Source organism: Vombatus ursinus, unplaced genomic scaffold, assembly GCF_900497805.2.
Source record: "Vombatus ursinus unplaced genomic scaffold, bare-nosed wombat genome assembly UNPS02014794.1, whole genome shotgun sequence".
In the NCBI taxonomy this organism is placed as follows: domain Eukaryota; kingdom Metazoa; phylum Chordata; class Mammalia; order Diprotodontia; family Vombatidae; genus Vombatus; species Vombatus ursinus.
The window spans coordinates 5,942,021-6,014,109 of record NW_020954572.1 but is presented as its reverse complement, the minus strand read 5'-3'; positions in this window follow the sequence as shown (position 1 = coordinate 6,014,109).

Sequence of the window (72,089 nt, the reverse complement as noted above, 5' to 3'; positions counted from 1 at the left end):
GGTTAGTCTATGATTGGTCCAGCATTCTGCACCACACAAGGCTTTTGTCACTCTCACATCTTATCTGTCTCTTCTCCTACAATGATATAATCTATTAAATGTCAATGTTTATTGCAATAGAGCATCCATGAAGTTTTGTTGCATTTAGGTAAAACAGATGTCATTGGTGATGAGGTCATGAGACATATAAGTCTTTAATAGTGAGTGACCATTGCTGTTGCTGTTGGACTCCTGCCATGTCTGACAGTCTGTGCCTAATTTGCCATTAAAATCACTCGGGATTAAAAGCTTATCGTCTTTTGGCAGACTGATGATGAGGGTCTCCAGGTCTTCATAATTTTTTTTCTTTGGTCTCATGAGTGTTTATCATGTTGGGAACATATGCACTGATGATGGTGGTATGATGCTTTCCTGCAACTGGCAATCACAGTGTTCCGAGCCTGTCATTCATTTCTTTTGAGAGGCATACAAACTTGTTGATTTGATTAGACTTGATTGAAAAACCTGCACAGCTTCACATTGCTCCACATCACAGTGGCTATTCCATAAAGATGTGTATCCTGCTCCGACTTTGCCAACCTGGTCTTCATTTGCCAGCCTTGTTTTACTCAAGGCTGCTGTTTGTATACAATACCTGTTGAGTTCTCTCACAGCAAGAGCTGTTCATCTCTCACGTCTACGGGATTTCTTGTTGTCCTTAAACACACATACATTCCTTGTATCAATGGTGAGTGGAATCATTTTTGCAAAAATTTTTGTACATGTTTTTGTGTTTTGACCATAGGGTGGAATTACCAATTGCCAAAGTAAGCAGGTCAGGATTAGGTGAAACAGACAATTTTTAGGGCATCATTTATAGCCCATTCCTCATGCCAGGAGGTGAGCAGTGCTGTCTGTAAGAAGGCTTCTCAAATATCCAGGTTGTTGCCAATAGCCATGGCTGCTTCAGTCCAGTGAGAGGACCTTATAGCCTTGGGCCACCTGTGTACAGGATTGTAACTATAGCACCCAGTATATCTGCACCTGCTGCTTCATCACTAGCCCATAACCTGAGGACTTTGAGGTAGGTAAATAATAAGCAAAATAGTAACATAATAAAATAAATACTAAAACAGTAAACTAGTTGAATAGTAAAATGATAAAATTGTAAAGTTATTGAATAGTAAGATATTAAAATAATGAAATCATAAAATAGTAAAAATAATATGGGTGATGCTTTTTGAGTTGCTTGTAAATTAAAATTAAGTGAGACAAAGTTGTGCCAAGTCATCAGCCTCACTCTCTCTCTTCCAGGATCATCAGAGCTCAGTGGCAAGACAGAAATCATGATGAATGGCAGTGGCTCTGGATGGTAGATCAGTGGTAGATGCCTTGGCATCTTCAGTGTCTGACCAAACTCTAAGCAGTCCACAGTGTCTGCTTCTGCTGCCTTCATGGATCTTTTGAACAAAATGTTCACACATTCCTCCATGAAGTCTTCACATACTTGGGGCAGACAGCTTCCTAATCCATAGATGGATTTGAGACCTTTCAGTTCCCCTCAACCTGGTTCAGCCTCTCTGCTGAGACAGTTTGCTGGATTGTAGCCTCTGCATGTGCCACAGTTTCTTGGAGCCATAGGTAAGAACTGGATAGCATAACAAATGAACACCAAAAGTCAATGAGCAGCTCTGAAAAGGGTTCATCAGCCCCACACCAATTGTAATAGTCCTCTCATGAACCCCTCATATATCTCATTATATATTGTATGCATATAGTTATCTACGTATGGTCTCCTCCTTCAGAATGTCCTTGAGTTATATTGGTGTTTCAATAGGATGAAAGATTAATTGACTTTATACATATGATTTTGAATTATTTTTTCATATCTAGATTAATTAATAGCTCCATCAGTATTGTATTAGTGTGCTGGTTTTCCTATCTTACCTCCATCACCCAACATTTAAAATTTCTATCTTTTATCATCCTGTCAACTTTAAGGGGAAGAATTTGAAACCTCAGGGTTATTGTAATTTACATCTCTATTATTAATGATAATTTAGAGCACCCTTTCATTTAGTTGCTAATAATTTAATTGTTTTGAAGGTATAATTTTTTAATGTCTTTTGACCCCTTATGAAGTTGCTGGGTAGAAATGTGCCTCTGTTTTATACCATACCCTTACTTTTCTCTTGCCTTCCTCCTCATCTTCTGAACAACTTCCCCTTATATTACCCACCTTCCTTCAACTACACACATAACACTAATTCACTTTTGAAATAATGAGTCTTAGTATATTCATTTATTTTGTCCTGAGAAAACCCTTGACAAATGTGGGAATTGCTTCTTCATTTTGTGAGTGTGTGTGTGTGTGTGTGGGTGTGAATATGTATATGTGTGTATAGTGTGCATGCTTCTCTCATTTGAAAAATTTGCAAGTCAAATAACCTGTTCACTTCTGGTTTCTTTTGGAAGAATAATTCAAGTGATTCCCTTTTGTTGAACATCTGCTTCTTTGTTTGTTTCTTTTAATTGATAACCAGACTTACTTTTAAAAAAATGAGAAAAAAAAAACCAACCATGAGTATAAAAAACTTCAGTGTTGACAGGGAAGCTCAAGATACAAGCTCAGAAGATAATGACTTGAAAATATCTATAAGCAAAATATCAAATAAAAAACACAGATTGGGCACAGATTCAACAAAAATCCCTAGAAGAATTAAATAAAGATTAAAAAAACACAAAATAAGAGTGGTTGAAGAAAAAATGGGAAAAGAAAAGAGATTTCTGCAAGAATTTTTTGAAAAGTATTAACAGCTTGTTAGGAGTAAAAAAATATGTTTAAATACTCCTCAAAAATCAGAATTGGCAAAATAATAAAACAGATTTAAAATGCTGAAGAAAATAACTCATTAAGAGTCAGATTTGGTTAAATGGAAAAAAAGATACAAAAACTTACTAAAGAAAATAACAATTACTATCAGACAAGTACAATCTAATGATTCCATGAGATATCAAGAAACAATAAAACTGAGTCAAAAGACCAAGAAAAAATAGTAGGAAATGTGAAATATTTCATAGAAAAAAAACTGACCTGGAAAATAATAGAGGAGAAATAAATTAAGAATTATTAGACTACCTGAAAGCCATGATCTAAAAGAAAAGCCTAGACATAATATTTCAAGAAATTATAAAGGAAAACTAGCTGGATATCTTAGAAGCAGAACTTAGAACTTAGAGGGTAAAGCAGAAACTAGAAGAATATATCATTCACCTCCTAAAATAAATCCCCAAATGAAAACTGCCAAGAATATTATAGCCAAAATCCAGAACTTGTATGTCAAGGAGAAAATACTTTAAGGAGCTATAAAGCAATGATTCAAATATCATACAGCCATAATCAGGATCATTCAACATTTAGCAGCTACCACTACAAAGGAGCAGAAGGATTCTGGAATTTAAAGGATCTATGATTATAACCAAAAATACTCTACCAAGCAAAACTAAATATAATCCTACCAGGGGGGAAATGAATATTTAATGAAATAAAGGGTTTCCATATAGTCCTGATGAAAAGACCAGACCTGAGTAGAAAATCTGACATTCAAGAATACAACTTGAGAGAGACATAAAGGATCTTATGAATGAGGAATTATAAAGAGTTTAAAAAATAAACTGTTTACATTCTTAGTAGGAAGATGATACATGTAACATCTAAGAACTTTGTCATCATTAGAGCAGTTAGAAGGAGTCCACTTACACAGAGGGCATTTGTGTGAGTCTATTATTTTGGAATGATATGAAGAGAAGAATGGAAATGTGAAAAAAGGGAACATTCTGCAAAAAAGGGAAGATGGGGGGAAGAATGGGGGAAATTATTTCACAAAAAAGAAGAACAGAAAGAGGAGTTTATACAACAGAGAGGGAAATGGTGGAGGCAGAGTGACTAATGCTTCAACCTCACGCTTATCTAAACTTGGTCAAGGAGGGAAGGGGACAAAAGGGTAAAGATTTACCTTTCACAAACCATGTCCCTGAGTTCGCTGCCCCTTTGCTCCCACAATCTCATTGACTTCTCCAGTCAATCAATGATTCTTCTTGTTTCTGCACTGTACACACACACACACACATACGTATGTATATGTGCATGTATACATATGTGTGTATCTATGAATATGTATATATGTACATGCAGTTGTATACAAAAATTCATCTTACTCGACAGGGAAATGGGGGGAAGGAACTAAGAGATATTAGAAAGCAATAAACAGAAAGATAGATTAAGTTAGTGGTCAGAAGCAAAACATTTTTTTTTAGGAAAAGGCAGTGTGAAAAAGAGGAGAAATAGAAAATTGGAAGGAAGGAAAAAATACTTAACAATCATAGCAGTGAATATGAATGGGATGAACTCACCTATGAAATAGAAGCAGAAAGCTAAATGTTTTAGAAATCAGATTCCAATAAAATGTTGTTTATAAGGGGCACACTTGAAACAGAATGATACACAGAGTTAAAATAAGGGGTTGAGGCAGAATCTATTATGTTTCAGCTGAAATTAAAAAAAAAGACAAGTAACCCCTATGGTCTCAGATAAAGGACAAAACAAAAATTGACTTAATTAAAAGAAACAATCAATGAAACTACATTTTGCTGAAATGTGCCATAGACAATGAATTAATGTAAATATTGAACATATATTCATCAAATAGCTTATCAACCAAATTCTTGAAAGAAAGAAAAGTTAAGTAAGTTACAAGAGGAAATAGACATTTAAACTCTACTACTGGGGAACCTCAATTTTTCCCTCCTAAGTCTAAATAAATCCATAAGATAAACAAGAAAGAAGTTAAGGAGATGAATACAGTACTAGAAAAGTTAGATATGATAGACCTTTGGAGATGGTTGAATGAGAATAGAAAGAAGTATATCTATTTCTTAGCTGTTCATGGCACCTTCACAACAATTGACCATGTATGAGGGCATAAAAACCTCAAACAAATGCAGAAAAGCAGAAATATTAAATGGACAATTTTTGGACTATAATGCAATATAAATTACATTGTTTAAGACCTTGAAAGCATTTATTAAAAATTAATTGAAAACTAAATAATATATTCCTAAAGCATGAATGGTTGAAAGAACAAATTATAGAAGATAATATACAATTTCACTAAAGATGATGAAAATATCAGATATCACACCAAAATTTGTGGAATGTAACCAAAGCAGTACTTAGGGGAAAATTATATCTTTAAATGTTTACATCAGCAAAAGAGAGAAAGAACAGATCAATGACTTGGGCATACAACTAAAGAAAACTAGAAAAAGAACAAATTAAAAAATTCCAATTAAACACCAGCAGAGAAATCCTGAAAATCAAAGGAGAGATTAATCAAATTAAAAGAAAAATTAACTAAAAAAGCAGGAAATATCTTTAAAACATATAAAATAGATAAATCATTGCCTAATTTAATTTTTAAATGAAAAAAAATAAAACCAAATTACCAGTATCAAAAATGATGTTGAAATTAAAGCAATAACTAGAAAGTATTTTGACCAACTATATGACAATAAAACTGACAAATTAATTAAATAAATATTTAAAAAATATAAATTGCCCAGATTAACAGAAGAGGAATAATTAAATAACCCTTTCTTAGAAAAAGAAATTGAACAAGTCATAAATGAGATCCCTGGGGCACGGAGGGGTGGGGATGGGGACTTACAACTAGATAGATTTATAAATGAATTCTACCAAACATCTAAGGAACAAATAATTCCAACATTATATAAACTTTTTGAAAAATAGATTAAAAAGCAAAATTACCAAATTCTTTCTATGACTCAAATTTTTTTTATACCTAAACCAGAAAGAATAAAAAAAAACTATAAGTCAAACTTCCTAACGGACGTTAATGCAAAAATTTTGAATGAAATACAAGCAAGGAGATTATAGCAATTTACCACAAACAGCATACACTATGACTGGGTTGGATTTATACCAAAAATGCAACAGGACTGGTTCAATATTAGAAAAATTATAAACACAATTGACTAAATCAACAACTATATAAATAAAAAAAAATATATTGATAGATACAGAAAATTTTTTTGACAAAGTATAATAATCATTCCTATTAAAAATACTAGATAAGAAAAATAAAATAAAAGAATAACCATAGGCCATGAGGAAAACAAATATCACTTTTTTGCAAGTGTTATGAATTTATACTTACAGAATCTTAAAGAGTCAACTAAAAAACTAGTCAAAACAATTAACAACTTTAGAAAAGTTGTAGGCTGTAAAATAAATCCATAGAAATCATTAGTATTTCTATGTATTACTTAGAAAACCTAGAGGAAGAGATAGAGAAATTTTTTTTAAAATGAAGTGAAGACAACATAAAATACTTGCGAGTCTATCTGGCAAAACACACACACACACAGGAACTACATGAACACAATTACAAAACATTATTTACACAGACAGACCTAAATAATTGGAGAAATATTAATTATTTATTGGTGGGCCAGGTCAATATAATAAAAATGACAATACTACCTAAATAATTTACTTATTCAGTGCCATACCAATGAAACTACCAAAGAATTTTTTTAATAGAGCTAGAAAAAATAATAATAAAATTCATCTCAAAGAATGGTCAAGAATATCAAGGGAATCAATGAAAAAAAATAGGAAGGAATGGGAACTAGCAGAACCAGATCTCAAATGATATTACACGGCAGTAATTATTTAAAAAAAGTTGGTACTAGATAAGAAATAGAGTAGCTGATCAATGTAACAGGTTAGTTACAATATATAGAAGCAAATGAGAACAGTAACATAGTGTTTGAGAAACCCAACGATCACAGTTATTAGGGAAAGAACTCAGTATTTGACAAAAACTTCTGGGAAAACTGGAAAGCAATCTGACAGAAACTAGGCACAGACCAACATCTCACACCATATTCCAGGATACATTCAAAATGACTACATGATATAGACATAAAGAGTGATATTATAAGCACATTAGTAGAGCATGGAGAAAATTACATTTCATATATTTGGCTAGGGGGAGACTCCATGAACAAATAAGAGATAGAGAGGTTCACGGGATATAAAATGGATAATTATTTATTACATTAAATTAAAAATGATTTTGCACAAATAAAACCAACACATCCAAAATTGTGTGTGTGTGTGTGTGTGTGTGTGTGTGTGTGTGTGTGTATTTAAAAGCAGGAAACTGGGAGGGAGAAATCACATCAAGTTTTTCTGATAAAGATCTCATTTCTCAAAAATATAGAAACCAAACCAAATTTATGAAAAAAAAATAGAACCAATCCATAATTGAAAAATGGTCAAGCAATATGATTAGGCAATTTTCAATAGAATAAAAGAAAAGCAAAAATAAACAGTTTATATGAAAAAATATTTAAATCACTAATAATTGGAGAAACACAAAATAAAACAACTCTAAGGCACCACTTCACACACATCATATTGGCTATGATGAGAGAAAAGAAAATGACAAATTCTGGAAGGAAGGTGAGCAAACAAGTACACTAATATGCTATTTGTGGCTCTATGAGCTAGTCCAACCATTCTGGAGAACAACTTGGAACTATGTCCAAAGGATTATAAAACTGTGCATCCTCTTTGACTCAGCAATACCACTACTAGGTCTGTACACCAAAGACATCAAAGACAAAGAGAAAGGATCCATATGTATAAAAATATTTATAGCATCTCTCTTATTTGTGGCCATGCATTAGACACTGAAGTGATGTCCAACAATTAGAGAATGACAACAAATTATGGTATTGTAATGGAACAATATTGTGCTATAAATAATTATGAAGATGATGATTTTATAAAAAAAAAATTGAGACTTATATGAACCACAAATACCTATATGCAATACACACACACACATACACACACATTATCTATCTATCTATCTATCTATCTATCTATCTATCTATCTATCTATCTATCTATATATGTATGTATGTATATATGCAAAGTGAAGTGAGCAGAGACAAGACAGCAATGTACATAACAATATTGTAAAAATAATCAACTGTGGAAAACTTAGTAACCCTGATCAATACAGTGATCCACCACAACTCCAAAGGGCTCATGATAAAAAATGCTATCCATCTACAGATAAAAAATTGATGGACTCAGGTAGAAGATTAAAGCATATTTTCCTTTATTTTTATTATTTGAAATTCCTCTATTCTACTGAAGTTTCATTTGTTTCCCCTATAGGTTATGCTCAATATTTTAGTATAAATTATTCTTGGTCATAAATCTTTTTTTTTCATTATATGTTAAGATTTTTCTGTCTTATTTAGTGGTTGCAAAATGGGCTTGGATGATTCTGATTTCAGTACCTTGGGACATGTACTCTTTCTTTCTGGATGATTTTGTTTTGCTTGGAAGCACTGAATTTTCATTATGATATTCCTGGGAATTTGAGGTTCTTTTCAGAAGGGAATTGGTAAGTTCTTTCTATTTTCATTATATTCTCTCATCAGCATTATTTTATGATTTCTTAAAATATGGCATACATATTGTCTGTTTGGCCATGTTCTTCAGGGAGTCTGATGATTCTGAAATTCTCTGTCCTCCATCTGTTTAATGTTTTAGTCATTTTTGATAGAGTTTCACATATTTTAATATTTCAGTCTTTTAATATTGCTCTATTATTTCTTGTTGACTCATTGATTTACTATGTTCTTATTTCCACCCTCTGTTATTCAAGAAATTCACTACTTGGACAAAGTTTTCAATTTTCTTTGTTTAAGCTATTTTTATTGTCTTTAATTTTGGTTTTCTTCAAGGTATTTAATTTCATTGGGGGGGCACTTCTTCTAGTTACTCTTATATGCCTTATGGCTAACCCAATTATTTTTTTTTCTAAGGTTTTGCATCTAGTTTTATACCTAAAATTCCTTTGTTGTGTTTGGTGTTTTCTTCTTTTGGGGGATATTTTGAACCTCCATTATTTGGTTTGGACTTTGTGTCAGTAAGAGGCTTTATTCCCTCCAGCAGTCTTGAATGTGTTGTGTAAACCCTGTTTGGTCCTGCCCTCTTTGTAGTCTGCATGCTGCTGCTACTGTTATTCTAGATGCTGTGGTTGGTACTAGATCTCACAGTTTGCCTTAATCTTTCTGTCTTAGTCTCCTGATGGCCCTTTGCCTGTTTCTGTTTCCTTTTCCTTTAATACTTCCAAACTATGAGTTAGTTTCAATCCCTTGCTATAGCCCTGAGAGGTCCTAGTAAGTTATTAGGTTTTGCATTGGTCTCATGCTTCTTCCACTCAGTCTGTATGTATTCAAGTGTTGAATTGGCCCTGTCTTGAATTCTGGTACACAGTACTTTGAGGAATACATAGGAATGTCTTGTCACACCGCAAAGTGACCTATAGGAACAGAACCTATCTTCTGCCTCACACTTCCTTTCTGATAGGCAAGAGCTAGCTAAGATCTGGCTTCAGGTATCTATTTAATAGAGGTGATGCTGTTTTGCAAATTCACTGGAGCATTTTTGTTCAGAGCCCTGGCTAGCTTCAGACCTATTAATTGGAACTCATTTTGGCTTCCTTGTTGTTTTCCCTTTCCTAGTCTCCTCTGGCTTCTAACCTGTTTACTGGAATTTAGAATGGCTTTCCTGGAAGGAAGATAGAATGTCCTTCTATCAGTAATCATAGACTCATTTATTGGGCAGGCCACTCAGCCTCTACAGACTTTCAACTGGTTTTCAAGGTCTGTTCTAGCATCCATGGTGTGAATGCTCTCCTTGTATTCAGTGGCTTTTAGTAATATTTTTGTACTTTTCTGAACTGGGTAGAGGAGATTATTTTTTGTTTCTCTTTGACTTTGTTTATTATTGTTCAATCTGAGATTCCTTTCGGCTCTTTCCTAGAATATGTGAGGTTAACTTATTTCTTCTACAACTTTTAATTTCATCATCTTATCTGGAAGTTACTAATAACCTCTTAACTGCTAATAACTTTTATTCAGTCCTCATTCTTCTTTACCATATTATAGGCTTTGCCACTGGTGGCCTCCTCTTCTTGGATATTCTTTCCTGGTTCAGCTTTCATAATACTTTTCTCTCCTGAATCTCCTTCTACTTAGCTGATCATTCTCCTTCATTTCCTTTGTTGAGTCATTGCCAATATCCTGGCTCTGAAGCATAGTTGCCTCCCAAGCTCTGTCCTTGGCTCTCTTCTCTTCTATATCCACATCCTCTTTTAGTGATAAGTTCCCAGGTGTTCATTTATAATCTCTTTGTGGATAACATCAAGAGCTATATATTTAGGCATATTCTTTCTTCTGAGATCTAATCCCAGTTATATACTTGACATCTCTATTTAAAGGTCCAATAGCATCTCAAAGTTTACAAATAAAAAGCAGAACAATTATCTCCATTAAAGATATTGCTTCTAAACACAAGGCTTTGCAAACTTTCCATGATTCTTAACTCTCCCTTCTCCTTCACCTGCTATATTCAATCAGGTATCAATTATTGTCCATTCTACCTCTAGAAATCTCTCACATCCTTTCTATTCTCCAAGTCACTGCCACTACCTTGGTTGAGGTCTTTATCTCACATCAGGACTATTGCAATAAATTCCTAATAGTACATTGAGTTTTTAATCTCTCCTCTCACCAATACACATTCCACACAGTTACTAAAATAATATTCTTAAAGCACAGATATATTGCTTTCCTACTCAAGAAACTTCAGTGGCTCCATGTTACCTCTACATAAAATGGTAACTCCTTTGGATTATTTCATATAATTCTACTTTACATACTCTATGTTCCAGGCAAATTGTTGATTTAGAAATTCACTGAAAATAGCATTCTATCTCCCACCTGTGTACATTTTCATAGGCTGGCGCTATGCCTTAAGAGCATTCCCTACTCCTCTCTTCCTCTGAGAATCTTTCATTTCTTTCAAGGCCTAGGTTATATACCACCTCCTATGATTAGCTTTTTTTTTTAATCTGTCTTACTAGATTAGTGATAGATCAGTGCTTTATCCCTCCTCAATTCATCATCTATACACTATCTTATATACATGCTACATTCCTCCATAGAAGGTAAGCCTCTTTAGCCTAGGTATTGTGCTTTTTGTTTATTTGTTTTTGTCTGCACATCTCCAGAACCTAGCACAGCACCTTCCATGTAGCAGTTTATTAAAACTTTTTTGAATTGGATTAAAGTTACCAGATGATTCATAAGAGTGAACTCAACATCTGTCCCTTGTGTCATTTTCCCAAGGTCTCTATCTTTACCCCACTCCCCAACTAATGAAATCCTGAAATTATATGTATATATGTTATGGCTTGGGAGTTATGCAGAGATGTACCACCTCTGCCAGTCTGCTATACATTTTCATATTTATATTTAATATCACTTCAGAAATAGGCATTTAGTGCTACTTTATGGGAAGCACTCTAGGGAATATAAAGATTAAGAAATGGACTCTCTCCTCATGGAGTTTTCAGATGATAATTATTCTTTATTCCCTTGAATAACTTTTAATCATAATTACATTTGTCAGGAGTCTTTCATTTTAAATTGTATTCTTCCTCACCAAAATGTGTTTCAATCTAGTATGGGGAAGTGCAGTATAATGGGAAGAGTGCTAGATTTGGAATCATTAAACTCCAGTCCCAGCCCTGATACTAACTACCTAAGATGCTTTGGGCAAGTCACTTAAGACAATTGGACTTAAGTTTCTTCATGTGTAACATGAAGAGTTACTACTAGTTGACCTCAAAAGTATCTTAGAGAGTTCATCTAATCTGACCCTATAGTCTTACAAATGAGGAAACAGAGTCCCAGAGTCATTCAGGTGGTAAGAACCCAAAGCAGGATGCTTAAATGCTTACAGCATTGGTGGCTTCAAGTCCCACATTTTATTAACTATGCAATACTGTCTCTCAAAAAATGGTGGTAAAGGGGGCACCTAAGTGGCACAGTGGATAGAGCACCAGCCCTGGAGTCAGGAGGACCTGAGTTCAAATCCAGCCTCAGACACACAACACTCACAAGCTGTGTAACTTTGGGCAAGTCACTTAACCCCATTGCCTAGCAAAAACAAAAACAAAAACAAAATGCTGATAAAGAAGGGAGCACCCACATAAGACATGTGGTGATTCAGAGGATCACAGGATGTTGAGTTAGAAGGGATCTTAGAAATTATCTAATTCTGATGCCCTCAGCTAAGTGCCGTAATGGTTAGAGTGATGGAATTGGAGTCAGGAAGAAATGAGTTCAAATCCTGCCTCAGACTCTTTCTGTGACTCTGGGCAAGTCACTTTATATTTCACAGCCTCAGTTTCCTCATCTGAAAGTGTGATAATAATAGATCTTACTTCACAGGGTTGTTGGGAAGATCAAACCAAAATAATATGCATGTATAAAGTGTTTTTCAAACTTTAAAGTGCTATATAAATATTAGCTGTTATTAATATATATGAAAACAATGAGGCACTGTGTGATTTGTCCAAGGTCACACAGGTAGTAATTGATGGAACAAGATTTTTTACCCAAGTCTTTTAATTCCTGGCCTAATAACATTCCCACTACATGATATTGCCAAATTCATGTTGGGGTTTGGGAAAAGTTACTAACACACTTAACCATGTCCTTCATATCAGCATTTTCCCCCAAATACATATGAATATTTAATAGTGATGTTTAGCATTGAGCATCCAACCCAACCTTAAAATGACTCCTCTGTATAATTAGCACATTAGTCACTGGGTAAAGATTGAGTTGGATGAATAATTCAAATACAATTCTACAGAAATGCTGGTTAAAGGCCCTCTATAAAAGCTTGCAAAATGAAATCCTTCTCAGTTTAACTTGAGAGCAAGTTAAAGACTAAAGGAAAAAGAGAAGAGAGAAGAGCAAAATTGTTTATTTGTTTTTGTTTTCCCCATTGACAGATGGTTTAAAAAAAAAGACCCTGCAAAGCTAAGGGAATGGAGTTCTTCTAGTCATTTGTTATTAAAGGAAGTAGTGGATGATGTTAACACTGAAAAAATACAGAGACTAACCTTGAAACTTTGATAAACACCAGACTGAAGGAGGGGGAAAAATGTGTTGGTGAAATGCAGGATCTGAGTCACAGTTCACTATTTCTTCATCTTTTTCTTTCATAGGCTAAATTAAGGCCAAGAGAATACTGCTATATACATTGTGGTCCAAACTCTCACTAGGCATCCACGTATTCTCTAAAATACTTTTGATCAGAGCAGAAACATTTATGTTGAAGTTTCATTGCCTCAGGACAATGCTGTAATTTAGTGTGGGGAAATGGTCCGATTAGCAGTTGGGACCAATGGGGGGAAGATAACTGGAGTGAAGAGGTGAGAGAGAGTAAGAACTTTATTCCTCAAGCACAGCAAACTGCTCAAGGGGTAGAGAGGAGGTGGAAAAAATCAGAAGGAAGTGGAGCCAGAAAGCCAGTGGCAGTGATAATTGGAAACAAAAATGACTTTTAAAACCCTTCAGGGCCAAAGTTCATAGAAACAAGCAAAGAAAAAATCCCCTCAAGGACTTCAGTTTTCTCATGAAATTGGTTCCAAGCATGTATAATAAACCAAGCATAAATCCTACCCAGTGAATTTAAGTGAAGACAGGAAAAAGGAATGTTGGGAGAAGAGTCGCATGACAGAAGGCATTGACTCTCTGGATAATTTACCTGAAAAAAAAAACTATCCAATAGCTGCACTTTATCAGGGGCTGCCCTCACCCCAATTTCTATTGCAGCTTTTGATCCAGGTAGAGTGTATAGTCTTCTTAATATGTCTCAGTCCCAGAAATCAGTCAATAATTGGGGATGGAAATTGTATCTTGGGACCACATGCTGAATCCAAGTCATGGTAAATAAGCAAGAGTTGGGTCCCAGCTGCATCCTGGTCTGTGGCTTTGGAGAGAAGGAGGTAGCACACACCTAGTGAGTGCAGTAATGAGGGATGAGGACCCTGTTTGCTATGGGCACTTTCAGGAGAGCAAAGTCCCTGGTTTCAGTTCCAGGTCAGAAAAGACATCTGTAGGTTGCAGACATCTAAGGGACCACAGGGAGCAAGATTATTTATGGTACAATGTGGCTGGGGGTCTTGCTGCAGTTTAGGGGTGTAGAGAAGAACACAAGGCTGGGTCCCAACACAGAAAATACCAGTAAGAAGTACCTGGGACTTGGGGCATCATTCCCTTTACCTCAAGACAACAACTTAATTATACTAATAGTTGCTAAAAATAAATAAATAAATAAATAAAATGAGAAAGCAAAAGAGAAAGAACCCAATCACAGATAGTTACTATGGGGATTGAGGAGCTCTGGATTCATATTCATAAGAAGATAACAGAGCTAAAAAAGTCACTCATTTTTCAATGAGAAATGTCAAATGGTCCTGAGTGCAAAAAGAGTTCTTGAAAGAACTTTAAAAGGACTTTAAAAATCAAATAAAAGAGATTGAGGAAAAATAAAAAAAAATAAGAGCAATCCAAGAAAGTCAAGAAAATTATAAAAAGTCAACCACAGAATAAAAAACTTAAGGAAGAAAATAATTCCTTGAAAACTAGAATTGGGAAAAGGGAAACTGATGACATTCTAAGACATCAAGAAATTATGAAATGAAATCAGAAGAATAAAAAAAAGAAGAGAAAGTGAAACATCTCATTGGAAAAAAAAACTGATCTGAAGAACAGATCAAGAATAAATAATACAAGAAAAGTTGGACTACCTGAAAATTATGATTAAAAAATAATTTTGATGTAATATTATAAGAAATTACCAAGGAAAATTGCCCTGAAGTTCCAGAAAAAGAAAGCAAAGCAGAAATAGACAAAAAATCTACAGCTCACCATGTGAAAAGAGATCCTTGGAGGAAAACCTACAGGAATAGCATAGCCAAGTTTCAAAGCCCTCAGGTTAAGTAGAAAATATTGGAAGCAACAACAACAACAACAAAAATAAATAAATATCACGGAGCTGCAATAAAGATTAAACAAGGCCTAGTAGCTTCTACATTGAAGGACCCTAAGTCTTGGAATATTATATTAAGGGAAGGACTTTGGGGGGAGAGCAGACTAAGGAATAGGAGGGCAAGGTAGTGGGTAGATGTAAAACAGAGGAATGAGGAGAGACAGGGTAAATAGGGTGAGAAGAATAGTGGGGAAAAATAAGGAGGAGGGAAATAAAAAACCAAGTAATTGCAACTTAGAAGGTGAAAGGGGTGAATTTACCCATAAAATGGAAATGGATGGGAGATTAGAAAGTTGAATTCAACATTATGTTGCTTTCTGGCAACATTATAAAAATGAGAGATATACAGAAAGATAAAATAAAGGGCAGAAGTAGAATTCATTATGTAAAAAAAGGCAGGGATAGTAAGCACGATCTCACACAAAGTTAAAGTTAGAATAGGTTTAATCAAAAGTGAAAAAATAGAGAAACTACACTATGTGTCAATGATATTATTCAATATTGTTTTAGACCATTCAAAATACCTAGATAGTATAAAATAATTGAGTGTATACCTGCCAAAACAGGCACAGGAACTATATGAACATAAAAACAAAACACTTTTTATACAAATAATCTCAAATCTAAATAATTAAAGTAATATTTATAATTCATGGGTAGACAAAGCCAATATAATTTTTAAAATAACAATTTTACTTAACTAATCTATTTATTCAATGTCATCCAAATTAAATTACTATAAATTATTTTACTGAGTTAGAAAAAATAATAACAAAGTTCGTTTGGAAGAGCAAAAGGTCAGGAACTTCAAACAGACCAGGGGAAAAAAAAGATAAAGGAAGTAGATTCAGCAGTATCAGACTTTAAAGTATATTATAAGGGAGAACATTATTGAAGTGTAAAAATAAAAATTTCAACTATTTTAAATTAAAATTTTCTTGTATAAAAAAACCTATGTAGCCAAGAATCAAAGGAATGCAGAAAATTGGGGGGGGGGGAAACTTTCATAGACAATCTCTCAGATGGGATGTGGTTAGGTTCGAATATTGCTGTGATGTAAGAAATTATGAGCTATTGAATTAGAAAAACATGGAAAAACTTAAACTTATGAAGGAAGATGCTATCCACATTCAAAGAAATAGATGACAGGTAGAAATAAGCATAGTATTGTCTTACATATATGTGTAGGAATGCCTATATGTATATATGTCTATATTTATAGATATCTATGTGTGTGTATACACATACATATGTACATACATATATACATACATATCTCCACTCATTTATAGCCTTCTTGAGGGTGGGGGTAAGGGGAGTGGAAAAATAAAGTAAAAAGTGCACAGCAAAGAACAGAAGAAAACCAAGAAGGAAGCAAGGAAAATATGGGCAATTTTGAAAATAATGTGTAGTATTTATCATATAGGTTTTCTTGAAATGGAAATTTATTGTTTCATAATGAATCCTCTCTTATGGCCTGCTATATACATGGTGATTTTTTTCTTTTCTCATTTTGTATTTAAGTTCAAAATAAAAAAAATAATACAAAAAATAAGCAACAGGTGGGTAGGAAGGCATAAGGAAATAGGAAGAAAAGGTATAATCCAAAAGAAAATACAGATGGAAAATAAGTGAGAAAGGAGTTATTAATGCCTACCTAATTAGCCACAGGAGAGACATGAGAATCCAGGAATTTAGCAAAATCAGAATTTTTGGGGGGCACTATGGAGTAGAGCTTTGAATTCTCATGGAATTTTCTGGCCTACTACTTCTTTCAGCTGAGGGTCACCTATCTGCTTGTACTCCTGTCTATGAATTTCTTGTCTTCTTGAGAACTCAACAACTAAAAAGGAAGAACTCCCTTAAGTCATTTTGTGCCTCTCACCATGAACACGCCATTCCACTAGGTTAAGTTAAAAAAAAGAAACTGACTTTGTTTAATCTATTGTGGGCATTATGCATGTAACTTGGCCTTGGAGAAACCAATTTCCTTGATTTAGGACCATTTTTTATAGTTAGATTACTTCATGGCAAACTAAAGTGGTTCTAAAGGTCATGGATAACATTGGAGCTGTAAGCACGTTATGGAGTAACAAGTCTACCCAGAGGTCCTATTACCTGATAACTTCTACATCCTCATTATTAATAGCAATCCATGGTTACAACATATCTGTTTACAGGTCCATGAATCAAACCTTAGTTCAAGGACATTATCCCAAAAAAATAACCAAATTTAATGAATTAAATAACCACTTGATTCATTAGATTCTTGCATTTGTTAGTCAAATTGTTAGTCATCTGTAATTCCTTGGCCTCTTGGTTGTCCCAATGAATAGGTAACAAGTTCTTATTTGGTAAGATTTGAGGATCAACAAAAGATCTCAAATACAGTAAATTTATTTCCATTTTGGCCATTCAGGTAACTTGAACTTTCCATTATTACATACATTCCTTAAGAGATCTGTAGACACTGAATTAATTAAGACACTGTGTTACCTGGGAGAGGCAATGTTTGCATTAGTTGAAACATTAGCTAAATTCGATTAAGCTATTCAAGTAGCTAAATGGCACAGTTAGATAGAGCACTAGGCTTGGAATCAGGAAGAGTCATCTTCGTGAGTCCAAATCTGGCTTCAGACACTTATTAGCTGCATGACCCTGAGCAAGTCACTTAACTATGTTTGCCTCAATTACTCATCTGTAAAATGGGCTAAAGAAAGAAATGACAAACTACTCCAGTATCTTTGACAAGAAAACCCCAAATGGGGTCGCAAAGAATCATGCATGACTCAACAACAACAATTACCATTCAAATTATATAGTAACAGAGAGCTAAATAAGTGAGGCTGAGAACTGGATAAATGTGGAGGGAAAAGAAAGTCATGGTACCAGAGTGGGGGACCTTGGATATGACAAGAATACTGAGCCTCACAAGCTAACACAGGGAGAAGAAAAGAGAGGCTTCAAACTGTATAATTCACAATTTTACTTGGATCTGGTACTAGTCATACACTTCAATGTGCTTCTTATGCCATGGCAACGATAACTCCCATTGGGTTCTATGCCATACTAACTTTGAAACCATTAAATAAAGCTCTATTTCTGTCAACCATCTAATGAGTGAGATGTTTTGCAGAATATAATGTGGGGTCAATGAAAGGTTCTTCCCCATTCTGTTCCCAAGGTTTATGGAGGTGGTTGGATACATATCTGACATGACTTGCTGGGATTTATGTCATCTTCCTAAAGTGAGTATTTGAGATATGATAAAAAGACAAGTAAGGGGCAGCTAGGTGGTGCAGTGGATAGAGCCCTGGATTCAGGAGGACCTAAGTTCAGATCTGGTCTCAGACACGTAACACTTACTAGCTGTGTGACTCTGGGCAAGTCACTTAACCCCATTGCCTAGCCCCCCAAAAATACAAACAAGGCTCATAAAACCCAACTGCCATCTGCTTTTGCCGATTCATGTGAGAATAAATTATCATTCTAGAAGAAACCTGGAAAGAGTTACTAGTGACTCTGATATCCTGGCCTGGAAATTTTGGGACTTGGGGGCACAAGAGGTATTTTCATTTATTATTCTAATTGAAAGTTCAATTTTTGGAAAAGAAACAAAAAGTGAATAACTGGCTATTCAAATGGCATCAAATAAGTTAATTTTGTTTTCAGGACCATAGTTTAAGAGAAATCAAAATGATGAGTTCTTTGCTAGGAATGGAATAAATTTCATAAGGACTGAAAAGAAATGTTTGGTTAGAGACAGATTGGTCTGATCAAGATAGTTTTAAGATATATATGGACGGAAAAAAGGGAGAAAAATCCAAACTAAAACTGTTATATTGTATTAAGGACACAGGAAGTAAAATTGTAGTGGAAACATCTAATTATCATTTGCATGAGAAAACAATTAGAGATAGGCCTAGATTCAAAAACTTATGGTCCCAAACATTCATATACCAACAGAGATGATCAGAAAATTTAATACAAACTGGTAAGTGTAACCTCATTGATGTCATGTAGACTTGATGATAATAGACTTATACCTGGACTTTAGCAATGGAAATGTATTCCTAATTTAAAAGAAACACACATTATAGAATCATAAGTGGTGGGGTGAGGTATGCTGCATGTCAAGAAGGTATAGATGTGAAAATTCATGAATCTGAGAATGGAAATATGTTGGAGTTTACTCAAGGAAGGATAAAAGGAGAGAGAGATAGACATGTTGTTTCAGGAGTATGCAACAAACCACCTTGCCAAATAGGGGATATGAATGATGATTTCCTAACATAGACCATGGAGCCAAGATATATTAGTGCTAGGGAAAACACAGATGTTCCAAGTCTCATTCCATTATAAACAGAGGATCTAATACATTCTTTTCTTGAAATGTGATAATTTAATCTTCCAGAAGCATAAGGAAGCTACTAGAATAGTTGCTACTCTGGATTTAATTCTGATATATACAAAAATAAAAAAGGAAGTGACTGAACCTTAGAAGAAAGTGATCATATCATTTTGAAATTCATAATAACCAAAGAAGGGGAAAACTAGGTATAATCAGTTTCTTTAGTACATATATATATATATATATATTTACACACACACATATACATATATACACACATATATACATATAAGTACATATATATATACTTATATGTATATATGTGTGTATATATGAAACAGAATGGTACATGTAACTCAATTCCATCCTCAATCCTACCTGAAGGGAAGCAGATTTCAATAATTTCAAATAATATTTGGACTTGGTCTCATTGCTAAAATGGACAAAGGGAAGCAAAGGTCAAGAGGGGAAAATGTTCTGAAAAATGAAATCTAGCAGTAGAATAACAAATGATCCTAATGAAAAAGGGTAGGGAGATTGTGAAAATCTAAAGAAATTAGTATAGTTACACAAGAAGGTCACTGACTAGCTCAGATGAACATAAAAAGTGCATGTATGTTAAAAAAAAGGAAAAAGAGCATATCATTTCAGATGAATACAAAAGAATGGAAAAGCCCATTAAGATAAAGAAGGTGAGAACCTAAAATGAGTGAAGGTTCATAAAAGGTGCTAAGGATAATAAAAAGGACATTTAAAAAATCTGCTCAGAGTAGAAAGAAGAAAAAAACAGATGTGGTACTTAAGATGAATTGTAACAGACAACAGAGATAAAAGAATTATTTGATACCTATTTTGCTCCCATGTTCTCTATCATTGAGAACATCTTCAACCTATTAAGGACAAAATAAACATAGCTGAGAGAAAATCCAAGCAGAAGATATGTGAATAGATAGCAAGTTACCACTTAGATTCTTAAAATGAGTTCAAGTCTCCTGATCTAAATGTACCAAGAGGTTTGGCAGCTAATAGAAGAAGAAAATGTAGATTTAATTGACAATCTAGAGTCACTAATCTTTGAAGAATGTGAGTTATTAGTAATACAATCTAGTAATAGTAGACAATTTTTGTTAAATGCTCTATAAACTAGTGATATCAAACTCCAATAGAAATGGGAGCCACCTAACAGTACATAAGGATACCTGTGGGTTACATATTGACTTAAAAAATGACATGTTCACATCATCTATATCTTATATTTTTAATTATTTTGCTAAATATTTCCCAATTATAATTTATTCTGCTTTGGCCCACCATGCTGCCCACATGTTTGAACATCACTACTTTGTCTACTACACAGGCAGATACAATCACACCTTTGAGTAATTGAATACAGGTATTAGGATATAATCTCCTCTGTATGCTCACTGAGTGTAAGTGCAGTGTGAGCTCTAGTAGGAAGGTCAATAGGGACGGCAGCTCATTTTCTTCCCACATGATTTTTATATTTTCTGCTTATATTTTGCAAACTTTTCATTCCAAATTTCAACTGGAATGCCAGGTGTAATTTTTGGTTTCACATTTAGTCCCTATCTTCTTGGAAATTTCTGGTTTCATTTCAAGAAAAGAATGAAGCTAGTGGAAGCAAAGAGGCAGAGAAAAGTGGATTCTTTACTGTCACCTTCTCCTAGATTCAGGGTCCTCCCTGTGTACTACTAGAACATGGAGAATTTCCATTTCAATAGAGACAAGATATAACTATTTAATTTCTATTTGTTTGTATCTTGGAGGTGACACAAAGTTGCCAGAGGGGGAAAAATTATTTTCGAGTGATAAAGGGGAGATAACTATAGCTAAGAGTGAATTGTAAAACAAGATAAGTGTATAGAGAATAAAGAGAACATTTAGGAGAGACATTGGAAAAGGGAAACTTAGAAAAGAATAGAACTTCATTGTTTCCTTATGTGTGTTCATGCCTTTAGAAACAATGAAAGCCCTGAAGATCTGAAGAAGATAATAGAGATGTGGGTAGTAGCACTGCTAAATATCCCTTAGGATAATAGTGAAAATATTTTGGAAAGGAAAGTAGAGATAGTAATTCAATAGTCAATGAATTATGCTGATATGATTCAGGAGAAAGAAATGAGAGAGGACAAAACCACTCAGTTTCATTTAGCAGCCAATTAAAAAACTTTTGGTCAAAATACAGTAATCTGAGAAGAAACAGATAACTATGAGTTTTCTGAAATGGTGGTGGGGATAAGAGAGAGGCAGAGCCCCTCCAATAGCATGTCAAGAAGTAGTCTTGGGTCAGCTAGGTAGCACAGTGGACAGAGTATCGAACCTGGATTAAGAAGGACCTGAGTTCAAATCCGGCCTCAGACATATAACACTTACTAGCTGTGTGACCCTGGGCAAGTCACTTAACCCCATTGCCTAGCCAAAAAAACAAACAAACAAACAAACAAAAAAAAAACAAGAAGTAGTCTTACCAAATCTCCATGGAGGTTTGTACCATTCAAAAATGTTCAAACATAGCTAACTGAACTAAGGACTGGTCCAAGGGCCCATTGACCAGTGACTTATACATGTAAATGCACATATATTTATGTGTATGTGTGTATGCATGCATACATGTATGTATACATATATGTGTGTATGTGTGTATGTATGTATGTATATATATACACACACATAATACCTGAATAAAACTAAAATATACAAAAGCTTCATACCTCATTATGATCAGTTTCTTCAAAAGAAAAAAAAATAATTGGTAGGCACAGCTCGGTTTGACCTGACAAACATCAAATAACATCATAAAGAATAACATTTACTACATTTTAACAAACAGAAAAAGACATACCATGGATGTGATGTACTCACAGCAAAGGGAAAAAGCAAGTATGGCCTTCAGCTCATTAGGTGGTCCCTCTATTGAGGGCTTTTAATAAGACATAAATGAAGGTGGCATAAAATGGTATGACATGAATGGGATGTAATCTCACTTTTTAAAACAAACTCCCAAATTAATGAGATCTCAGATCCATTTTAATACTAGAATTTTTCCAGATATTTTCCATCCAAAATAGAAGACTTAATAAATAACTATATTTGATAGTTACAACTCTTTAAGCTAATAGCTCCCTGCCCATACACATGTACACATACACATGTACACATACACACACACACACTCACATAGTTACTTATGATTTACATTATTTGGCAAGTACAGTCAATTCCCCCCCATTACCTCATTGTATGGGAAATTATTGTCATCAGTCTTAAACTCTTGACTGTAACGAACTCTACAACTCATTCTCAGGCAACAAAGGTGAGAGCAGAGATTATAATATTTTCTATGTGTATGTGTATATATACCTATATGTGCATGTGTGTATGTATGTATATGCATATATTGTGAGTGTATATAGACACACATGTGAGTTTTACTGTCTCATCTCTAGGAGCCTGGCTGCTAAGTAATAGATTATTTTAATCACAGAAACTCACAAAGATAATCTACTCAGGCAAGGAAAAAATGCAATCTTCATTAGTAGAAGGAAAACTTGCATAGATGTAACTCTGTACTTTAAAGTATTAAAGGAAGTCTCTCTCTCTCTGTCTTTCTCTCTCTCTCTTTTCCTCTCTCTCACATATGTGCACAAACGCACACACACACATACAGATGCACAAAGGCTTTATTGCTCTTGAAGCATTTTGTTGCTGTTGTCATGGTGATGGATGCTAAAAACAACAACAATCCAACAAACCCCAAACCATATTTTTGATCCAAATGTTTGATTTGTTGGCATGATTCTAGTCTTTCATCCCAAACCATATTGCACTATTAACAACCACCCATGGGGAGACCCAAAGTGGGAAGGGTTATAGCTGGAATGATTGTGATTTAACAAAAGCTTTAATAACACATTTAAAAAAATAGCAAATGAGAAAATACATTACTTCCTTTATATAAGATGAGAGACTATCAACGAACTGCCTTCTGCATTTCATTTTTCTCACATTTGTGCACATAGAAAGTACTATATATATTATATATATGTATATATATGTATGATGTACATATAAAACTATTAACTAGGTTTTTGTGATTAAATAAAGGGAGGAAAGTAGAAAAACAACCACCAACCCTGATGTGGCATGGTTTTTCAGTCATTCCATAACACCTTATTCTTCTTGTCTTCATACCATCCACAATGTATATAAATGAATCCCTCAAAGGCCAGTCTGGTTTTGTTGTAATGATTTTCATGCAATTAAATGAAACTTGATTAACACACACACACACACACACACACACACACGTACACACACACGCATGCACACACACATCCCTAACCAGAAAATACTGAACCACTCTCCCAAAGTACACTGGGGATGTTCTTTTTATGTACATACAAAATCTAATCTTTTCTCATTCTTTCTTCTCTCGTCTTGCTATCTAAGGTAGCACAACTGTAGCTATACGGTCTTTTCCTCTGAGCTCTATGTTGCTGAACTGAATAGTAACTTGCAAACCAATTTGTAGCCCAGGGAAGAAAAACTGCAAAATTAATTCCTTATCCCCTTCTCCTCATACCGTACACATGACCCTTAATTATGTTCACAAGGTCCTATTCAGAATGCTTAATGCAGGTCTAGGAGACAAGGGAAGCATCAGGCAAATCAGACAAAGATAACCTTGTGAAGGTTTTGTATGTGAGATAATACAACATTGTCTTCACATGTACAAGAGAAAAATGTACAGGAATGATATGACTTTCTAAATCAATTTGGACTAGAATGTACCAACAGGAGTCTGATAAAATTGAAAATAATTTTGCCTAGTCCAGTTTCAATATCTTAATGATTGCTCACACTTTACTCACCCTAACCTGATGAATTAAGCTGTACAATCATATTTATTCCCATTTTACAGATGAGAAACTAGAAGCTTATAGAGATGAAATGACTTAGCCATTGCCATATAGCCATTATGTGTGAAAGCAAGATTAGAACTCAATTTCCTTGGCTTAAACTCAATGTTCCTTTCACTGTCACAGTGCATATGGCAGTGTGCTCTGTATAGTCTCACAACATTCGTATCATTTCAAATGTGATTATGCCATTATGCAAGCATGGTCAGAGGAAACACATTGATTTTCATGGTTCCCTCACATATCTGTGGACATGCATTATCATCTATATAAAAAAAAAAAACTATGATAGAAATAAGATGTTAAATATGTCTGTCAGTCAGTATTTCCTGAACAATATTCTCTCCTATGCAAAGTATTTATCTCCTTCCCAGACTTCTTTTCTGGATCAGCATCTATGACTTGCTTCCAGTTGTATACCTCAAGGCTTTTTCCTAGCTCCTCTCTAATCTCTCTGTACCTCCTTTATTTTAGTGACCTCATTCGTTTCCATGTGTTTAGTTGGCATCTGTACACCACTATCAAATTTTTATATACAGTCCTAGATTCTATCCTGAGATTCAGTCCCACATCAATGACTGCCTATTAGATTTATCTAGATAAAGATATATTCTCTAAGTGTCTCAAAACCTGTATAAAACAGAACTCATCTTTTACTTCTCATGTTAACTTCCTTATTTCTGTCAAGGGTGATACCATACTCCCAGTCCTCCAGGTTCACAACTTCAAAGTCATCCTTGATATTCTCTCTCTCTCTCTCTCTCTCTCTCTCTCTCTCTCTCTCTCTGTGTGTGTGTGTGTGTGTGTGTGTGTGTGTGTGTCTGTCTGTCTGTCTGTCTGTCTCTGTCTGTCTCTATCTCTGTCTCTCTGTCTCTCTCTCTGTGTTTCTCTGTCTGTCTGTCTGCCTCTCTCTTTCCCACCCCCAGTTTCCAGTTAGTTGTTCAGTCTTGTCAATTTCACCTCAATAACATGCCACATGCTTGTTCCTTTCTTACCAATCATACCTCATGACTCTAGATCAGGACTTCATCATCTCTTACCTGAATCATTAAAATAGTCTTCTAATTGGCCTCCCGACCAGGACGATGAGGTGGTACAGAGGATAGAGTACAGGGCCTGAAGTCAGGAAGATGAGTCTTCCTGACACAAAGGTAGCCTCAGACACTTTTTGGCTGTTTGAACCTAGGCAAGTAATTTAACCCTGTTTACCTAAGTTTCTTCATCTGTAAAATGAGCTGGAAAAGGAAATGGCAAACCCCTCCAGTAACTTTGTCAAGAAGACCCCAAATGGAATCACAAAGCGTTGGACATAACCGATACAACTCAACAGTAACAATTGATCTCCCTGACTCAAGAGTCTTCCTTCTCCACTTGATCCCTCACATGACTGCCTAACTGTTATTATTTTGTTTTGTTTCGTTTGCTTTTTTGGTGAGGCAATTGGGGTTAAGTGACTTGCCCAGGGTCACACAGCTAGTAAGTTCCAAGTGTCTGAGACTGGATTTGAACTCAGGTCCTTGTGACTCCAAGGCCAGAGCTGTATCCACTCTGCCACCTAGCTGCCCCTGTTATTAGTAAACACAAGTGTGACTATGTCACTTGCCTTCCAAAAAGATTCAGTAAACTCCCTATTGCATCTAAGGTAAAATAGAAACTTTTTTTCTTTGACATTGAAAGCCCTTCACAATCTTACCCCAGACTGTCTTTCCATACTTATTACCCACCAAAACCCCCCTCCATGATCCCTGCATTCTATCCACACTGGCCTACTTGTTGTTTCTCATATGCTATTCCATTTTCTATCTCCATACTCTTATACAGGCTATCCCTCATTCTTGGGATGCACTCCTTACTCATTTTTGCCTCTTACAACTTCTAGCTTACTTCAAAGTTTCGCTCAATCACTCATTGTGTTTGACAAACACAATGCAAACTCCTTTATTAGTCCAAGACCCACCATAATTTGACTCATTTCTAATTCTCATATCATCTTCCTACATGACACTTTTTTATTTCCTTGGGATCCTAACGAAAACCCTTCATCTCCTTGTATTTACTTTGCATATAGGTTGTTGTTGTTTGTCCTTCATTATGGAAAAGGACTATGATATCAGGGAAGTGATGACACGACATGCAAGTGAATTGGATATAAGTGAAGGAGGGCTGTCCAAAGTCACCAGCCTCACTTTCTCCTCTGGAGCTCTCTGGGTCCAATGGCAAGAAATAGGTCAGGATGACTGGAGATTCCCTCATATATGGTGAATTTACAGATCATATATTACATATATGTGATAGTTAGCAGCTAGGTGGAGTAGATAGAATGTTGGGCATGGACTCAGGAAGACTCATCTTTCTTAGCTCCAACCTATGTGACTCTGGACAAGTCACTCAATCCTGTTTACTTCAGTTTTCTCATCTATAAAGTGAGCCAGAGAGGGAAATGGTAAACCACTCCAGTATTTTTGCCAGGAAAAACAAACAAACAAACAATCAAAATAACAAATAGAATAATGAAGAGTTGGACACTACTGAAACAACTGAACAATGACAACACATTATTTCTCATGAGTGAATGTATACTTCGTGAGAATCAGCCTACTTCTTTTTTTTTGTTTTTCTATTACCAGTGTTTAGCATTGTGTCTAGCATGTAGTAAATGCTTAATAAATGCTTCTTGATTGTTTAATTATGCCTTCACAGAATATTCTAACCATTTGAAAGTAGAAAAATTGATGGGTATGATAATTATGTAATGGTCATTAATATGATAAAGAAGTTTTGGCCTAGGATTGTGGGTGGAGGGTGCAAAAGAAATAAAAGATATGAAGTTTAACCTTCAAGACTTTACACTCTAATTATGGACACAGAACAGACATGTTTGACAAACACAATGCAAATTCCTTAGTCCAAGACCCACCATAATTTAACTCATTTCTAATTCTCACATCTCCTTCCATGATTCCTGTTCATGCAACTTGACTTGACAGCAAACTAGAACACTTAATACTTTCTGAACACTTCATCCTTTCCTACTGCCATGCCTTTGTTTACAGTGTTCCAGTTGTGTGAAGTGGCCCTATTCATTCCCCAAGTCATCTGTAAAGTTCTCACTATCTTTTGATGCCTACTTGAAATGTTATTTCTTTTATATATCCCTCTGTGACCCTCCAGTTAAGAGTGGTCTTTTCTCTTGAGATCTCATAACCTTATGCACTTCAGCTATTTTGCTTATCTTTTCTTTGCCAGAAGAAACCTTTGACTTGGAATGGATAGATCAAACATGACTAATTGGAATTGATATACAAGTAAAAAAGGTGATAAGAGACCACCTAGCAGGTAATTATGAATTCTAATCACCAGGCCCACTATCCTAAGTTACTGAAATAAGAAACAAACAAAAAAAAGATGTGCTTATTCAATTAATATTCAAAATAACTTAAAGGATGGGAGAATTTCAACAAATAGGACAAATGTTCTAATGTTCAAAATATTAAAAAAATGGAATCAGCAAATTATAGGTCAATGGACTGAATTTTAATTGCTAGGAAAATCTAGAACATATATTTAAGAAATGTTTAGTGAACATCTAGAGAAGGAAGCATTGATCATCAAAAGCCAGCATTGATTCATCAAGACAAAAAATCATGCCAACTAATCTCCTTTCCATTCACACAGACATTACTATAACTCATGTCTTCATCACATCTCACCGGGGTTACTGTAAGAGCCTCCTAATTGTTCTTGCTTTGAGCCTCTGCCATATCTAATTCATTCTTCACACAGCTGCCAGGACAATTTTCTTAATGCACATGTTACTTTCCTCCTCAAAAATATTCCTTGATTCCCTATTGCTTCTAATCTGAAATACAAATGCTTTAGCCTAAATTTTAAGTACCACCTAGCTTCAACATACTTTTCTAGCCTTGTTTAAAAGTCTCTGTTTCAACTCAGCTGTACCTTCTTTCTTAGATTTGTAGCCTGACTACAGTTTATTGTTCTAGGTTAATTATGTATCACTAACCCTCAATAACTCCATGATTCAACTAAACTGTCCCATTTACTATGCCTCCTCTAGGACCTCCTATTTTTCATCTCTCTATCTTTGCCCAGTCTATCCCCTGTGCTTGGAATTTCTTTCTGCCTCTCTCCTCTGTCTTTTCAAATTCCTAGCTCCTTATAAAGTTTAGTTCAAATGATGACTTTATCAAAATGTCTTTTCTCATTGTCTCGGTAATTCCTCCCTTTCCTTCCGTCATTTTGTATCATTTTTTAAAAATATTCTTTTTATGTACTTATCTATGCACATCTTGTATTCCTCTAGTAACATATAAGCCCTTTGAGGGAAGGTACTATCTACCTTATATATTGGTTTTATTACAACCAACCCAGCAACTTGCACAGAGTAGGTGTTCAATAAATATTTGTGATCTATTGACACCATCACTTGAAAAAGTTATGACACATACAAAAGTTTTCTACCTCGTTAGAAACTAGTGTTGGGGTGTGTGCTCCCTGTATTTCCCATGGGGCAATAACCTCACAATATCCTCCTCTAGTCACAGTCCTGTTCAATAGCATTTAACAATAGTAAGAATAGAAGAAACCATTTCAGAGCACTTGTGTGTGTTCTGTCCTCTGACCCAAGAGAATAGATTTGAAAATGGAGTCATGCCACCTGGCATTGAGCCTGGTCTGTGGTGATTTATGTGCTGAGATGGAAATTCCAGTCATTCCCTTTATATCACTTAGAACCAACAAGAGGACCCATGAATACATGATGGAAACTAATATAAATATTTAATCCAGAATGGATTGTGGACTCCTCATCTTGGGGCTCCAAACTGCATTCCTTATATGTGGTGTAATTATCTCTATAGTCATTGACAATAGAGGATACCAAATGTTGTAGCTGTTGACTGCTGCTAACTTCACTAGGCATCCTTCTTTCCAAAGTCCCTTCCACCATCAGACTACTGTTGATAATGGAACCTAGTGCCTTAGAAATCAAGATTTAGGAAATATTCATTTTCACCTCTGTTTCTATTAATTTATTCTTTAACAGAAAACAAAAAAAAATCTTGTAGCACCATCACTGAGCCCAGGATTGTATTATGGAAAAGATCAGATTATTCAGAGAAATGATACCCCCAGGGAGGCAATGTGACATTAAGGAAAGAACACAGGTTCTGGAGAGGCTTGGAGTATCTGCTGAAGTTGATTAAACATAGACCCATCATCACAGGAACAAACACTTTCCCCACATTTCACCCCATCATCCCCCAAATATAATCAACAGTGGGCTAGCAACAGGCCAGCCTGGAGCTAATGTGAAAGGGTGAGTTAACCAGCCACACCTAAACTGTCCCTAAACATTGAGAACCCAGACACCAGGATCAATCCATCTCCAAAGTGAGAAAATAAATCAACATTTCAAAGTCAGGCTATAAAACTCCCTCTTCCTTCTCTAGAATCACTGTGATTTAGAGTTTCATTTTACCTAAGTGAAAAAATTCTATCTTCTGCTTCCTTATCTTTATCTACCCCAGTCTTGCATCCTCCAAGTCCTCATATCACTTGGCCTTCACTTTTGTTTCCCCTGTAATCGTGTTCTGTTGCTAACAAATTGTACTTCATATTAGCCCTCTTCCTGTCATTCTCTTTCCATCATCTTGCCATTCTCATTAAACCTGGCTCCATCCCCAGAAGATGCTGATTCTCTAACCACCATCTCCAGTACTGAATACACGTTCTCATAATCCATCTTTTGTCATAACCCATATTTTCCCCATACACACTCACTGAGGTATACTGCATACTCCTCACCATCATTTCCATCTTGGGATCTTAGAATTTAAAAGTCATCCAGTCCAATCCCTCATTTTATAGATGAGGAAACTGAGACACAGAGTAGTTAAATCACCTTTCCAAGGTCTCACAGGTAGAAGATCTGGGATTTGAACACAATGTATTTGATTCTAAACCCAATCCTCTTTCTACACACCATGTTGCCTGTCCTGGTTCATGGCTTTTCTCACAGTCTTGATCTACGCACCAACCTCTCCTCTTAAATTAAAGGATTTCAATATACAGTTATCCCTTCTACATTGCACCTTTCCCTATTGCAGTTTTGATATTTCTCTTGTCATCATAAGAAATTAAATGGGAATTTGGGGGAAGTTTTGCAGAAGCTGAAGATGGCACATGAAGGCCAACAGATGACACAGAGCCTGTGTCCAAGTACTTAACCCAAAATTTACAATAAGGTACTATAAATACCTACTCCATAAAAGAAAAAGAAAAAATATCAGACTTCTTCTCTGGTACAAAAGGAGGGCCAAAAATGTTTACACAGATTTTCTAGAATATAAGGGCTGCATTCAATTAACCCCCATTATGAAGAAGGGATAACTGTATAGGTTCACTTCCCTTAAAACATCCTACTTCCCAACCAGCCAGTACAAACATGTATTAACCATATTAAGTGGTTATTATGTGCCAGGAATTGAGTTAAATGCTGGGGGTACAAAAATAGCAATCAACCCAGATAATAAGCATTCTCAACTCAAGATCTGCATCACATACAGGGATGGTCATACCCTTCACCTCACCATCATGTAGATTCACATGAATGTAGGTTCAAGCTCTGTGATATAGAACTTGATATTCTGCTATCACATCATATCTACTTATCTTCATCTCAGCTCTTCTAAATGTATTATTTGACATCATGACCACCAATGATTCTCCCCCTCCTTGCTTTCCCAATCAACTTATCCTGCCTTTGTCTTATTTCTCTCCCTTTGAAATCTTTATCTTAAAGTTAACTAGTTCATAATGATACTATCCTCTACCCATAAATTCCTTATTTCCTTGTCCCATCTTTACTTATCCTTTTCTTTCCAAATCCCAACACTGGCTTATCCAAATCTTACATCCTCCTGCTAACGTGATGCTGAACAATGGTGGCAGACAATGTATAAATCATACTGACCAGGTCATCTAAAAATTATGTTATCTAAATCCAACTAAACCTTTACTGCTGTGTGGCATCCTTTTTTTCCCTGATTAATCTTCCTGTTTACTTCCCTCAGTGGTTTGTTCTCGTCTTCCACTTTTTTCCTTCCCTTTCCTTCTTTCCCTTTCCTTCTCTTCCCTTCTCTTCCCTTTCCTTCCCTTTTCTTCTCTTCTTTCTCTTCTGTTCTCAAACTAGCTATAACACCTCTTTCAATCCTTGTCTGCAGAGAAGCTTAATAAGAAAATAGAGGTTATCTATTGTGATCTTCATCTTTTTTTCCCAATTGTGTATCTCCCATTTTCTCATTATCTCCCATGCTATACTCCTTTGCTCTAGTCTCTAGATCTTGACAGAATGAAGCTATGTAAGATGAATTCTACAGCAGAAAACTCCTAATGTTGTCTTGAAAAGGAGATATTTTCAGTTTCCCTGGTCTCATGATAACTTCATGAGGAAGGGTGGCAGAATGAGGGAGCATCATGGGACTACTGAATATTCTGGCCACTGCTTGGCTGAAGAAAGGGCTCATTCTCACTCCAAATAGTCCACATAAACAGAGAGAGTTAGCTCCTCTTTGTATCTATGATTCCTCTTGCAACACAAAGGCACAAATATCCAATGTGTTGAAGGAAATTGGCCCATGTAAAACTATTGACTTATTTGTCTTGGAGATCAACACATACTTTTTGATCAATCAGTTGGAGACATCAGTCTGGAAGAAGGGGGTAGAATTGGAATAAGGAAGATGGAGCAACTAAGTAATATACTGTGTAGAGTACTCGATTTGGTGTTGGGAAGACTTGAATTTGAATCCTGCCTCAGACACTATGTGACCCTGAACAAGCCTCTTGATTTTTCTGTGCCTCTGTTTCCTCATTTTAAAATAAGGGACTTAAACTCAATACCCTGTAATGTCCCTTCTAGATATAAATCTGTGATTCTATGATTCTGTTATAAGACATCAGGGATTTACTAGTTCTAGGAATAGGGTTTAATTTGATATGGGCTTGATTCTGTCAAAGTTCAGATAGCATTCAAACAAATGGAGAACATTCATGATCCAAACTTGACAATTAGAATTGTCAAGTAATTACTAGCAGCCAAATATTATGGTCTATTAGAATAAAGAGTTGATGGGGTTCATCTAGAATATTTTATTCAATTCTTGGCACCACATTTAAAGAATGACATTAACAAGTTGGAGGGCAGCCAAAGGAGAATGATGAGGATGATAAGGAGTCTGAAAACTGTAATAAGTAAGGAAAATTTAAAGGAAGTTAGGAATGTTTAGCCTAAGAAAGTGAAGACTTAGAGGTGAAATTGTTCCTGTCTTCAAATATTTGAGAAACTGTCATCTAGATGAGGTGATAGACTTCCGTGTTACATAGGAGCATAGAACAAAAACCAATAGGTGGAAGTTACTGGGAGGCAGATTTCAGTCAAAGATATGAAAGACAATGGAACCAGCTGCCACAAAAAGTTATGAGTTTCCCACTGCTAAAAAAATTCTTTCAAAAACTAGATGGTTATGTAGGAATCTTTTAGACAATTCTGAGTAAGAGTTGGACTTGAACTCTAAGATTCTCTTCATCTATAAGATTATATGATTTGTTGATTAGATGTGATTTGTTGACTTTGATCTTGTGATTTCAAAGCCATAAGCTAGAATCCAGAGACTTAGAATTTTAGATTTTGGGTTCTAGAAGAGAACTAAATGAGAATCTTCATATTCACATAGGATTTCTAGGAGGAAGAGACATTAAAGATAAGCTAGCTGAACCACCTGATTTAACAGAGAAAGAATCCAATATCCACAGAGATAAATAAGCTGCCTAATGTCACACCAGTATCTAGTTTGTCAAATATCATTTATTAAACACCTCTTATGTATCTGGAACTGGGCCAAATACCCCCTCCATGTTCTAGATGCTAAAAATGAGACTCAGTGGTACTAAGTGACTCCCTGGGTGACAGAGGCCATGGTTATACAAAGCAGATCTTGACTCCTAATTCAGTGGTCATTTTACTACACCACACTAACACTTAAAAAAAAAGGCATCTTGCACATCTATAATATGTCCACTACACTGCTGATGAGCTCATCTGACTTGAAATCCAATTGATTTAAAATTTGATATTTAACTTTGGACAAGAACCCAGGTATGAGCTTAATTGTCTGGGTAAAATTTCATGAACAAATATCATAATCTTCCCTGAAGCAAATGTTTCCTAACAAGTTATGAAAAGAGAGAAATACAATATGTAACTACCTTTCTCCTTCTTATACTTATACAAATTGATATCTTGTTTATGATTGGCTAACTTGCACAAGAAATACAAAATTTTTGAATGAAATAAAGAAAACAAAACAAAATAAATCTTACAACTAAATTGAGTAAAGAACTTCTGTGGAGCGACTTGATTTTTCTTTCTACTTCATGGTACCGAAGATTATGTTGGGCCAAATTTCTTACATGTTATCCAGATGCTGTTTCGCCACATAATTATAATCTGGTGGCACAATGGATAGAGCACAGAAACTGGAGTTAGAAAGACCTCAGTTCATATCCAGCCTAAGACCCTTACTAGTTGCGTGACCTTGGGCAAGTCACTTGACCTCTGTCTGCCTCAGTTTCATTATCTGTAAAAATAGGGATAAATATAACATCTACTTCCAGGGCTTATTGTAAGAGTAAAATGAGATATTTGTAAAGTGTTTTACAAACCTTAAAGTGCCATAAAAATACTTTCTATTATTAATTATTATTGCAAATGTTGTTATTGTTGCTGTTCAGTCATTTCAGTCCTATCCAACTCTTTGTGAATCCTTTGAGGTTTTCTTTGCAAACATACTAGAGTGGTTTGCCATTTCCTTCTCTAGCACTTTTTGCAGATGAGAAAACCAAAGCAAACAGGATTAGTGACTTGTCTAGAGTCACACAGTTAGTAGGTGTCTGAGGCCAGATTTGAACTCAGGTCTTCCTGACTTCAGGCCAAACACTTTGTCTACTGAATCACCTAGCTAACCCAATATTGCAAATTAATCTGGACAATAAACTAAGCCAGCAATAGTTCCCTAACCTGCTTGCCATTCTTGTAGTGGTCCTTCAGTGCTTTGGATTTGAAATCTCATCACAGTTACATTTCCCTCCAATTGTGCAGATTGAAACCCATACCTGCCCTCTGATCCTGTGTGACTTTTGTCCTTGTCCTCCCATAATTCTCCCTAGGGGGTTAACCCAATGTTCTGGGAGTCTTCTTTTAGTTCTCTTAACATTGTATGTCAATCAGTGGAATCCCTACCAGGGGTGGAAACCTTCACAGAACAAATCCTCTTAATAAAGGATTTGTTCTATAAAACTTGAACTCATTCAAAAGGCTTCACCTAAAGACCTAGAAGTCCACATGTGGCTAGGATGTCCCATCAGTTATTCCCCAGTCAGATTACATGACTCGACCACCTCAGTCTCATACATCTCTCTGATTACATCCTTTACACGATTTCTCCTCAATATTTCTTCATTGGTGATGTGATACAACCTATTCATGTCCAACATATGATTCTCCATGACCTTTTGAGTGAGCCTTCCATATTTTATCTGGAAGTGGTATAACATTGAAATTAAAGTCTTTTATCACTTATTCTGATGCAAGATTGCTTAATTAATGTGAAATTTTTCCAAGCTTATGATCATTTAAATAATAATATACACTTCTGTAAGTTCCATATAGTTATAAAGAACGGTAGTTTTTCTCATTTGATTTTTACAACAAGCCTAGGCAGTAAAGACTACAGGTCTTTTTTTTAATCTTCATTTTACAGAAAAGCAAAGGTTCACAGGGGTACAGTGCCTTATACAAAGTCAATTTTCACTTAAGTACTTTATTTTTTTATTTTTTTATTTTTATGGTAATTTTCATTTATTTTTTGTTTTCAACATTTACTTCCACAAGATTTTGAGTTCCAAATTTTCACCCCATCTCACCCCTACCCCCACCTCAAGATGGCATGCATTCCAAATACCCCTTCCCCAAGTCTGCCTTCCTTTCTATCTCTCCCCCCCTTCTCTTATCCCTTTCCCTTTCAATTTTCCTGTAGGGCAGGATGGATTTCTGTACCCCATTTCCTGTATTTCTTATTTCCCAGGTGCATGTGAAAACTTTTTTTTAAACATGTGTTTTTAAAACTTTGCGTTCCAAATTTTCTCCCTTCCTCCCTCCCCACCCACCCTCATTGATAAGGCAAGCAACTAAATATAGGTTATGTATGTGCAGTTATGCAAAACACTTCCATAGTAGACATGCTGTGAAAAAAAAACTCTATTTCCCTTAATTCTATCCCACCCACCCATTTATTCTTTTCTTTCTTTTGACCCTGTCCCTCCTCAGAAGTATTTGCTTCTGATTACTCCCTTTTCCAATCTGCCCTCCTCTCTATCATTCCCCTACTCTCTTGCCCCCTTCTCCCCCTATTTTCCTGTAGGGTAAGACAGGTTTCCACACCCAATTGAGTGTGTATGTTATGCCCTCCTTAAGTCAAATCCTATGAGAATAATATTCACTTATTCTTTCTCACCTTCCCCTGTTTCCCCTCCACTGTAAGAGCCTTTTCTTTTCTGCTTTTTTTTTTGTGTGGGATAATTTACCCCATTCTACCTCTCCCTTCCTCCTTCTTCTAGTACATTCCTCTCTCACCCCTTAATTTTATTCTTCAGATATGACCCCTTTATTTTCAACTCACCCTGTGCCCTCTATCTATCTATCTATCTATATCTATATATACATACATATAATTTTTTCCCTCCAACTACCTTAATACTGACAAAGGTCTCATGAGTTAGAAATATCATCTTTCCATGCAGGAATGTAAACAGTTCAACCTTAATAAGTCTCTTATGATTTTCTCTTTCCTGTTTACCTCTTCATGTTCCACTCGAGTCTTATATTTGAAAATCAAATTTTCTATTCAACTCTGGTCTTTTCATCAAGAATGCTTGAAAGCCCTCTATTTCACTGAATGACCATTTTTTCCCCTGAAGGATTATACTCAGTTTTGCTGGGTAGGTGATTCTTGGTTGTAATCCTATCTCCTTTGCTCTCCATAATATTATATTCCATGCCCTGCGGTCCCTTAACGTAGAACCAGCTAAATCTTGTATTATCCTGATTGTGTTTCCATAGTACTTGAATTGTTTCTTTCTGGTTACTTGTAATATTTTCTCCTTGACCTGGGAACTTTGGAATTTGGCTACAATATTCCTAGGAATTTTCCTTTGGAGATCTGTTTCAGGAGGAGATTGGTGGATTCTTTCAATTTCTATTTTGCCCTCTGGTTCTAAAATATCAGCACAGTTTTCCTGGATAATTTCTTGAAAGATGATGTTTAGGCTCTTTTTTTTGATCATGGCTTTCAGATAGTCCAATAATTTTTAAATTCTCTCTCCTGGATCTATTTTCCAGGTCAGTTGTTTTTCCAATGAAATATTTCATTGTTTTCTAATTTTTCATTCTTTTGGATTTGTTTTAAGGTGTCTTGATTTCTCATAAACTCACTAGCTTCCAATTGCTCTATTCCAATTTTTAAGGAAGTATTTTCTTCAGTAAGCTTTTGGACTTCCTTTTCCATCTAGCCAATTTTTCTCTTTAGGGTATTCTTCTCCTCAATGGCTTTTTGGACCTCTTTGGCCATTTGGGTTAGGCTATTTTTTAAGGTGTTATTTTCTTCAGTATTTTTTGGGGTTTCCTTTAGCAAGCTGTTGACTTGTTTTTCATGATTTTCTTGCATCACTCTCAGTTTTTCCTCTACTTCTCTTACTTGCTTCTCAAAATCCCTTTTGAGCTCTTCCAAGGCCTGGGACTGATTCATATTTTTCTTGGAGGCTTTGGATGTAGGGACTTTGGCTTAGTTGTCTTCTTCTGGTTGTATGTTTTGATCTTCTTTGTCACCAAAGTAAGATAATATAGTCTGATTCTTTTTGCACTACTTACTCATGATCCCAGCCAATTACTTGAGTTTTAAACTCTTTGTTAAGGTAAAAATCTGCTTCCAATGTGGAGAATGTACTGTCCAAAGGTTTGGGGGTATGTACAGCTGTTTTCAGAGATACTTCTAGGGACCTGAAAATTTTCAGTTCTTCCAAGGGGCTATGGTAAGGGGAGGGGTGTTTTCCCTCCACCTCCACAACAAGCTCCACCACACCAGCATTCCTCCTGGCCCCAGGACCGCCCCTCAGAACTGTGACCCAGATCCAAGCACTGGTAAAGCAAGAGACTCCTGCCTCAGCACTGGCAAAGAGAACCCTGCAATCCCCCTCTGATCAGCCACTCAATTCCCCCTCTGTCTGTGGGTGGGAAACTCAGGAAACAGCCGCTGCCCGGGGCCGGGCTCGAGATTTGTGGCTTAGACCAAGCTCCTCTCTCACCACAGTCACAGACTTTTCCCACTGACCTCCTAAGTTGTCTTTGGTGTTCCTGGGTTGAGAAGTCTGGAAACCGCCACAGCTGCCTGTGATTCAGCCCTCTGAGGCCTGCTCCAGGGTCGCTGAGGCCTGCATGCCCGTGCTGAACTGCGCTCCTCTCCCGCCCAGCGCAATATACCTTTCTGATCAACCATCCAGGCTCTCTTTGGATGGAAATTTGCTTCACTCTGTCTTTTTGTGGGTTCTGCTGCTTTAGAATTTGTTTAGAGCCCTTTTTTTAGGTATTTGGAGGGCTTTGGGAGAGAGCTCAATACAGTCACTGCTTTCCCTCTGCCATCTATCACTTAAGTACTTTAAACGAATATTCTATCACTTCATTAATGTAAGTATCCCCTGAAACAATGAACATTTTAAACTCTCATAGTAGACAATGTCTCCAATTAGATTGTAAAAAAAATTTGAGGACAAGGACTTTTTTTTTGCTTTTGCTTCATATCCTTAGTGATTAGCACAATTTCTAAGTTATAGTAAGAATTATTTAATGATTAATCAATAGCTGTGGTTAAGATAATTTTGTATCTTTGACCAATCCTAAGTATGATGAATCATCCTGAACTCAGGCAAATTGGTCCTTAGATATCAGGTATATAGTCAAAAGGTCCATTTTCAATCTTTCCAACTTGGGGAGAAGCTTTCCAGAGTTTGCTGTTTGCTAGACTAGCCTCTGAGAATTAAGGAGAATGTACAGCTACATAGCTAATAAATGGTATAGTCAGTACTTGAATCAAGTCTTGTAATTCCAAAGTTAGCATTCTTTTTAGTTCACAACACAGTCTCCCTCTTAAGGATTTGAAAACTAGAAAACAGTATATTGGGAAGAACTTGCCAATCAATTTGGGGATATGGACATTATGTATTACTTGAGAAAGATGAGATCTGGGATATGTCATTCAGGATGCTCATTCTTTGTTCTGGTATCAATGTGGCATGATGCATTTGAGGTAGTGAGAGGAATTACCATATCTCTTAAGCTCTATATTATCCTTACTGAGGTGATATGAAAAAGGACAGTCAGGAAGTGTGTGGTCACCTATAATTAACTGGAAGCAAGTTATGCAACATGAATTTATAGGGCTATCTAACCTAGAATATAAGGAGAAGGCAAAAAATCCCACTTTTGCTCATGCTATATTTACATTTCTTGTAATTTTCTCTTCCTTCTACTCCATAATCCATTCTTTTATGATTTTCTAGTTATAAAGAAAAATGGGTAATTTGTCTATTTTGATCTTCACAACAACCCTGGGAAGTAGATAATGCTAATGCTATTACTATGATTATATGGATGGGAAAAAAAAAAGGTTCAGAGAACCTATTCCCTAAAAATCATCTTGTCTGCTTCAGTCCAAGCTGTCTTATCTGTTCTCAGAACCATTATAATATTTGCATTCAGGACCAATCCAATCCAATCAAGCACTTATCAGTTTCTCCTCTGTGTGAGTTGCTGACCTGGCTACTGGAGATATAAAAACTACTGGAGATGAGAAAAAGTACCTTGCCTTCAGTGCCATTATCTGCTAAATGGTACCGTTCTCTAATTATCTTGTCTCCTCAAATAGACTGTACAGTCTTTGGGAATAAGAGATTCTTGTTCATAACTTTTCTTGCTTCCTCCACAGTCCTAGATCACTGAAGAGCACAGTGTCAGTGACAGCAATGACTTATTGACTATCCTTTGTTTTCTTGCTGACCTGGAGAAGTGATTAACTGTAGCTGTGGGTGAAGCTCTGAGAGGAACCCTGACCAGTATGGTTGTACTAATAGATACTGTTAACAGTCAAGTCAACAAGAATAAATTAATCACCAACTATGTATATAGACAAGAGATATACCAGATTAATTGGAAATAATTTAGGTGAAAAGACACTACTTTTAAGGGGGATCCAGGTTACTTCCAGAATGCGGGATTTTAGATGAGACTTGAAGTAGATAAATCAGGAAAACCAAGAGGAAGAAATGAGGAAGGAGAACATTCCAGACATGGGGGACAGTCAGTGAAAATGACTACAATCCTGAGATTCAGTGACTTGTGTGAGGAACAATAAGGAGTCCAGTGTTACTGAATCATAGAGAATTTGGAGTGGAAGAAGATGTAAGAAATCTAGAGAGCTAGCAGGATTTCTGCCTAGAGAAGTATCCTAAAGACGTGCTTGATATCTCAGTCTCATCCTGTCATGCCAATGTTATTATACCTTTTATTTTTTTTGAGAGGCAATTGGGATTAAGTGACTTGCCCAGAGTCACACAGCTATTAAGTGTCAAGTATCTGAGGCCAAATTTGAACTCATGTCCTCCTGACTCCAGGGTTGGTGCTCTGTCCACTGTAGTGCCTAGCTGCCCCTACTATACCCTCTTTGAAGTCTGTCTTCCCAGTGCTATGCATGAGCATGAGGCCATGTGACCACTAAATTTTTATGTCAAAGGACATGGGTTTGAGTCTCAGCTCTGTTGCTGGCTATCTGTGTGGTCTTAGGCAAGTAATGTGAGCCCAATTTCCTCAATTGTACAATGGGGAGAATAACATTTCTACTTCCTACTTCCCACAGCTTCCCAGCTGGTATGAGCAATGTGCTTTATAATATGTAAATCATGAGATATTTTTATTAATGTGAACTCCATCCTGCCTTTCTACTAGATGAACTGTGGTGTGATGCCATCACAGCATTCTTCCTGGGAAATGATCTTGCAGTATTAGGGAGGAACATATCATTCTCTCCCTGGTCTAAGATGAACAATTGCTTGGGAGAGTCTTTGCTTGACAATTTCAGTTGGAAAGCAATTTACAGGTCATCATTCTGTTTGATACCTAAGCAGGACAGAATACTGAGAATACTCTACAGAATACTGAGATAACCCTCAAGGCAAGGAAAAGTAGGGAACTGAGTGCATGCGTCTGGGTGGACACACAGAGAATATTCTCTTTTGTTCATTATGGGAAAGAGTGCAAGATACTTAGTTTTGAGTTGTGCTGAGTTCAGTATCATTTGTCTGTTTATGTTCCTTTCAAAAAGTATAAAAAAAAGTTTAGTTCAGAATAAAAAAAAATAAATTGTTAATTTATTCCTTAACAGCCTTTATTCTCCAGAATTGTAATATGCAAACAAAAGGAACAAAGTATGTTCTTAATTAAGCTTTCCCTGCTTTGGCAAAGCTGAGTCACCTTTGATGTTCCAATAATTGCATAGGGCTGATTGTGCAACTAGAGCCCTTCTGAAAGATGCTACATAGAAACTCATAGTGTTTACAATCTTCTATATCAGGTAATTCAAAGAAATTGATCTGGACTTGCCAAGATTTCTTTTTTTCCTTTGTGAAATACAGAAGCCACCTCATACTTCCATTCCTCCCTCCTAATTTTAAAGTCATAAAAAGCAAGGCTAGAGTAGGCCTATACAAATTAGGCAGGACCTAATGTGAATGTGAATGAAAAATAATAATAAATAATAATAATAATAAATAATAACAAATAATAATAAAATAAATAATAATAATAAAAAGAATGTGAATGAAAAATAAATATCAGGACTAGAAAAATATCATACACCTTGTCTCTGTTCTCTTAGCTTTAGGTTTGAGTTTCACAAAGTCTTAGAATTTTACAAATTAAAAGTAATGTTATAGGTTTACTGATTTAACCTGATGCAGGAATCCCTTTTGAAATATGCCAAGAAGTCATACGTCTGAACACTTTCAGTAATGGGGAGCTTACCACTTAAGTAAGAAACTTATTTTAATGTGAAACATCTTAAATTATTAGAAAGTTCAGCAAACCTAAGTGTTATTAAGTACCTATTGTTGCTGGGTTAGGCCTTATTGAAGATCCAAAGTTCAGATAAAACATGAATGGCCCCTTGTTCTAGAAAAACAGTTTCTAGTAGGGATCATATAATATAGACATGGATAAGTTGAATACACGGCATTCCATGATTACTATATGAGAGAAAGAGAAATAAAATTCTCCTTGAGGTTCATGTGGAAAGGTCCTTACTGATTTTCAGACCAAGGTAGACTTAATGGGGAAGTAGTATTTGAGTTATACTTTAAAGGATGCATTGGAATTCATCAGGTGAAGAATGAGAAGGAAGGAATCTATACTAAGAAGCAGGGCAAGCAGAGACAGTCACTGCAAAGATGTATGATGTGTTTGTGAAATAGCAGTCTAGTTTATCTGGATAGTAGCATGTACAAGGAAAAACTGGAGAATTAGAAAGGTATGAGGTTGTGGGGCCTTAAATGTCAAGCCAAGGAATTTGAATTTTACATGGGAGACAGTAGAGGTCCTCTGAAGATTCTTGAGCAGAAGACAGACTTTCATGATATATAAGGAACATTATTCTGGTAGTGGAATGAAGGGTTTTGTTTGTTTGTTTGTTTTTTTGTTTTGTTTTTTGTTCCTTTGTTTTGAAAATGGAGAAGCCAGGGGTGAGAAGATCTGTTATTAACTATTGCAATTGTCTAGGGAGTTGATAATGAAGGTCTGAATTAAGGAAGCAGTAGTAGGAATAATGTAGAAAGGGAAGATTAATAGATATTGTGGAAGTAAAATGGATTTTGTTGTTCAGTCATGTCTGACTCTTTATGGCCCCATTTGAGGTTTTCTTGGCAAAGGTACTGGAGTGGTTTGCCATTTCCTTCTCCATCTCATTTTACATATGAGGAACTGAGGCAAACAGGGTTAAATGACTTGCCCAGCCTCACACAGCTAGTTAAGGGAAGCTAGATTTAATGAGGAAGAGGAATCTTCCTGACTTCAGGGCCAGCACTCACTCTATCCACTCTGCCACCTAGCTGCTCAGTAGAATGGCTAGCCTGTGAACTGATTGGTTATGAAAGGGAAAAGAAAGAAGATAACACAATGGTTGCTGAAAGAGCAGTTCAACTACATTATTTTGCCACACAGAAATAGTGATGTCAGAAAGAGGAGTGTATTTAGCAAGAAAGATAATAAATTCAGTTATGAACTTAATGAGATTGAGATGCCAGTGGGATCTAAGGTACATGTTCTTCTGGAAGTTGGAAATTCAAGTCTAGTGCTCAGAAGAGAAGTGAGAGTTGGAGATACAGATTGGAAAGTCATCTACACTGAAAGAGTAGTTTTAAAATCATGGGACTGAATATGATTGCCAAAGGAAAGATTGTGAAGAGAGGACAGAGTGGAGGAAAAAACTCTTAAGATACACCAAATCAAGAAACTGCAAAGAGGATAAAGGGCTAGCAAGAAAACCAAGAAAGCATGGTCAAAGAAGCAGAAATGTACTGTGTCTCAGAACTGAGAAGAAAGATCATTTAATATTTTGAAGTGGTCAAGCAGGACAAAAGCCATGAAGAGATCAAGGATAATGAGTGAAAAGAAACTACTAGCTTTGTCAATAATTTTTTTTTTTTTTTGGTAAGCTTTGAGAGAACAACTTCAGCAGTAGTCAGGGCAAAATCCAGATTGCAAGAGGCTGAATGGATAGTAGGGAAGTAGGGGAATTAAGTATTAAAAAGTGTATCAAGAAATTTATTAGCAAAGGAGAAGAGAATGTTGGTATCCTACCTAGACATGGACCAATGACCAATGGCATCAGGAGGGTGATGTCTTGATTTACAAGTGAATTGGATTTGAATGAGGCAGTGCTGTGCAAAGTCATCAGCCTCACTCCTCCAGATCATCGGAATTCAGTGACAAGACACAGGTCTGGTGACTAGCCATGGCCCCAGATGGGTGGAACATGGACAGGCTAGAAGAGTGAAGGGGAAGTGTGGTGGTGGTAGTAATAGTTTGTTTTGTTTTGTTTTGTTTTTAAGAACTGGATAACTCAGAGCATTTCTGCAGGTAGAATGAAGCTAGTGGAGAGAAAACAATTAAAGATTGAGGACAAGGAATGACTACTAAAGCTATTTCTTAGAGAAGGTGTAAGAGAAGGAAATCAATAAATCAACAAATATTTTATTAAGCACATTTGTGTATGTGTGTGCACATGTGTGCACAAGCGTGTGCGTCAGGCACTGTGCTAAATGCTGATGATAGAAGTACAAAGAATAAAACGATCCTTATTCTTGAGGAACTTATATTGTCTAGATTGAGGGAACAACAAGAAGATAGATAGAAAGATGATAGATAGATAGACAGATAGATAGACAGACAGATAGATAGATAGATAGATAGATAAAATAACAATCAAGTTAAATGCAAATATGTAAAAAGTAGTCAGATACAAAGTAGTTTAGGAGAGAAATTGCTAGCAGCTGAAGAAATCAGGAAAGTCTTCTTCTAGAAGGTGATCCTTAAACTTCATCTAGAAGAAAGAGAGTACCTTTATGAGTCAGAAGTAAAGAGAGAGTACTTACAAGGCATGGGTTAATGCATGCTAGTACAAAGCCACAGAGGCAGGAGGAGTGCTGTGTGCAAGGAACAGAAAGAAGTAAGCTTTAGTTGGATCATAGAGTGCAGAAAAGTGTGTGATATTCAATGAGACTTAAAAGATACATTGGGGCTGGGTTGTGAAGTTATTTTAAAGGTAAACAAATGAGTTTCCATCTTATCCTAGAAGTAATAGGAAGCCACTGGCGTTAATTAAGAGTTATGCTCCTTCAATTAGATGGAGTAGGTATACCACTTCATAAGTGGGAGAAGGAGTAAAGGGTGGGTGATGATGCTGAAAAGTTCTGAGGAATTAAATAGAAGACATGCTAAATATTCTCTATCTTCTCAATGAAATGGTTATCTGATATAAATGATTTTGTATGTATGGGAGAGGTTGGGAGGGAGATAAGAGAAAATAAAATGACAGAGGAAGAAAAGAGGAGAAAAGAAAAAGGGGAATAAACATTTATATAGTGTCAACTATGTGTCAGACACTGTACTAAGTGTTTTTACACATAAGATCAATCTGATACTCACAACACCCTTGGGTGGTAGGTGTTATCATTATTCCCCTTTTACAATTGAGGGGACTCAGGCAAATAGAGGTTAAGTGATTTGTCTAGATTTGCACAGCTACTAAATGTCTGAGTCTGGATTTTAACATAGGTCCTCCCAACTTTAGGTGGAGAAGAAATGAAAGGACAGGAAAGGAGAGAAGAGAGGAGAGGAGGGGAGACAAGAAACTTTGCAGCAGATGTTGTATAGAATCATGCACAGAGTTGGTAAGTTAGTTGGTGAGTTGGTAAGTTGGTGAGTTAAAGACTTGTTGAGTAATCCAAGGGCCCAGTTGAGTTAACATCTTATATTTGTCATACATTTAAGACTACTTAATTTTGTGATTTTTCTCTAGTAATGCTCTGGGATAAAGGAGAGAAATTACAATCTAAGGATGACCCAGAGATGAAGATTTATTTCTCAGAAAAAAAATAAAGATAAAAGGGGCAAGGGATTCTTGGCTAATAGCTAATGGAACCTTAACCTGGCCAATCCCTTAGATGAAGCTGGATATGTAAGTAAGTGACAAAAAGGCAGAGAGAATAGAGCTTTCTGCTAAATAACTAAAGAATCTGTAAGTGTAGCCCCTAGATTACTAAAAAGAAATTCTACTAATCCCTGTGGTTTTTTTTTTTGCTTTCTACCTTGCTTATGATTTATATTGTTAAATTAAAAACCCCTCTGTGAATTGTTAAAATGGAAGAAACCCCAGGTCCAAAAATGGGGATCAGTAAAGAACCAGAATTCAATCACAGTTTATTTATTTTTACCACTCAATGTTTATCCTGAGGTGCTATTTTATCTCTTTTGTGGGGAAAATCTTGAGAGCTTGGAATTTTCTGACTTACTCCACCATTTTCCCAGAATCCTCTCCCCATTTAATTTCTTATGCCAACTCACGATATATTGAAACCACAATGGGGAAAGTCATGATATGGAAAGGATAACTGTAATTACTCTGGTTATTATGTTATGCTTTATATCAATCAGTGCAACGGTTGAAACAATCTGATTGATTATGATGCCATTCTTTCTTTGCATGTACATAGCTATAATAGAGTCAGAAGACCTGTATTCAAATCCTGCCTCTACTCCTTATTACCTGTGTGATCTCAGCAAGTCATTTGACTTCTTAGTGCCTCAATTTTCTCATCTATTAAATGAAGGATTGAACTAGGGTATGTCTAAGGACTTTTCCATCTTTAGATCCTCTGTGACATAATTGTCTCCATTTCTAGCATAGCAATATGTGAAGCTGAACTGATAAGTTGACCTACCACAGTTCCTATGCATATAAAGGCAGACTTCCTTCTTTCAGTTTTCAACTCAAGGTTTTCAACTCAATAAAGACTGATTAATCATATACTGTATGCAAGGTACCATGCTAGGCACTGATACAATCATTGATCTGACCTAGATCCTCTTTTTAAGGAATTTACAATTTATTGAAGTAAGAAATAAGCAGAAATAGCTAGTATTTATATATGGCTTTGATTTTTGCAGGGCACTTTACAACTATTGTTTCATTTGATCCTGACCCTATGAAGCAGGTAGTAAGAGTATACTCCTTTTACAACCCTGCAGAGTAAATGCTATTGTTATCTCCATCTTACTGATGAGGGAATGGAGGCTGAGAAAAGTTAGGTTAATTGACTAAGGTCCCATAGCCTGTAAATGTCTCAGGCAGGTTTCAAATTCAAGTCTTTCTGGCTCTAAATTCGTGCTGTATCTACTATGTCATCTTATCTGTCTCACAAAGAACTATGAAACTAGGACAGATGCATTAACTGCATAAGACAACTGCAGAAACAATGCTGTGAGTAAACATTTTCAAATTCATTTGAAGTAAGCTCATTTTATGAAATCCCATATGCAGAAAATGACAAAATAACTTTCATGGGACCTTAATGTCCAAGAATTGTTCATCTGGAATACATCATTTTTGAAGAACCTGCTCATTAACTGTGATAGTAAAACTTATGTAGATAAAAGGAAAAAGAAAGGGAATCAATTCTAGTGGCTATGAGCATGGAATTCTGGGAGAAATTACTAAGGTATGAATAACGCAGGAGACTCTGGACATAGAAGTAAAGAGATAAGAGTGTGGGTAGTAGAAGAGAAGACAACTTTCCTTCAGGTTTGGCAAATTACATCCCAGATTCAATTATCAACTTGAACTCTTCCTTTGGCCTAAGGTTTTAAATTCATTGTTTGGGATAACTGTGATTTTTTTTTTCAGGAAGGATACATAGGAACTCATCCTAAAGACGTAAAAAGAAAATCAAGAGTAAAGCAGTTTTTTTTTAAATAAAGTTATTATTTGTTTTTCAAATTGTTTTCTTTTTTACATTTTAAGTTTTAAATTCTCCCCTGCACTCCCACCCTTCCACTCACTACCCATTGAAAACGCAAGCAAAATTATAACAACCATGCATGTGAAATCATGCAAAACCTATTTCTGTATTAGCCATATTGTGAAAAAAATCAACCAAAAACCTAAAAAGCAAAAAAGTTATATTTCAACTTGCACACAGAGCTTATCAGTTTTCTTTATGGAGGTGGATAGCATTTTTTTTCATCATGAGTCCTTTAAATTGTCTTGTATCATTGTATTGATCAAAATAGCCAAGCCTTTCATAGTTGAACATCATTACAACATTGCTGTTACTTTGCACAATGATCTCCTGGTTCTTCTCATTTCACTTTGCAACAGTTTGTATAGGTCTTCTCATGTTTTGTTTATGTTTTTGTTTTCTGAAAGCACTTCCCTTATCATTTCTTATATCTCAATAATACTCCATAACAATCATATGCCACAACTTGTTCAGCCATTCCCCAATTGATTATACCCTCAATTTTCAATTCTTTGCCACTACAAAAAGTTGTTATAAATATTGATCCTTTTCCATTTGTCTTTGATCTCTTTGAAGTACAGACTTAGTAGTGGTATTGCTGGGGCAAAGGGTATGCACCATTTTATAGCCCTGTTCCAAATCATTCTCCAGAATGATTGGATTAGATCATAAGTACACCAACAGTTTATCATGTACCTATTTTCCATTAACTCTTCCAGCATTTGTCATTTCTGATAGGTGTGAGGTGCTACACCAGAGCGGTTTTAATTTACATTTTTGCAATCAAAAGTAATTTAGAGCATTTTTTCATATGACTATAGATAGCTTTGATTTCTTCTTTTGAAAACTGCCTATTCATATCCTTTGACCATTTATCAATTGGGAAAGACTTTTATTTTTATAAATTTGACTCGATTCCCCATATATTTGAGAAAAGAGGCCTTTATTAGACAAACTTGATATAATTATTTTTAATATTATTTCATTATCTATAGTACCTTTTAGCAAAATGTAGGTTCCCTGATTATCTCTTTTATTTAGGTCTATTTTTTTTATTTTGCTTTTTCTCAGATCATGATTACATCCCTGCCTTTTTTACATCAGCTGAAGCATAATAGATTCTCCAGCCCTTTATTTTGCCTCTGGTTTCTAATCCATTCTGCTATCTGCTTCCATTTTTTTGGGTGAGCTCAACCCATTCACATTCACAATTATGATTACAGTGTATTTTCCTCCATCCTATTTTCTCATGCTCACCTTTCTCTCTCTCTCTCTCTCTCTCTCTCTCTCTCTCTCTCTCTCTCTCTCTTAAACCTGTCCTTCCTCAAAAGTCTGTTTTGCTTCTGACCATTGTCTCCCTTAATCTGCTCTCCCTTTTATCATGTACCTTATATATTTTATTCCCTTCACCTCCTATTTCCCCATTGATTTAGATAGATTTCTATATATCCAACTGAGTGTGTGTGTTTATACATACACATGTGTGTGTCTCTGTGTGTATATATTCTCCTCTTTTAACTAATTTTCATGAGAGTGAATCAAGCACTGCCCATCCCCGCCATTTTCCCTCCACTGTAAAAGCTCTTCCTTGCATGCCTCTTTTACATAAGAAAAAACTTCCCTGTTCTATTTCTCCCTTCCCTCTTTTTTCATTGCATCAATCTTTCTTTTAATTATTTACTTTTTTTGAGTGGAGATCATCCCAACATAATCAACTCATATTCTTGCCCTCTCTGTACACTCCTTCTACCTGCCCTACTAATGATAAAGTTCTTAAGAGTTACAAATATCGTCTTCCCATACAGGAATGTAAATAGTTTAAACATATTAAGTCCCTTATGATTTCTTTCATATTTACCTTTTTATTCTTCTGAGTCTTGTGTTTGAATAGCATATTTTTTATTCAGTTCACATCTTTTCATTAGGAATGCTTGAAAGTCTTTTATTTCACTAAATATCTACTCAGTTTTACTGTATGGATTATTCTTGGTTGTAATACTAGTTCCTTTGCTTTCCATAGTATCATATTTTGAGCCCTCCAATCCTTTTAACATGGAAACTGCTAAATCTTGTGTGATAATGACTGTGACTCCATGATATTTGACTTTTTTTGGATACTTGTAATATTTTCTCCTTATCCTTGGAGCTCTGGAATTTGACCATGATATTCCTGTGAGTTTTTATTTGAGGATGTCTGTCAGGAGGTTATTAATAGATTCTATCAATTTCTATTTTACCCTCTGGATCTAAGATGTTGGGACAGTTTTCCTTTCTAATTTCTTGAAAGATGTTGTCTATGCTCTTTTTTAAAAAATCATGGCTTTCAAGTAGTCCAATGATTGTTAAGTTATCTCTCCTCTATTTCCCAGGTCAGTTGTTTGTTTCTGCTGAGATATTTCACATTTTTTCCTATCTTTTCTTTTGACTTTTGTTTTGTTGCTTCTTGATGTTTCTTGGAGTCATTAGCTCCCAATTAATTACCTAATTCTACTTTTTATGGAATTATTTTCTTGGGTGAGCTTTCGTATCTCTTATTCCATTTGGCTTATTCTGCTTTTTAAAGAGTTCTTTTCTTCAGTGAACTTTTATGCCTCTTTTATCATTAGGCCAAGTCTGTTTTTTAAGGTGTTATTTGCTCCAGTATTTTTTGTAGCTCTTTTACCAAGCTATTAATTAATTTTTCACAATTTTCTTGCATCACTCATTTCTTTTCCCAATTTTTCCTCTACCTCTCTTCTCTTTTCTTTAATTCTCTCAGGAAATCTTATTGCACTTATGTCCAATTAGCATTTTTGAAGCTTTGGGTTTAGCTGTTTTCATGCTGCTATCTTCTTCCGAGTTTGTGTCTTTTTCTCCTCTGCCTCCTTAGTAGATTTTTATGGTTATCTTTCTTTTTGTTTTGTTTTGCTTTTGTTTTGTTTTGTTTTTTGCTATTTGCTCATTTTCTTGCCTATTTCTTGACTTTGAACTCTATGATAAAGTTTGGCTCTACTCACTTTGGGGTGAGGAGGCACTGTCCCAACCTTTGCAATTTTTTGTGCTGCTATTTTCAAATTAACTCTGAGAGTCTACAAGCTTTGGGTGCTTCTAAGGTGGTGTGATGTGGGGAGATGTGTAGTCATTGCTCTCCTGATTTGTGCTCTGGTTTTTATGTAGGAAGGGCTTCTGCTCCCCTGTAGCTGCAAGTCCAAGAGATCCTGTTGGCCCTGGAACTGTGACCAAGTCCCCTACTCTTCTACATCCACAAGTGCTAGTGCCCCTCTTTGCCTTAGGACTGGGACCAGGCTCTGTGTTCCCTTGTGACCAAGAACAAGCACTCTTCTTTGCCCTTGAAATGTGACCCAGAACTGCTTATGGGCAACAGGGTTGCCAATCAGTTCCAGCTGCATCCAGTGTCAGCAAAGGGGCCCCTGTAATCTCTTTCTAACCAGTTGTCCAGTCCCCCTTACTGTCTCTGAGCTCAGAGCTCCAGAAGCTGCTGTTGTCATTAGTGTAGCTACCTCTAAAGCCCACAAATGGTGCTGGTGCTGCCTCTGCCACTCAGACGAGACTCCACCCCAGTGTCACAGTCTTTTCCTGCTGACCTCCTAAGTTGTGTTAGGCTTGAAAAATGTCTCATCCAGACCTTTTGATGGCTCTGCCACTCCAAAATTTTATTTGGGGGATTATTTTATAGGTGTTCAGAGGAGAACATTGGGAGAGTTCATCTGGATTGCAGCTTATACACTGCCATCATGACTCTGGTTATTGTCAATTTTATTAGGTTTATCAATTCTAAGGTGGTATATATTTGCATCTGGACATAAGAGAATGGAAAAAAAAATTTCTCTTTTTAAACCTACCTTTCTTGGCTTTCCACAGCCTTACCAGAACTATAAAGAAAAAAGGGAGAGGATCTCCTTTGGCCTCACATAAAATCAGAACTATTTTGAGGACAAGAATGCAGTTTCCTCCCAATGTGTCTTTGTTCAAGTGATAGCAAAGCCATTGAAACCTACTGATGGTGCTCATTGAAAATAATAGGCTCTATTATTTTTCCTGGCAATGATGCTGCCATGAGAGCATCAAAAACTGAAATAATGATGGTACATATTTGATGTACAGTAGAAAGGCAAAGTATGATTATGGTCAATTTCTGTCTCTATTTTCCTGTACCTCACAGTGGATAGATGATGGAGGATGGGGGGAGGATTGGTTATAATTTACAAGAGAGTGTTCATGTAGTTACACTCTTTTCAGATGCTCGTATATGATAGAATTAAATGATTTGTCTTAAACAGTTTGTGAAAGCAAAAATTTCTATTTAGGAAAGTCTCCAGAAACCAGAGTTTGGAAGTAATGTGTTCTTTAATTTAGTATTGAAATACTGTCATATTTGGTTACTGGGTAGGGGTTGCCACTGCAAATCTGGTATAAAATTTATATCTTTGAGACAGCACAGTGCAATAACACTGTATGACATGGTACACAATCAATAAAGATGAGTTTCTTAAAGATTATGAAGGACTAACAGTCTTTTTCCTAGGCTAGCTTGCTTTTTAACCCTAGATGTTCTCAGGGGATCTGATTTTCTGATCACTGATGAGGGAAAGGAGAATATGGGGAAAAGAGATTAAGTCTGGATGATGGTGATTCTGGGAAGGTAGAGGGCAGCCCCCATTGTAACAGACTAAGGCAGGCATCATCTTATTAGACAGTGAGAAATTACCAGGAGGAAAAGTCCCCTGCTGCCTGGTAACAGCTGAGAAGTAAAGGGCTCCCCCAGGAAGGGCACAAGTTCTGTTTCATTAAGGAAAAAAAAGAAACTTGCTTCTTTGGGACCTTTATTTGATGTTCCCTGTGATTAGTATTATATTTCAGCTATCTTAGAACAATAATACACCCACACCCACACACACACACACACACACACACACACACACACACACATGCATGCTCATTCCCAGCCCCACCTTCCCCTCACTGAAGCTCCCCTAATCAGTACCTTTTGTGCAAATAAATCGCCATTGGGGTTTATATTTAAAATGGGAATAGGCTCCTTTGCTTCCTGTATGTCTGATTAGAGCTCAAGGGAGGCAATTGGTGGCAAAAGCATGCAAAGCATTTCGACCATGAGGTGGCAAAGAGGAAAAGCAACACAAATTGCAGTTGACAGGTTTCCAGAGTGGGTCACCTCCTCATTCTCACCCCATTGATGCTCAAGGAGCCCCTTCAAGGCTTAGCTCCTTCATTAGGCCTTTTCTTATCCCCTGTTTCTTAGTGCTCACTTCCCCATAAATTGTTGTATATTGACTTAATTCATGTATTAGTCATTTTCAGCCTGTAAAATGTAAGCTTTTTGAGGACTACCACTATTTTGTTTTGGTCTATATATTCTTAGTACTTAGCTTAAGGTTTGGCACATAGTGAATAACTCTTACCGAATAAATAGGACTAATGCTCCCATACTTCCCCTAAACAAGCAACCTCCTCCCATCATGAAATGGACGGAGTGCTGGATTTATACTAAGAGTCATGGAATTTGAATCTGCAATAGTTCTGATACTTAAGACCTTTTTGACCTTGGATAACTCAATTATTTCATGGTTTCAGCTTCCTGCTCTCTAAAATAAGGAGATTGGACTAGAAGATAATGAAGACTTCATAGTGGAAAGAATACTTCATTTGGAGTCAATGAACTTGAGTTCAACTCCCAACTCTCTCACTTACTAACTGTGTGACCTTGGGCAAGTCACTAGAGTTCTGTAGTTTCTCCCAGAATTCTATGCTTATCATCGCTAGAACTGATCCCCATTTTGTCTAGATAAGTTTTTTTTATAACAGTTGATGAACAGGTTCTCTCATAAAATGAAAGGGCTGGAGTCAATGACCTTGGTCCTTTTCAACTCTATTTGCTATGGATACAATGAATTTTCTGCTTGGTTTTTAAGGAAGGCTTTTCTGAGAAGTTCCAAAGAAGTAGACAAAATGAGGAAAATGGGAATAATAATATCACTTGTCTCACAGGGTTTTTGTAAGGTTCAAATGACATAATATTTATAAAGCACTTAGCACAGCTCCTGACACATAGTAGACACTTAATGAATGCTTGTTCCCTCTCATCTCACACAACTACCCATTTATTTAGAAGTAAATTATAGGACTAGAGCTGGGATGGACCTCTGAAATTATCTAGTCAAATATTTTTACAATTGAAGAAACTGGGACCATGAGAGGTCAAGTGATTTGCCCAGGGTCATGTAGGTAGTAAGTGATGGGTAGTAAGAGGTGGAATGTGAATTCAGCTCTTCTGACTCTTCTGTACCATGCTATTTCCAATAGAGAAGGCTCAAGTTTAATAAGGTTATATTTATCAAGGAAGACTGAAAAAAAAATTGGAATCTTTGCTATAGTTAGGGGTAGTCATCAGGGAATGGGGACAAGGCAGGAACAGTATAACAGCACATCCAGCTCCTTATACATAGGAGGTGGCATGGTGAATAGAGTATTGGACAAAGTCAAGGTCACTAGGTATATAACCCAGAACAACTCATTTAATTTTTTCTTATGTGTAAAATGAGGAAGTTGAACTTGATCTTTCTGAGGAGCCTCCCAGCTCTAAATATATGATTCTATGATTGTAGTAGGTGTTTCACAAATGTTTTGTGGATTGATGCATTACCATCTGCCTGGGATGGCCCTAGATTGGCAGAGAATCATAGCTTGTTTGAGCATCCTTAAATTTAGAATATGGCTTGAGTGGCCACTTTTATTGCCACTTCTAGATACCTTTTCTTTTTTCCAAACTTGATAATAACACCAGTGATGATAGTGGAAATTCTGAAACAGCTGTTATTTGCTGTTACCTTTACCCTATGGACTCTCCACATTATGGGGTTGTGAACTATAAGAGTTAATGCTTGGTAAGAATCGCATGGTTTCAAGCTGGGGTCAGGGGAATTGTCTTGCTTTGGTTTTGTTTTGTTTTGTTTTGTTTTGTTTCATCCTTGATGCTCCCTGTCCACAAAGAGAAGGCCTATTCCTGGCCAAATCTAAAAAGTAACAGTGCCATAAAATATTGGCAAGTATACGAAAAGTTCTGTTCCATTCAACAAACATTTCAGTCACTAGGCACTGTGCAAAGAACTAGAGATAAAAAAGAAAATAAAAGCCAATGCCTGTCCTCAATGAGTTCATACTTTGCTAGGAACAGACAATCTACAGACAAAAAAATCATCTGCACTCAACACATGCTAGGAGGAAGTTTAAATATGATAGACTCCATTTCCTCAGTTACAAAATGGCATAACTAATGTTACAGAAGCAAAGGATCACAGAATTTTAGAGTTAGAAGGGACTTCAGTGACCGTTTAGTCTAACCCAAACCTAGAAAGAATGCTTACTGTAATATATCCAATATATGGTCATCCAATTTCTGCTCAAAACCCTCCAAGAGGGAACCCTCCTCCTTCTGAGGCCGCACATTCCTCTTTTGGAAAACTCCAATCATTAAGAATTTTTTTTCCTGTTTGTTAAGATCTCCATGACTTTGTTCATGCTATTCCACCCATACTGTATACTTGAATTGACTTCCAACCACCTCTCCATTGCCTAAATTTATATTTATTTCATGGTCCAAGTTAATCCCTATTTACTGTATCTAGAATCATCCGTCCTATCTGAAGTGTTTGCAAGTCTTGCTCTAGCTACATGATATATCTAGCACCCATTACCTTCTCTCAACTCACTAGCCACTACCCTAGTTCAAGCCCTCACCACTTCTTGCCTGGACTTTTGCAATAGACTCCTATTTGGCCTCCCTACCTCCAAGTATCCTTGCTTCAATCCATCCTTTATACAGATGCCAAAGTGATATTCCCAAAGCATGAGTTTAAAAGGTTATTTTCCTGCTTAAGAAACTATTTTAGCAGCTCCCTATTTCCTTTATAACAGGGATTATTGACCTGGTGTTTGTGAACTTTTTAAAAAATATTTTGGTAATCATGTTTCCATGTAATTTGTTTCCTTTATAATCCTGTGTATTTTATCCTATGCATTTAAATATATTATTCTGAGAAGAGATGCACTAGATTGTCAGAAGATTTTCAGACATGAGAAAAGTTAAGATACTCCTCTCTCAAATAAACTACAAACTCCTCTTTTTAGCTTTTAAGGTCCTATCTGGCTCTGGACCACCTTATCAGGAATTTAGGACATTTCTATCCTTCAAGCACTATATGGTTCAGCCAGACTTGCTTCTCTGATAGTCTTCATCTCAGCTTAAGAATCATCTCCTACAGAAATTTATCCTGAAACCTCTCCCTGAATTGCTGGTGTCCCCCACTCCAAAAATAGTATCTATTTTATTTTTTAACACATCTGTAAGTTCCTTGAAGTCAAAGCCTTTTCTTTCTTTTCTTTTCTTTTTTCAGTATTTACATCCCCAGTGCTTAGCTCATTGTTTAGCCCATAACAGTCACTTAATAAATACTTCTTGAATTAATTGATAAAATTAATGAAATAAGGAATGAAGTAGTAATAAAGTCATATAATTTTGCTTCCCTTTCTTGCCTTTCTCCACCTCCACCCCAGTGCATAATACATACTGCTGGGCACATTATAGGCATTCCCCACTTCCTTCGTTCTTGAGTTCCTCCTTGTAGCCCATGATATTTTTACCTTCTTTTATATCCCTGTCCTCCCCTCCTTACCACCACCACTTTCCTCCAATCAATACAGTAGTGTACTGTGTGCACATAATAGAAGGTTGTTTGTTTATATAAAGGTCTTATCCTTTTAAGCTTGGGTTGTCCCTAGTAGGCAGAAGCAAGAAAACACACCCACATGAAAGTTCTGTAAGGGTCACCATCCAGCTTTTTTCCATTTCCCTGGTGGTAACCAAGTACACAGGCTTTGTTTGTATACAGCTGGGCTCTCTGCCCTGGATCCTGCTTGAAGCGTGACCGCAGATGGTGCCCAGCTCAGGTCTGGACAGAGGTTGGCAACCTTTCCAAGGTGGTGTGCCAAGGTTATGACCTCTTTTTTTTCTCCAGGTGTGTTGATTCTCACAGCTGGAGCTTGGGTTAGGGGGAGGGAAGAAAGGAGCTTTCACAAGTGGCAGCAGGTGGAATCTCACAAGTGGCCTGGGAAGGAGGAGGAGAGGTGGAGGTTCATGTGCCACTAGAAACTGACCCATATACTATCTGTGGTGCACGTGCCATGATTTACTAATCCATACCCTAGAGAACTGGGAAGGAGGTCAAAGGGGGTGGTGTCCCTGTAACCAGAGTTATTTACACCTCTCAGTGCAAAGGCAAGAGTCAAGCTGAATGAGTGACCATATAGGTCATTAACCAAATGCAGAAATAACTATTATTAGAAAGCAGACCTGAGGGCATCCAAGGGAGAGAAAAGAATGTTTTCCCTGTGCATATTTTCCCCCTGCTTATGCTGCACATTTTTTTCATGGTTTATTGCTCCTTCAAAATCACAGGCTTCAAAAAAATGAATTTTGAAACTAGGTGCTCATCCTATTTAACTGGCTAGAAATTTTCATCTCACTCCCTAGAATAAGGACCTAGTGGGGCACCCCCACTTCCCACATTCTCAACCTGCCCTATTGTTACAATGTTCTGACTGACTTTTAAAAAGAAATTTCAAATTTCAGAATTCAAAACAAATGATTTAAAACCTGAAAACACAAAGAGGATATACTTTATTTTCTGTTGTCCTTAGTTTTTTTTTTTTTTTTTTTTTGTTAAGATTTGAATATCAGTTCAAACAGTTAATCACTGTGTGATCCTGGGAAAGTCAAAACCTCTGGGACCTTCAATTTCCTCATCTGGTGAATGAGGACTGTTATACCTACCACACAGGGTTCTTGACAAGAAAATGCTTTGTAAATATTAATGAGTTGCAGAAATATTAGTTATTGTTATTGGGATATAATATAGTATCTACTATGTGCCTTGCACTGTGCTAAACACTTTTACAAATATTATCTCATTAGATCCTCACAACGACCCTGGAAGGAAGTTACTATTATAATCCCCACTTTACATTTGAGAAAACTGAGTCAGAGATTAAATGACTTGCCCAGGATCACACAGCTTGTAAGTGTCTGAGGCCAAATTTGAACTCAGATCTTCCTGACTCCAGGCTTAGGGCTCTATCCACTTGGCCACATGACTGCCTTTTAATAGACAAGATTCACTCTTTGTGTGAATTTTACCAATGACAGCTTCATCAAATGCAAATGAAAGATGGTAGCCTTACCTCTCAAAATACATTTTTCTGTGCTAGATGGATAAAGCATTAATTTAGCACTTACTGTGTGCCAGACATTTTGCTAAATGCTAATGAGAGAGAGAGAGAGAGAGAGAGAGAGAGAGGTATAACTCCAACATTTAGGCATATATGTACACACACACACACACACACACACACACACATGCACACACATACATGAAAACAGAATGAATTGTACTGTCAAAGATCTTACATTCTACTCAGGGAAAACAGCAGAAAGGAAGGAAAGAAGAGGGAGGCATATTTGCGCTGGGGTAAGGGAGCTGATGGTAGGGTGGAATTATCCACAAAGTGAGTTAATCTAGGAGTGAGTACCATGCTGCTTTCTACTCAAAACAAAAATATGAATGATTCAATATCATTGATTTTAAGGAGGTAGAGCAAAAGTACAGCAAATATGTTGCAAAAACTTTTCCCCCTCTTAGTACATGCCCTGCTAAGGCTACAGTCTGGGTTGGCTGATGAATTCAAATGTGCTGATTGTTCAGTAGACCACTATCAATAATGCACACAAGCATTCGCCTTGCTACCAAACCTCCTTTCATAAAAGGATTGCTGAAGGATCTTTTGACGATATATGTAGCACACAAGGCAAACTAGTGTTGTCTTGGGATCATGCCTGACTAGGAATGCATCCCTCCAGGGCCAGAGAATCAGATGGCACAGCTGCATATTGGATACCTCGGGAATACAAAGACCTCTTTTTTTTTGTTCTTTACTCTTTTTCTCTCTTCCTATTGTTATGTACTGAGAAGAGCTGTAGATTTTAGGAAGCAGAAGTCTTGAGCACAAGTCCCAGTTTTTTGCTGCATGTTAGTTATTAAGGTTACTTCCCATCTCTGGCCTTCAGTTTAGTTTTCTTTAAAGTGAGTGGCTTGAGCTAGATAATCTCTTATGTTCTTTGTATGCCTAATGTTCTATGATTTATGATATTTTATAAAATATGAAATTTAAAGCCCAGAATGCCATTTCCTGTTTTGGTGTCCTGTTCCTCCAGTTCAGTTTTGAGCCCATTGCCAGAATATATCACACAGACCAAGGCTCAGTGTGTAGGATGGTGCTTACTGCAAATCTGAAACATAATACAACCACAAGACTCAGAATTGAAAGGGGCCTTAGTATAGCTATTACAACTGTCTCATGTCGCTATGAAGGAAACTGAGGCTCAGATAAGTTTAGTGACTTGCCCAAGCTTGCACAGAAAGTATTAGAGACAAGATTTGAACCCAATCTTTGGACTCTAGATTGTTTTTTTTTTTCCCTTACAGCAAACAGTTCCTTGTGCTTATTGGATTTAATTTAAGCGAATTGAATTCAATTGAATTGAATTGAGTTCAATGCAATTTTATAGTGCCTTGGAACAGGCCTTTCTATACTAAGAGGATATGGAAATTTTTGTTTGGTGGAAATGTTCTAGTTCCTTTCCCTTCACATAGAAGTCTGGGGATATCCTTGGGAATTCTCTGTCTGACTAACTGTTGGATGCTTGCACAGGGGGAAAGATCAGCCCTAGATTCAGGTAAACAAAATGTATCTAAATTAGTTTTAGGCAAGCAAACAGCTTAGCTTCAGTGAAACGAACAGTTCAGTTGATGTTAATCCCAAGTGGACATCAAGGTGGAAAAGTAGAACTCAAAAATAATAGCCAAAAGCAGAGTGATTTACATTTTCCTGGAGAATCAGTCCTTATCTTGATCTCTGAAACCAATCTATAGAGGCCTAATAAAGTAAAAGATCTCCATCAATAATGCAAATGCAATGTCTTCAAGGGGTGTGTATAATTAATTAAAAGGATGGGGATATAAATACTGCAGTAAGTTTAAGTGATTACCAGAGGGGCCCTAGCTAATTTAGAAGACCTTTGGCTAAGCTAGAAGCAAACAGCATGAAGTTACTATGGTAAAAATACCACCCTCCAAAAAAAATGCAGGATCCATTGGACTCTAAAACAAAGATGCCCACTGAATGACAGCCCCTTGATAATGCATCTTAATGCATTGTAAATAGTGTAGCAACTATACTACTTTTCATATAAATGTCAGGCTAGACTTAGGAGGGTATTTTCTTCTAGTCCAAGTAACCATGAAGCTCAGAAATATATTTTTTTTCCTTTTTGTTTCAGAGCATGGTTTTAATGAAATTATACTGTCACTTGGCAGTTGCAAATTGTCACCTCCTATCAATTTGTAGGGTCACAAATGTAACTTTTTCCCCTCCTACACTAACAAGTTCAACTTAGAAAATACTGACCTCTTGAATGAACACTAAACTGAATAACTAGAGCCTGAGTAGATTCCAAAATGGAAAGGGGATAAGGTTGCTTAATATAAAGAATGAAGACTTTTCAGACAGTGAAAAAGACATGCTGTTTCCTAGTATATCAAGGAATATCCTAGGCTGCTAGGCCGCAGAGTGATCAGAAAGGTGGACTTGAATTCAGGAAGGTCTGAGTTCAGATTCCAACTCTGAGACATACTTAACTGTGTGACCCAGGGTAAATCATTTGATCTATTTCAGCCTTGTTTCCTCATCTGTAAAATGGTGATAATGATAGCACCTACCTCAGAGGGCTGTTATGAAAATCAAATGAGATATTATTTGTAAAGTAATTTGCAAACCTTAAAGTACTATAGAAATACTAGATATTATGTCCATGCACAAGTGGGTCATTAAAGGATCTATAATCATCACCTTGAACATATTCCATAAATATCAGGGAAGAGATCAGTAGGGGATTTTTTTTCTTCTGTCAACTCTTTTGTAATTAGACAAATTCAGTAAACTTTTGTTTAGCATTCATTGGGTTCAAGGCGCTGTGCTATGCACTGAGATTATAAAGATAAATATAACAGACACCATTGTCAAAAAGCTTATAAAATAATAGGGGAGAAACAACCTGTATGAAATAACTATTAAATCATCTATATTATAGAAGTTACCTAAGTAGAGGATAGAGAGATAAATGTGTAGGGCATGGAGACAAGGGTTAGACAGCTCGTCAGATACTTCCTAACTGTTAGAGCCAGGGTTCTCTTATCTATAACATTGGAATAAGTCAACAAATTAAAAAAAAAAAACATGTATTAAGCACTTATGTGCCAGACACTGTGTAAATAGTACCTATGCTAACTTCCTAATAGGGCTAGTGTTAGGAAAATTCTTTACAAACCTTAGAGCATTATATGAACATTACCTTTGCATGAGTATATTATACAGGAAAGAATTTGGGAAGCTAGGTGGTACAGTAGATGAAGTGCTGGGCCTGGAGTCAGAAAGATGCATCTTCCCGAGTTCAAATCTGGCCTCAGACACTTACTAGCTGTGTGACCCTGGGCAAATCCCTTAACTCTGTTTGCCTCAGTTTTCTCATCTGTAAAATGAGCTGGAGAAGGAAATGGCAAACCACTCCAGTAACTTTGCCAAGAAAACCCCAAATAAAGAATTGGACATGACCAAAAAATGACTGAACAGCAAGAAAATTTGATGAGTTCAAAGAAGATGTACCGACAAAACTATGTGATATTTAAGGAGAGAGAAATCACTTCCCCCTAGGGAGTGATGAAGAGCAGAAATGTTTCCATGAAGGATGTAGGACTTTTGTCACACTGAAGAAGGAGGAAAATTTGGCCAAATGAGCCATTTCCTGTGATTATTCGATATACCTAGAATGCACTCCCTCCTCACCTATGGTTTAGAGCTGCTGCACGAAACCTTTCCTCACCCCCAAAAAACTGCTAGTACCCTCATTCCCTAACTGCCTTCTATTGAATGACTTTATACTTATCTGTATTTATGGGAATAAATACAGTACATATTTATGTACTTGTCTTTCCAATTAGAATGTGACCTTCTTGCAATTAGAATTGTTTTATTCTTTGTATCCACAGTAATCAGCATAATGCCTACTATAAAGTAGCCATTTAATACAAGCTTCTTAATTGATTGGGTCTATGCCTCAAAGAAATAAAAAAAAAGAAGAAAAGGGCCCTTATTTACAAAAAAGTATTTATAGCAGCTCCGTTTGCAAAGGCAAAAAATTGGAAAGTAGGGTATCACCATCAATTGGGGAATATATGAACAAATTATGGTACATAAACGTTATAAAATACTATTGTGCTATAAAAAAATGATGAAAAGGATGGTTTCAGAGGAACCTGGGTAAGCTCCTATAAAGTCCTGCCATGAGCAGAACTAGAAGAACACTTTCTATAATAAGAGCAACATGGTAAACATAAATAGTTTTGAAAGATTTAAGTTCTTAAGATTTGGTTCTACAGGGCCCTGAAAGGCTGAGTAGTAGTTTTATAAACTTATAGTCCTCAAGCCCCTTCTAGTGTTTTCCTTTGTTAATTAACAAGTGATATCAATTAGACAGCTAGATTTAATTAACCTTTAGAAATAGGGACTTAACTATGGTTATATGGTAAGAGTTGTTGGTATAAAACAGCCTTCTAAACTAATGGCACACATACAGATTTCAGGAAAAAGTGGGCCCAAGTTTAGAGTACACACACACACACAACCCCATTGTGATGGGGTTATTATTTGGTCCTGAAAATTCCTCTCCTCAGTGTGTCTAACTTAGGAGAAGGAGGAGGAGAAGGAGGAAGAGAAAGAAGAGAAGAAAGAAGAAGAGGAGGAGGAGGAGGGAGAGATAACTTAGGTGCAGTGGTGTTCTAGTAAATGTTTAACATGTGGCTCATTTGACTTCCCAGAAAAACAAAATCATGCAGAACACACTTTAAAGGAGAATCTGTATCATTAGTGGATTCACCATCACTTTCTTAAGTCTAAACAATTCACAAAACAGCAGCTCAAGTCCTGTTTTATAGTATTCACTGATTTTCCAAAAACTTAACAATTGGCTCTCCTGATACAGTTGGAATTGGCTCCAGCACACCTCTGCTTAGGGGCTATAAGGAAGCCAGGGCACTTGGGAAAATAGGAAAGGGGCAGAGTTTTGTTTTGATTGTAGAGATCCAAAGGTCTCATTTGGCAAGCTGACCTGGTACCAACAGGGCATGCAGATAAGGATATCCAGGAAAGTGTTGGAAAAATACGACTGTAACTCCAGGGAAAGGTTGGAGGTGGAGATAAAGATTTGGAAGTCATCTGCACAGAGGTGATAATTAAAGCCATAGGATTAGATAAAATCACCAAGGGAGTGATAGGAGGTCATTAGCAAACTTAGAGAGAATTTTTTCAGTTGACTGGTAGAGACATAAGCTAAATTGCAAAAGGGGCTGAGGAGTAAGTGGGTGGTGAAGTGGAAGTAGTGAATATAGACTCCTTCTTTTAAAAGTATTCAATAGACATTTTGAAGTGTCTACTATGTGCAAGGCATTACTTAACCTCTTAGAGCCACAAGCAACTTTCTAAAACCACAAGTTATAGAGGAGTTGCTGATCTGTATTCTTAGATGGTGTTTCCACATGAGAAGTTCCTTACACTAATGAAGTCAGAAATCTAGGGGGGAGAGAGAAAGAAAGAAAGAAAGAGAGAGAAAAGGAAGGAGGGAGGGAGAAAGGAAGGAAGGAAGGAAGGAAGGAAGGAAGGAAGGAAGGAAGGAAGGAAGGAAGGAAGGAAGGAAGGAAGGAGGAAGGAGGAAGGGAGGAAGGGAAGGAGGAAAGGAGGGAGAGAGAGAAAGAAAAAAATAAAAAAGAGAAAGAAAGAGGGTGGGGGATAGAAATGAAGAGAGAAAAGAAGGAAGGAAGGAAGGAAGGAAAGAAGGAAGGAAGGAAGGAAGGAAGGAAGGAAGGAAGGAAGGAAGGAAGGAAGGAAGGAAGGAAGGAAGGAAGGAAGGAAGGAAGGAAGGGAGGGAGAGAGGGAAAGAAGGAGGGGCAGGGAGGTAAAAGCATCTGAAAGGTGCTGATAATACAGAGATGAAAAAAATAATCTTTTCTCTCACGGAGTTTACATTTCATTGGGCAATGCATGCCAATAAAGAGGAGAAGAGAAAGAGTATGATAATTTTAGCAGGTAACAGGATCAAAAGGTTTATTTTAGGCTAGGAAGACTTGAACCTATTTGTAGACTGAGGGAAATGAGCCAGTAAAGAGGGAAAGATTGAAGATGTATGGAAGAGAGAGGTGATTGATGGAACAAGGTAACTGAGCAGACAGTGTGGATATGATGGAAGCTACAGGCAAAAGCAATAGCTCTGGAAAGTAAGAGGATCATCTCTTTCCCCAAGACTGGAGTTGAGGAGCAAGGAATACATGGGGTATTTGTAAAGTTTAGATGAATAGATGAGAGAACTAAGAAATTTCACATCCATCTGCTTGGCTGCATCTGTCCCATAAAGCAGTTAGAAGATTTTGCCAAAATCTGAAAGGGTGTAGAGCCATGTGGATGGAGACACAGTATTTAGATAAAACAAGGTCCTTGCCTTGATGGAAGTTATAATATAATAAGGGCATGAGATACAAACTTAGGTTACTATGATACACAATAACCAACCCATTAAGCAACTGATCAGTTTGCAAGCATTTGTTAAGCTCCTACTATTTGCCAGATACAATGCTAAGTATAGCGTATACAAAGTCAAAACTGAGATAATAATACATATGTGCTTTAGTTCTTTAGAAAGGTGACATTATCATATACTAGATGAACAAGCCAGTTAATGCATGAAGTCTGAGCCAGTAGTTTGTTATGAACAGAAAGGGTCAGGGAAGTCTTTTTGAAAAATGGGGCTAAAACTTTGTTCATCTTTGGGAAGAGTTACCTAGGTAAGGCGGGCTCTAAAGAGTTTCCTCAAACTACTGTGCTTCCTAAGTTGACATCAAAGAAAGAGAATGCCTGTCATTGAACATATGAGGAATATGAATATGATCAGGGTGTAGCATTGTCCTATATATCTCACGCACTTAAAAATTGTTGACCATATTAAATCTTGTTGTACGAATTTATCTTCTTTTTGTTGGTCCAGATGTGATTTCATTCAATCCAAAATTCCCTTCAGCAATGCTGATTGAGCAACTTCCCTGCAATTTAAAGTTTTAAAGGTTTGTCTGGGGCCCTGAGAGGTTCTGGGACTTTCCCAGATTTAGTTAGTATGTTTTAGAGGCAGAATTTCAAGGCAATTCTTTCTGATAAAGAGGTTGTCTCTGCCCACTATGTAATATTCTCTCTCCATTTACTCAATTATTAGTACTAAAATATTAAGTGAGAAATACAGATAGATAATTTGTGTGAAACCAGTTTGGGAATTTTAGAGGATCACAAACTCAATATATTATGGCAGCCATGAAACCCAATGTGATCTTAAGCTGAATAGTAAAACAAAACAAAACAAAACAAAAAACCCAACTAAGCAAACCAAACAAACAAACAAACAAAAACAACAACAACAACAACATAGTTTTTGAGAATAGGAATGTGATAGTTTCACTGTTATTTGCTGTGGTCATACTGCATTTAGAAGACTATATTCATGTCTATGTGCCTTGATTCAGGAAGAATACTCTTAAACTGGAGAATGTTGAGAGGATGACCAGGATGGTAAAGCAGGTCATAACACATGGTGACTGTTCAGTTACTCTAAAGAAGGGATGCAGAACCTGTGGCCTTGAAGTCACGTGTGACCTCTAGGTCCTGTAGTGCAGGCCCTTTGACTGAATCCAAACATCACAGAACAAATTCTTTTATTAAGCAGATTTATTCTGTGATGTTTGGATTCAGTCAAAGGGCCACACTCGAGGACCTAGAGGGCCACATGTGATCTCGAGGCCACAGGGAATGGGGGACCATTAAAGCTGACTTCAAACATTTGAAGGGCCTATTATGGGTAAAAAGTCATTAAACTTGTTCTTCTTAGAGCCCAATGGCAGAATTAAGAGCAATGAATGTGTTTGGGATGTAAAGACATACTTTTTGCATTAATATAGGGAAAATCTTCCTAACAATTAGAATTATCCAAAAGCACCTTGGTAAATAGCAGTTTTCTCCCATTTCCCCACATCCAGGACTTTGAGTGAAAACTAGATGACCACTTATTAACTGTGTCACGAAGGGGGTGTTTCTTACAGTCTCAGTTGGATTAGATTAGTTCTGTGGTAACTCTGTTGAATTAGGTGACTTCTACTCCAACTCTTCGATTCTGTGATTTCTAAGAATTATTGATGGGCTCACCCTGTTGTGTCCTAAGTCTTTCTCCTCTTTCTCCCCCCATTTTAATATTTCAACCCTTAATTCAGTGCAGCTTTTTGCAGTTTCTTTAGGGATTAATCAAATATTTGTGAAGTACTATTTTCCCCCTCCTCCTGGCTCTGCAGTCCCCAAAGGGTTCAGATATGCTGTCTACAACTGTTTCTTTCAAGAGTCCTTTGATGACATTAGACTTTAGCATGAAGAAAGAACAAAAATCATTCTCTGGAAGCCTCTGGCCTCTGTGGTTTTCTTGGAAACCCATCAAGCTGTACTTATATGTCTAGTGTCAAGATGGCAGATTGAGGAAGTAACCCTCTGAAGCCGTTCCAAATACCTCTTCAAACAACTAGGAAACTGCCTCACAATTGATCTAGGAGCAGGGATTCAGCATACCAGCCTGGCAAGAAAGATCTGTCCTTTTGGAGTGGGAGGGGAGTGAGGTCCAAGGGCCACCAACCTCTCAGCAGGGGGCCCACAGCAAGGCTCCAAGCCTGGAGCAATCCACCAGTGATGCCCCACCTTCCTGCAAGTCAGCAACCCCCAAGTCACCCCAGTGACACCTATGCCAGTACAAGCCACCAGTGAGTCCCTGACCCCATTGCTGACCATTAGTGAAGCCCTGCCCTAGGGCTGGACAACAGCGAGACCCTACCCCTGGGGCTTACCAGTCAAGAGACCCTGCCTCCATAGCAATCTGGCAGTAAGGCCTTAGTTAGACCAGTAACAAGATTCCCTCTTCCAGGGCCAGCCATCATAAAGACTCTGTTCCCATAGCAACCCAACAGCAAGGCCCCACACCTGGAGCAGGCCAGCAGCTAAACTCCACACTGAGGGGAGGCCAATAGGGAGGCCCCACCCCCAGTACAAGTAGAAAAAAAACCTACCCTCCAGAGAAAACAAGCAGCTAAGTCCTGAAGCCTAATGAAAGCCAGCACTAAGACCCAGAGCCCCAACACAAAACACTTGAGACAGTGCAGGACCAAAGCCCAACTCTCACCTAAAAACATCAAGTTGCAAAAAAAAGGCAGAAAAAAATGAGCAAGAAACAAACAAAAAAAAAGCTTGTCATTAGAAAGTTACTATGGTGATAAGGAGGATCAAGGCATAAACTTAGAATAGGTCAGTTTTGTCAAAATGGCTGCATGTGAAGCCTCAAAGAAAAATGTAATTTGGTCTTAGGCCCAAAAAGAATTCCTAGAAGAGATTTAGAAGGATTTTTAAAAGCAAATTAGAGAAGTAGATGAAAAATTAGGAAAAAGAAGTAAGAGTAATGCAAGGGAAAAAAACAATATCATGGGAAAAGATATACAAAAAATTTACTGAGGAAAACAACTCCCTAAAAAATTGAATTTACCAAATGGAAAAGGAAGTACAAAAGCTCACTCAAGAAAATAATTCCTTAAAAATTAGAATTGAACAAGTGAAAACTAATGACTTTATGAGACATCAAGATATGATAAAACAAAATTTAAAAAATAAAAAAGAAGAAAATATGAAATTTCTCTTTGGAAAAAATAACAACTGACCTAGAAAATAGATCCAGAAGAGATAATATAATAATTTTTGGACTGTGACAAAAGCAAATTAAAAAAGCAATGACAAAAACAAAAAACAAACAAACAAAAAAACCTAGACATCATCTTTCAAGAAATTATCAAAGAAAACTGCCCTGATATATTAGAACCAGAGGGCAAAATAGAAATTGAAAGATTCCACTGATCACCACCTGAAAGAGTTCCCAAAATGAAAACTCCCAGGAACATCATAGCCAAATCCTAGAGCTCACAGGTCAGGGAGAAAATATTGCAAGCAGCCAAAAAGAAACAATTCAAATATCTTGGAGCTAGGGTCAGGATTACACAGGATTTGGCACCTTCCACCTTAAAGAACCAGAGGGCTTGAAATACAATTTACCAGAAGACAAAGGAGTTAGAATTACAACCAAGAATCACCTACCCAGCAAATTTGAATACAATCTTTCAGGCAAAAAAATAAAAGGATATGTAACAAAATAGAGGGCTTCAAATATTTCTAATCCAAAGACCAGAGCTGAATAAAAAGAAAAATGATACCAAATATAAGACTCAAGGGAAACATAATAAAGTAAACAAGAAACAAAAAAGAGAAAACATAAGAAATTCAGAAAGAGTAAACTTTATATTTCTATATGACAAGATAATATTTGTAACTCAACAACTTTTTTACTACAAGAGCAAGTAGGAGTACATGTTGACAGAGGGTGTGGATATAAGGTGACTTTGATGGGATGATACCCTCCCTAAAATAAAAAAAATTAAAAAAAAATAAAGAAGTGAGAAAGAAAATTTCATTGAAAGAAAAATGGGGGAGATTGAATGGTGTAAATTATCCCACATAAAACAGGCATGAAAGAGCTGTTATAATTGAGGAGAGGATGGGCTGGGGGAAAGGGGCAGTGGTTGACCAGCAAAAGTTAAACCTTATCCTCATCACAATTGGCTCAAAGAAGGAATAGCATATATACTCATTTGGATATAGAAATCTATCTTATCGTATAAGGAAGTAAAAAAGGATGGGGATAATAGAAGGGAAGGGGAAGGCTGATAAAAGGGAGGCTATATAGGAGAAGGCAGTGATCAGAAGTAAAATACTTGTGAGGATGAAAGGAGGGTAAGAGAATGGAGGGGATAAATAAGCAAAAAACAGCATGGAGGGAAATACACAGTTATCATAACTGTAAATATGAATGAGATGAACTCACCCATAAGACAGAAGAAGAAAGTAGAATGGATTAAAAACCAAAATCCTACACTATGTTGTTTATAAGAAACACAATTGAAACAGAGAAACAAACACAGCATAAAAGTAAGGTCCTGGAGCAGAATCTATTATATTTTAGCTGTAGCAAAGAAAGCAGGGTAGCAATCATGATCTCAGATAAAGCAAAAACAAAAATAGATTTAAGTAAGAGAGATAAAGAAGGAAATCATGTTTTGCTGAAAGGTACCATAGACAATGAAGTCATATCAATACTAAATATATATACACCAAATGGTATCGCATCTAAATTTTTTAAGAAGTTGAATGAGTTACAGGAGGAAATAGATAACAAAACTAATGAGGGACCTCAACTTTCCCCTCTCAGAAATAGATAAATCTAACAACATCAACAACAACAAAAAGAATGAAGGTAAGGAGGTGAATAAAATTCTGGAAAAGTTAGATATGATAGGTCTCTGGAGAAAATTGGAAATAGAAAGGAATATACATTTTTTCTCAACAGTACATGACACCTATACAAAAATGACCATGTATTAGGGCATTAAAAACATTACAACCAAACGCAGAAAAGCAGAAATAGTAAATGCATTCTTTTCAGACTAAAATGCAATAAAAATTACATTCAGTAATGGACAATGGAAAGAGAGATCAAAAATTAATTGGATATTAAATAACCTAATCCTAAAAAAAAACCAAATAGATCAAAGAAGAAAATCATAGAAACAATTGATAATTTCATTAAAGAAACTGACAACAATGAGACAACATACCAAAATTTATGGGATGCAGCCAAAGTGGTACTAAGGGGAAAATTTGTATCTCTAATTGCTTACATCAATAAAGTAGAGAAAGAGGAGATCAATGAATTGGACATGCAACAACAATAACAACAGCAAATCCCCAATTAAACACCAAATTGGAAATTCTGAAAATGAGAGATTAATAAAATTGAAAGTAAGAAAATCATTGAACTAATAAACAGAACCAAGAGCTGGTTTCATGACAAAAAAAACAATAAAATAGATAAACCATTGATTAATTTGATTAAGAAAAGAAATGGAGAAAACCAAATTATTAGTATCAAAAATGAAAGGGGTGAATTCACCACCAATGAAAAGGAAATTAAAGCAATTAATAAGAGCTCTTTTGCCCAATTATATGCCAATAAATTTGACAATCTAAATGAAATAGATGAATATCTATAAAAATATAAATCACCCAGGTTATCAAAAGAAGAAATAAAATATTTAAATGAACAATCTTAGAAAAAGAAATTGAACAAGCCATCAATGAACTTCCTAAGAAAAAATCCCCAGGACCACATGTATTCACAAGTGATTTCTACCAAACATTTAAAGAAAAATTAATCTCAACACTATATAAACTATTTGAAAAAATAGGCAAAGAAAGAGTCCTAACAAATTCCTTTTATGACGCAAATGTGGTACTGATACCCAAACCAGGAAGAGCCAAAACAGAGAAAGAAAATTATCGACCAATTTCCCTAATAAATATTGATGCAAAAATTTTAAATAAATACAAGCAAAAAGATTACAGCAATATATCACAAGAATCATACACTATGAACAGGTGAGATTATTCCAGGAATGTTGGGTTGGTTCAATACTAGGAAAATTATCAGCAAAATTGACCATTTCAATAACAAAATCAACACAAATCATGATTATTTCAATAGATGCAGAAAAAGTCTTTAACAAAATACAGCACCTATTCCTATTAAAAACAGTAGGGAGCATAGGAATTAATTGAACTTACCTAACATAATAAGTAATATTTACCTAATGCTATCAGTGAGCATTATATGTAAGGGAGATAAGCTAGAAGCCTTCCCAATATAACCAGGGTGAAACTAGGATACCCATTATCATATCTATTATTTAATATTGCACTAGAAATGTTAGTTATAGCAATAAGAAAAGAAAAAGAAATTAAAGGAATTAGAAGATGCAATGAGGAAACAAAACCATCACTCTTTGCAGATAATATGATGTTATAGTAAGACAATTTTAGATATTAAAGTAAAAAACTACTTGAAATTATTAACAACTTTAGCAAAGTTGCAGGATACAAAATAAACCCACAAAAATCATCAGCATTTCTATATATTACCAACAAAGTCCAGCCACAAGAGATAGGAAGAAAAATTTCATTGAAAATAACTGTAGACAATATAAAATACTTGGGAGTCTACCTGCCAAGGCAAGCCCAGGAACTATAGAACACAACTATAAAGCACCATTCATACAAATAAAGTCAGATCGAAACAATTGGAAAAATATTAATTGCTCATGGGTAGACTGAGCCAAGATAATAAAAATGACAATTTTACCTAAATTAATCAACTTATTCAGTGCTATACCAAACTATCAAAAATATTTTATGGAGCTAGAAAAAATAATAACAAAATTCGTCTCAAAAAACAAAAGCTCAAGAGTATCAGTGGAATCAAAGGAAAAAAAAACACTGAACAATATGGTCTAACCATCACAGATCTCAAACTGTATCATAAACAGTAATTATCAAAATAATCTGGTACTGCCTAAGAAATAGAGTGGTGGATCAGTAGAATAAATTAGGTACAAATTACATGATAGTAAATGACCATAATAATCGACTACATGATAAGATCCAAGCTCTTGGAACAAAATTTCACTATTTGACAAACCTGCTTGGAAAACTGGAAAACAGCATGGCAGAAACTAGATATTGACTGACATCTCACCCCATATACCAAGATAAGGTCAAAATGGGCACATAATGTATACATAAAGGGTGATACCACAAGCCAATTAAGAGATCATTGAATAGTTTATCCGTCAGATTTATAGATGAAAGAAGAATTTAGGGCCAAAGAAGATATAGAAGGCATTAAAAATGCAAAATAAATAATTAAGATTACATAAAATTAAAAAGTTTTTGCACAAACAAAACCAATACAACAAAAATTATAAGGAAAGCAGAAAACTGGGGGGAAATTTTGCAACAAGTATCTCTGATAAAGGCCTCATTTCTCAAAATATAGAGAATAGAGTCAAATTCATAAAAATACAAGTCATTCCCTAATTGATAAATGGTCAAAGGATATGAACAAGCAGTTTTCAGACAATTAAATCAAAGCTATCTATAGTCATATGAAAAAAATGCTCTAATTCACTATTGATCAGATAAATGCAAATTAAAACAACTCTGAGGTACCACGTCACACCTATCAGAGTGACCAATATGACCAAAAAAAACAAAAAAACAAAAAAACAAAAACAAAAACAAAAAACAATGTTGGACATTGAAGAGGAGGTGAGAAAACTGGGACACTAATGCACTGGTCGTGGAGTTGTGAACTGATCCAACAATTCTGGAAAGCAATTTGGAACTCTGCCCAAAAGGCTATAAAACTGTGTATACTTTTTGATCCAGCAATATCACTGTGATATCTATACCTCAAAGACATACAAAAAAAGGGAGTGGGGGGGGAAGGACCTTTTCTTTGAATGAATATCAATGAATGAATATGAATGTGAAAATATTCATAGCAACTCTTTTTGTGGTGGCTAAGAATTTGAAATCAAAGGGATGCCCATCAATTGGGGAATGGCTAAACAAACTGTGGCATATGATTGTAATGGACTCTTATTGTGCTATAACAAATGACAAGTAGGATGATTTCAGAAAAAAAGGAGAAAAGCCTTATGTGAACTGATGCATAATGAAGTGAACAGAACCAGGAGAATGTTATACACAGTAATAGCAACATTGTTCAATGAAGAACTGTGAATGGCTTAGTTATTCTCAGCTATACAATGATCCAAGAAAATCCCAAAGGACTAAT